Source organism: Oxyura jamaicensis, chromosome 1, assembly GCF_011077185.1.
Source record: "Oxyura jamaicensis isolate SHBP4307 breed ruddy duck chromosome 1, BPBGC_Ojam_1.0, whole genome shotgun sequence".
NCBI lineage: Eukaryota > Metazoa > Chordata > Aves > Anseriformes > Anatidae > Oxyura > Oxyura jamaicensis.
In genome coordinates, this window is record NC_048893.1 from 19,218,398 (window position 1) to 19,270,854 (window position 52,457).

Here is a 52,457-nt window from a genome sequence, read left to right on the forward strand (position 1 = left end):
TATGCAAATTCATGGCAGAGGCACCAATCTTATTTTTGACTTCTCACTTTCCCAGTAAAATTTCCTGCTGATTCTTTCTTTACTCAGCTATGCAGATAGTGAGTATTGACATGTCCTTACCTTACTCCTTTAAACCTATGTGGTTTGGGCTTTAAGACTGCTCACTGAGAGTAGTGGCAGAAAACCTGCCGTGACATATTGTCCCCTGCATGTTTTGGTGGCTGTGTATCAGGGACTGGCAGTGTCCACTAAGGACACGCATTCCAAGCCAATTACTTTCCCTGGCATCACTTTCACATAATGCACAAACACATGCTTAAAATACCCACTGTGGGCCCCGTGGACACCCTTTTCCTTACTAAAAGTACCACTGGCTCATCAGGTCATTTTTAGCTTTTGGCTAGAAAACTGCTTGGATTTACCAAGAGAAGCTGGGAGTTTCCCTGGTATTTTCCGTTGGAAGAAATCTACATCCTGTTATTGGAATGCTTTTCCTCTTCCCTTCATGAAGTGAAAAATGTCCGGGAATATGATGTTATATTTACAAGCAGCAAGTGCCTAAATAAAAAGAGAAAAGCTATCTATCAAGTTGCTAATTTAAAATCCAACACAAAGTGAACAACACTACGAAATATGAACAAACATGTATGTACATCTAAAGGTATTAAATATGGTGGGTTTCGTCTTAAAAAGCCTGTCTTTCTGGCCTCAGTTGTTTACATTCATAACTGAAAATGTATTGTGTTTATATCCTAACCTCTTTCTGTACAATGTATATGAGTGTGTTTCCCTATCTGCTGATTTCACTGAGTTGCATAGAGATATGTGGACCTAACCTGGTCCTACTAAAATGTTGGTGGGGTTTCCATGATGTCAGATAGCCACTAGAGGGGACTGTGACTCTGTGCTGCAGAAGCCAGATTTTAGGGTCTTTTGAGCATGGACTTTCTGTTCCTAATACGTTTGTTTAATGCTTCGTTGCCAAGTCTGGCCCGTGTCTGTGATAAGTCTAACACAGCAGCAAGGCAGGTTGTTCCTGGAGCTTTCCCTTTCACCCAGTTGGAAGCTGTGGGAGGAGGGATAGTGTTGTTGGCAGCCTTGCTGTGTGTGAGAGGCTGGATGGAGGGAGGCTGCTACAGCCATACCAACATCTGACCAAGCTTTCAGGAGGGCAATGGTGGCCCCAAGACCCCTATTGACCCCTGTGGACATCTTATTCTATATATTTACATGTGCTCAAATGATATGTTTGGTATGAGTCTACTGGTTTCACAAGGAATCCTGGTAGGAATTCACATAAGAAAATGAAACCTGGTCAGGGAAAAAAAAAAATTTCTTCTTATCTCTGAGCCCCAATTCAATAACCAAGGTAGATGCGTATGCATGCTTGGCTGCACAAGAAGCCCATACAGTAATACTTCTATAGATCATAAAGATATTTAGGTTTTTAATGGAAAGCAGAAAGCTTAAAATATGTATGTAGTATCTATATATACATGATATTGGGGATATGGCAATCCTTCGTACAGTTATAAGTTACTTCTAATATTTATTCAGAAACAGTCAGATGATGAAGTATGCCTGGACAGTAGATGTCATGATAGAGTTGAGACATTTGATTCATGTCTACTGATGTTTCTACATCCCTTAAATTCATTACATAGATGTGATGGCTTCAAAGAAGAAACCCATGTTGAAGAAATAACTTTGTGTCCTTTGGGACAAAAAGAACACCACTGAGCTTAGTGATCCTGCAGTAAAGATACTAATACCTCCTCCATTTCTATCGAGCATAAATAATATCTTCCTTTCTTGCTTCATTCCTTGTCATGTCGGAGTGCTGTGCCAGATCTTGGGCATATGGCCCAAAAATTCCAGAAGCTTTCTCACCTTCCTGATTCCCTCCATCTTGCTTTACTGTTCTTTCATGGTATATTGTTCCCTTGAAGCTTCTCAAAGCTCTAAAATGCCTGGAAAACTTTTTGGGTAGTTCAATTTGTGCAGTCAGTGGAGCCATTTAGGAATGTTTTACTAACTTCAGTTAATTTGGGTAAAGCTTCTCTCCTGCTCTAAAAGGTGTGACATTCTTGTGTTCCTGAGCATTTCAAGGAAGGACAGATCAGATTCCTTCCTATTTGCAAAGAATAATAGATCTTTTTTTTTTTTTTATTATTATTATTATTTTTTTTTTATCTTATGCTTTTCAAGTACTGGTGAGATGGAGAAGTATGTTGATTAGCTTAGAATAAGCTTTCAGGTGTGTAAACTATCATATGTTGCCACTAGAGTGTCTTTAATTTATGTAACCTACTGAGCATGTGGCACTTGACTCTCAAAGTCTCAGCTAGCCAAGAGCTAGCTCCTAAAGCACCCTCTGTGCTCTCAGAGCATGCTGGAGTTTTGTTTACTTATAAAAATCAACCTCAAGTCTTCTTCATCTGAGCTTCTTCTGTGTTTGGTCCATGTGATGGACGAGGTGTCAGACCCTGAAGCTTTCAAAGCATCTGGTATAACCATGGGAGGACATGGTGTAATGCAGTGCCAAGTTAGAGATTGCCAGACTGGAGCTGGCCATGCCTGATGGCATGCAGAAGTCTCTTGGTGGGGGAAAGAAGCCCATCAGCAGTGGTACTCATTTTGGCTGATTTGTGCATTTCCATGGGACTCTGTACTCTGAGATACTCAGAAGAGCAAAGAAGAGAAATGAGAGAAATGATAAAGATTTAGTGGTTTCTCAGAAACCAGATGATATAAGAAAATGAGCTGGAAATCACTTCTCAAAAAAAAAAAAAAAAAAAAAAAAAAAAAAAAAAAAGCAAGTGCAGGTCAAAAGTATAGCATCATTACAGGCAGCAGCGCGTCCAGGAAGGGAAAATGAGGACAGCCTGGAAACAGCTCTTTTAAAAGCAATGGGAGAGGGAATCCCCTGAGTTCCAATTTATAAAGAAGTGTCAGGAGGGAGGAAGCAGGCGCTGTAGTTCAGCTGCAATGAGAAATAGGGCTTTTATGGCTTTCTGTGTTAACCGTGGGGTTCTGAGAGGTGACTTGACATCTTAAGCGCTGGTTGTGATTTAGGTCAATCACCCCAGGTAGGGAGAGAATGAAAACTCTACAATCATGTAGACCATGTCCAGGGCTCTTGAAGCCAGCTGGAAATGTGTTACTTATTTCAGAGAGTCACAGATATTGCCCTTTTCTCTTCTCCAACAGTGAAAGGCATCAGGTGTGGTGCTAACTTTAAAATTGTAACAACCTACACTACAAAAAGGCTTCTGAGTAACCAGGATATGTTAAAAAAGGTTTCAGCCACTGGTTTTGAACAGGTGATTAAGTGCTTTATAGCCTGTGGTGTACACACCAGACCCCATCTGACTCATATCAACACTAAGCAACATGTATTATTTCCCATTTTTCACTTATTTATCTTTGCAAGTTTTTATTGGTGTGTTTTCTCTGCTGCTTGGTTACAGATTTGTTCCGGACTGTGAATAATTGCTTTGAATGGTTTCTTGCTTGTTTGGCCTGACTGATCGCATTGATTTAAAATAAAAATAAAAAATAAATAAAAAAAATCCAAATGAATATAAGAAAGAGCCAAACTGACTGCAGAGCATGTTGTTTTTAATGTCCTCGTTTTCACTTACTGTTTGACTTCGGTCTGCCACAAAGGGCCAGCCATCATGTGTATCTGCACAGAGACACACATGCACACATAAACACACAATGGACTCTTTCACAGCCAGACTCCACCAGTAAATGGAGATTGATGTTGAATGCCTGCTGCTCTCCTGCTCATATGATTAGTTTGGATTTGATTGTGCTCGCTTTTGATTGCCGCCTGTAAGGTGCTTCATGACCTTGGATGTCACACAACATTTCTCTCCTGTCTGTCAGTCAAATACCAAGCTGCTAAAGCATGCCTGGTTGAAGTGGGTTTCAGACTTACTGGAAAGGACACTTTTTATTCAAACATTCTTCATAAGTATGCTTCAGTAAATGTGCCCTTTGGTTTAGACAAGGGTATGAAAAACTTCACTTAATGGTATTACTGAGGGCACAGAGTAGTAAAAATGTAGGAGCCCAAGATTTTCTTACAGCAGGGTTTTAGCAGATTGAAAATCAAAAATATATAAAAAATACAAATAAAAAATCAGTGTAAATTAATTCTTCTGTATAAGCATTTATAGTGCAATGGTTCAAGCAAGATCAAATTTAACACAAATTTTATTCTTTAGATATAAATGTCAATTTCTGAGAAATATTGCAATGTTGCAGCCAGACCATATCACTGTGGAGACAACGGATCACTTGGTTCCCATGTCCCTCCAAATGACCTCTGATGAGTTATGCAGACATTGATAATCAAAGCACAAATTAATAATTTTATAGGTGAATTTCAAAGCCCTATTACTCTAACTGGTAATTGTGAAGAGCTGGGCTGGGGGATGAAGAATGAACCAGATACAGATTTAGCTGAGAACATAAATGTCAGACAATATCATACTAGCAAAATGTGTGTATCGAATAGAGTGATTTGAATTTGCATATTTGGCACTGTTTAATTTTTAGTTCCCTAAAACATCGGGGATAGTTATATCAGCCAAAGCTGATAAAACTGGCATGCTGTAAAACATGTATTTTAAATCCTAGTAGCAGTCTCCCTTCTGGTCTGTAAGTACAATGCCAACTGCCACTGGTCAACCTGATCCTGCGCCTTTGTGGAGTGATCACCAAGTAGGAGGAAGGCCATAATGATGGAGAGCAGCTGGGATGATCTTGTGCCCAACCCAGAGCCCAGACAGCACTGCTGTCCATTTTTCAAAGCATAGTGGCTGATTTGAGGACTTGGTCATTCACCTCCTATTCTTGTTGAACGCACATATGGAGTGTGTGCCTGTGAATGTAATGTCTGTGATCTTGTACTCTGTCTGACCGTTTGGGAACAGAATATCGATAGTTAAAAATAGATATGCGTAATGAGTACAAATTGATAAGAAAGGTGGAGAAGACACATATTCATTATATGAATGAAAGTGGTAGGAATGAAGTTCATCTTATGGAAGTTGTTCAAAACTCTAGTTACTTAAACCGAAGAAGTCAAAGTTTAATTTTAATTCATTCTAGGTTAGAATCACATGCATCTGGTTTTTGCTACCTAAATGTAGATGTCTAAGTGTCATTTTATATGCTGTGGGACATCCCACCTGGTCTCTAACATCTGTTCCAAAAACATTTAAAGTCTTTTGCAAATTCATTGTTATATGCTAGCCCAGTGAGGAGGATACCTCAATGGCTTGGAGTACCTAGGTATCTAAAGTAGCACATGATACCTAGAAATATTTATTGAATACTTTAAATACTTTGACACCAAATCCTAGTTGTCTTAATCTGTTGCTAAATCCCACTTCTAAAACTCACTGATATCAGTTCCAACCAACAGACCTCAGAACGTCAGCTTTGCAAAAGTCCAGCAGTATGCTCACATTAGTAACTAGATGATCAGTATCACACAGATTTAGTAATGATGAAGGCTTTGGAGAGGATTAACAGACTTACACTAAGATGAGAGACAGTAGATCTATTATTCTTTGCAAATAGGAAAGAATCTGATCTGTCCTTCCTTGCATGGCTCAGGAACAAAAGAATGTCACAACTTTTCAAATTTGGAAAGTAAAAAATATTGCTTTATGAATAATGATGAACGGAACAACACTAAGTATTCTCACACATAATGAGCTGTCATCAGTTACTGGATCCAGTCTGGAGATAGAGATGTTACTGTGGTTCTTTTTGTTTTATTTATGTAATGCAACATTTCATCCATCTATGCTGCAAGGTCTCCTTGAGCCTCAAGTTTTTTCTGAAATATAGCAATTTGCAATTGTTAGTGAAATGAAGTCTGAGATTTCCCCCTGGGAATGAGACCATCTGCTGTTAAGATCTCATGGATAATGACCACACAAGAAGGAATAAAGCCTTTACTGTACAAGAAGTCATCTCCTACTGTGGTATGTCAGTAAAGCACTTTAGCATAGATGTGGCATATTCTGAAAATATAGTTTACTATTCCCTTAAATGACATAAAGTAATCTGATAAAAGCTCTCTTCTCTTGACATAGTTGCACTAATGGTAGGGATTTCACCAGAACTTCAAGGATATGAGAGTGGTATAGACTTTTTAATTTCAATAAGCTGAAACTACTGTGGAAATTTAGACTTTCTAGTATCTAGTGAAGTTAATGTAAATGGGAGTCCCTTTCTTTACTTCTTGTTTGTGGACATGGGGAAAAACATTTGACAAAAATAGTTTAAACCATACCTTTAAAAATCTGCTGAGTGCTCTCATCTGGTCTGCCATGATGGGAAGATATTAGTCAAGATATTAAACATGAAAATAACTAGCTGAATACCGGGAGACTGTATGGAAGAAAGAAATCACAAAATCACAGAATGGCTGAGATTGGAAGGGACCTAGAAGACTATCTGACCCAACCCCTCTGCTCAAAACAGAGTCCCCTAGAGAACAGTGCCCAGGATTGTGTCCAGATGGATATATTTTGAATACCTCCAAGGATGGAGATGACACAATCTCTATGGGAAACATGTTCCAGTGTTTGACCACCCTCACAGCAGTTTTTCCTTATATTCACATGGACTTTTCTGTATCCCAGTTTGTTTCTATTGACTCTTGCTTCATTGAGCATCACTCAGAAGCATCTGACTCCATCTTCTTTACTTCCCATTTAGTATTTCTACAGAGTGAGTCTTGTCTTCTCCAGTCTCAAAAATCCCAGCCCTCCCTGCCTCTTCTCGTGTGTCAGGATTGGTTCTAATCTCCTAATCATCTCAGTTGCTCTCTGCTACGCCTGCTCTAATATGTCCCTGTCTCTTCTAACAGGGAACTCAGAACTGGACACAGCACTCCTGATGTGTCTCACCAGTGCTGAGCAGAGAGGAAGGGTCATCTCCCTTCACCTGCTGGAAATGCTATACCTGTTACAGCCCAGGAGCCTGTTCCTTCCCCATCGGCACACTGCTGTCTCGTGTTCATTTTGGTGTCCATTAGGACACCCAGGTCCTTCTATGCAAAGCTGCTTTCCAACTGGTTGTCCCCCAGCAAGTACTGGTGCATGGGGTTTTTCCTTCCCAGGTGCAGGACCTTGCATTTCCCTTTGTTGTACTTCATGAGTTTCCTGTTCCTCACATTTACCCATTTATAATTAACCATTTATACAGCCTGCCAAGGCCTTTCTGAATGACAACACAAACTTCTGGTGTAACAGCCACTCCTTTCAGTTTTGTGTCACCTGTGAATTTGCAGTGCTGTACCCTGTCCCATCATCCAGTTCAAAATCCAACAACATGTTGTCATGGCTCAGGTAATTTTCCCTGATGCATTCTCTCACATACACACTTGCACACTTGCTTATCTGGATCACTGATGAAGATGCTAAATCCATACCAGGGGAAGATCCAGCATCTCCTACATCCCATAAATGACACTTAAGTGCTTTTTTTATTATTATTATTATTTTTTATATATTTTTTCTTTTTATCCTTTTCCCTTCTTTCTTTAACAATTTTTCAAACAAAGAATTCTTTCTCCAGAACCGTGGCAACCTGGTTTTAATAACCTTTAGTGTGGAAAAGCATTTAGTTAGTTTTTCTGCACTACTTTTTGTATTTCATGTTTTCTGCTTCTGACCTTAATCGAGACAGTGAGATTTTCATAGCAGACACTATTTTACAATTTTGTGTGAATGGCATGTAGCGCAGTCCGACACCCTGCAAGCAGCTCCAATATCTATATTCATCTTACTGTCAGATGATCATTTCCTACTGACACATTTTTAAATGATTTGCTGTAAAATGTAATATGTCACAGAACCACTCAGACACAGGGGTCTGGGGCAGGGACAAGGACTTGCTTCCCACCAAAAAAGTACAAAGGAGAAAAGCACCTAAGAAGGTTCTGTTCTCCAAACAGAAATACAGCTGTTGGAGTTCATTTTATTTCTTTGTGATGACTATAACAATTTTAAGCTTGAGCCAAATATGATCTAAGTAATTTAATTTGTTCATAAATGTTGTGATACTTCTCACCTCTGTATCACTATTGAATCTCATAGAGTCTGTTTTGGGCACTGTATGGCACTGTGCAAGGAATATGCTTCATGGTATTAGTGAAGCCATAACTAGCTTCTACAGCATCATTTGAACATTAATAACTCAAAGCATTTGACATGAGAAGAGTTTTCTGTCTTTATCACTCATATGTTCTGTTGTCTTGGGTTTCACCTGGATAGTGTCAGGTAACTGACTGCAGTCTGGGTACAGTGACTGGTTTCTGGAGATGACCCCTGTCTGTGTACACAAGCAGACACCCAACCTTAACAGAGTAGACCTGTCACCTGGGAGCAGCCACACTTTAACCAATTTGTTATCAGCTAATCCAACCAGATAAACTGCTGAAGGAGTATTTCACACCAGTTTTCACTTATTTGAGAACACTTCATAGCTTGATTTTACCATTTTAATTTAGTCTGTAGTAACTTACATAATTGGTTATATGGAATTAACCCCTTAACTTAGAGAATATGTTTCTCATGTGCAAAGTAGAAGTAGCTACGAAGGATAGAGTATGCATTTTTATTTTGCTTTGTGTGTTTTGTAGGAGGCAGTCTGTTTCTTCCTCTCAAATGTTGCTGATTTATTGTTGTCACTGATAAACTACACCTCTAATTTTGTAAAAGGAAAGGAAAAAATAAAACAAACAAACAAACCAAACCAAACCAAACCAAACCAAACCAAAACTTGTTCTTGAGCTTGACAGAAGTTAGGGGTGAATGGGATAACTTAGTGAAACTTCCTCAAAAATATTTCACCTTGGGACAGAAAGTAGAAAGGAAAAATCTAGCCTATTGGAAAATGCAGGGATTTTAACTCCTCTATAGCTTTATAAATATATAGATGTAGCAATCAGAAAGCAGCAGTTCCTAAAAAGCTCACAGGTGCATTATATGATTTCTAGAAATGCATTTAAGGTAGCTGCATGGCCCCGTTAACCACATCTGTGAGCTTCACAACATTTAATGTTTTCTCTCATAACATCCCTAATAAGGAGAAAATGCCTCTGTCCTCATTTTGCAGAGAGAAAACTTGGAGAGAGTTCAAAGCATTGCTTCATAAAGGCCACTGCACTGAACTTGACCATCTGAACTTGTTCCTGAATTTATTCCAGCACACAAGCTGTCGTGGTTCAGACCTATGTGCTGTGCTCCTCAGCCCTCCCTGCTGAGGGGACAGGAAATATCCAGTGACAATATATCTATGCAACTCCGTAAGCAGTCATACCAATATGTATAGCTATGTAGCTGTATCGCTCTGCTAATGTAGGTATCAGTCCTGGCTAATGAGGAGCAAGACCAGTTCGTCCATGCAAACTACATGGGGTGCAGAACCTGGGACGGGTTGGTCAGAGTATGCCTGAATGCCTCCAGGTGACACTGCTGTGCTTGGCACCACCACCCTCCTTGCACATGTAGAGGTGGCCAAGGCTCTGTGGCTTGTGCCTCAAGGCATTGGAGTCACAGGTAGTGGAGCTGTCTGGTCCACTGTCTGGATCTGTCTTAAACCTAGGTCAATGTGGGAGCAAATTACACCTGCCTAACACATATTGTGGGTATTGAGTTCACTGCAAAGCAAAGCAGTCATTGCCAGACCACAACTAATGAAGAAAGTGTTATGTACTGCACAACATTTTGTATCAAGATTAGAGATGTTAATAAAAAATAGGGAGATCTGGTCTAATATTCTGCTCATCCCAGGGAGATTCAGATTGTCTTTCCCAGGGACTGTGCTCTTTGGCAGTCTACAAACAAGTCTGTGGTGATGGCCATCTACTCCACAGGCAAAATGCAAAACTGATGGGAGCACAGCAAGCAAAAAAGAGTCTAATTCTGTGATCTACTATTTATAGGTAGATTCTTGGCAAAGAGAAAACCTTGATTTTGTTTCCTGCTTCCATGCCTGTTTGTGTATTTCATCCAATGACTTTTAATGAGCTAAATTCAGTACAACATGGTAAGGTTTTTATGCTGTATGATGTAGTCATGGCACAGTGTAGAATGGAGCATTTTAAATCAATAGTCACCATGACTCAGTGCTGGCGATTGCTGCTAAAATATTGCCAGTAGTCCCTTTTTACAGGGAACATGGCAGCAGGTGGAAGTTTAAAGTCTTATAAATGGGTTGAGGGTGATAAGTTAGCAAATTGCTTGGCATGAAAGCAGGTGCTGAGCATGCAGGCAGACAGACCTATTGCTGCCAGTGGTGATACAGGACTAATAAATAATGAAAGCCAGGAAGGAGCTCCGTCATGAAGGGTGTTTGCAGTGAGCTGTGCCAATGTGAGGAACTGCATAATGGGGAATTGGTGTCATTTTTCCTTGTTTGAGTGAGAAATGACAATAGCCATCTTTGCAGATTTCTGAACAGAAACATCTTTTTTTCTTTCGTTCAGAAACACTTTTGTGTTTGCCATTCTAAATGACCACTGCTTACTTCCTAGGATGGGACCTATAATGGTAGTACTGCTCTCATCCCCAAGTGTTAGGTCATGTGAAAAGGGAAGGATCTGGCCATCATGCTGCTACCCCAGTTCTGGAGTCTTCTTGGACCTCACCACCGAGGCTGGTGCCACAGCTTCTGCTTGGCTCTGAGACACCTTGCCCGGCACAGCCATTTTGATTTCCAGAGTATGAGAGAAGCTTCATTCTGGTAGCAGGGACTTGCAGGACCTTTACCCGTGGGGTGAGTGGATGGGTGAGCACAACCTGAGTGATTTTCAGCAAGTAAAGCTTGATGCTCTGTAGAGCTGCATGAACTCGAAGACCTTTTCACTTTCAGATAGGAGGAATTTCCTTGGACCTGTCTGCATCCTAGCCTATCTAAAACTTCTTTAAAATGGATGTTAATCCTCAACATATTTGAAGGTATTTCAGAAATTAAGACAGACTATTTAAATGAGTTGTTTTCATAAAAAATCAAACTCATGGTGCTAGCTGTCTTCTACTCCATGGTCTCTGTTAAGAAACCTGAGGGAATGCGTGATGCAGTATGAATTCATTGAGTGTCCTGTTCTTTCTACTTCAGGTTTGTTTTTCTTCTTCACTAGGACAGGAGAGGTATTCTAGAGCTTTTAAGTTAATTCTTATTTCTTTTAAGTCAGATTTGAAAACTACAGAAACCCAAGTCATTCTTTACAGCTCCAGGCTAGCAGAGAACAGGATGTTTGAGGCACAAAACAAAGCAAATCAGTCTATCAGTCAGTTAATCAAATAGGTAGGATCCTTCTCTAGTAGAAAAATAATACATAAAATATCTTGCCAAATATTTTAAATAAGTGTTGTCCCCTTACATCAGGGAATAGTGCAGGGTGAGCTGGTGTTTCTCTTTATACAGGATAATATTGTTTGCGAGAACAGGAGACTTCAATGAAGAATTTTGGCAGTGCCTTGAGTTACAATCAACTATCATGTATTATCTATGATCACAGTGGCAAGAAACACTGTTCTTAACATTCTAGTCACTTTCAGAGGAAAGATATTACAAAGACATTTAAGTTCGGTGAGAGGTATTTTTTTACAAACTACAATTGTGTTGTACAAATGTGTGCAAATGAGGGCAGAATTTTGAAATCTGGGGATTAAGGGAAGGGATGTGTATGATAACTAGAAGGTTTCTATCTCCAAACTACCACTGACTGAGTAAATAAACTTTAAACCATTTTATTCCTGGCTGGTGGTCACCAAAGTCTTTCTTTTGGTGGTCACCAAAGCCTGATCCAGCAATATGATAACGGGTCATTCTGCCAAGTGTTCTAAACTCTACTAAATAAAAAACTTGAAGCTGAAATGTTACGAAACATTGAGACTTGTCATTGGCCAACATTTACATAAAGAGTAAAGGGGGTCATTTTTTTTTAAGAAGGTTATATAAACAAGACTTTCTCTTACCATCACATTTGATACTAGTTGCTATACCTCTGTAAAAATGTTGGATCAATCCTCCTGAACTGCTGGCTTTTAGAACAGACTTGATTTGTAGTCATTATATCAAGTAGCATCCAATGACCGTTTCTTTGTACATTGTTTCTTAAGTAGTCAATTATCAAAAATAATTACATTTCACAATTTGCCACTAGCTCAATGCAAAGAAACACTATATTTCCTTCTGGAATGTTACCTCAGTTTTCAAAGCTTACTACGATGTTGGATTTCAGTGTCTACATTTTTTCCTCTCTATAAAAATGTGTCTAAGTGCAGAAAAAATACCGCTGAACTAAAAAAAAATACGGTGGTACTAAAGCAAGTAGTCGTACAGTATATCTGGTGGTGAAGAGTGAGTAGATGAAGGAGTAAGTTAAACATAACAGTGTTTTAGCCCGGCACCACTGAGGCAAGGCTGTATTTTGCAATGGTGCATGCTCAAGAGAGCCCTAAGCTGGCTCTGAGTGAAAGATGTGTCTACAAAGGGTAATGCAACACTAGACACAAATGATGTCTCGGTCATAGGAACAGTATATTGTTGTGAGCATTGCTCTGATCCCAAACTAATTCTGCTTCTAGTTTAGGCCCAGAGATGCTCAACCATCACTACACTACTTGGGCTCTCCTAGCCACTAGGGTCAGCTCTGCACTGAGTGCCCTGATAAACTACTGATGTGTCCTGGGGGCTCTGCTAGACTCAGGTCTTGCTGCTTCAGGCCTGCACAGCTCTACTTACTTCTTGGTTATGTACTGAAGAATGGAAAAGAAGGAGAGATTTGCTGGGGTTTGTTTTGTTGCTGATGTTTTTTGAAGGCAATTCAGTCTCAGTTTGTAGTGAACAGTGGTGAAGGACATCTTTGTGTCTCACTGGATGTGTGTCAGTAACGGACATTCCTTTACAATTACGCAGTGGTCACTCATTAGCACGCTAGTAGTTTTCCCTGTCTTTACAACTTGACTAGTCAGATATTTTTAAAAATAGATCATCTTCATAACCACAGTGCACCAGAGACTAACTGCCTTCCTTCTTTCAACTTTGAATGAATCATGGAGATAATCACGGATACTTAAAAAGCTGTATTCCCAAATACCAGGCAGCTATTTAAAACCTGTGATCAGCTGTCATTGTGTCCTGATGGAGGTTGGATGGCTTTGAAATGTTGACAAATGCACTATTTGAAAATAAAAGCAAGTTATAACACACCAGACTGCAAGCATCTGTACTGTGAAGGCTGGATGCAAAGCTCAGAAAAGAATGTGGAGTGGGATTGCACGCTGACAGTTCTCAGGCGTTTTTATTCAAAAGTTTCATTTAGGTTGATTTAAAGCCTTTATGAGCAATGCCAATAAAATAAATAAATAAATAAATGCAGAGAGGCTACGAGCATGCATTTATCATGGAAGAATGACAAACAAATGCCCATATAGCATGATGTCCTGGGGTCCCAGCTTGTTGCTGCCTTGATGCAACAGGGTCTGTAGGTTTCTGAAGTGGTATCACAGTCACACACTGGCTCCTGATGGTGCATAAATTTGACATCCCTAAACATGTGTATACCAGGTATATACTTGTGGGCACACATGCAGACGAGCACATTCCCATGGATCTATGGTTCTGTTCATGAGGACAACACATTATTAGGGCAATAAACAGCATAGGAGTACTGGGGATAAACACCTGGAGGGCTGGGGTGGCAGGGAAGGTTCAAGGCAGAAGATGTAGACATTGCATGATGCCTTCTTCTCAGTCTCCTGCCCCAGAAACACCTTTGGTCCAGCCTTCTGTGCCCAGTTACAGCATTTAAGAGAACTGTGGAGACCCTCATCTTTCCCCCCTTCACAGCATAGTTCAGATGCCTGAGTGATGCTTAACTGATGATCCAAAGATGTTACTAGTCCTCTTTGCCCTAAACTGTTGGAAGATCCCATGGACTATTCAGCTGATCTCCAGTTACACTAATTCTTCTGTAAAAGCACTTGAATATCTTGATCTCACTTCAACAGCATCCCTTCATCGCAGTATGGTGTAATAGAAAAACCTAAGGAAAGTACAGGAACAGGATAGTTACCCTGTGATAATATTCAGAATATTCAGAATATTGTGAGAATATTCAGAATATTCTCCCAGTAAGTCAGGGGCTTCTGTAGGTGGACATAGTGTCTTTGCCTTTAAAAATAAATCCTTTTATGTGTTGTTCCATAAATTTATCTAAATGATTTTTGATCCTATGACAACATTTAACATCCCTTGTAACTTGAGACAAAATGAACAAACAAACAAACAAAAAATCCACCAGAAAAGAACAAGAACAATGAAAAAGGTAGTTTAACTCTGCACTGTCTGGAGGCATAATTTCTTGTTTTTGTTTTAGACTGCTTTTGCTAATGCTGTGCTCTTCAGTCATGAATCTCCATCATGCAGCCTTTCTACCTGAGAGCATGACCAGCACTCTTTGTTGCTAGGGAAGTAGTTTTGTGTATGTCTCTGTTAATATATGTTTTGAAAGGCAATAGAGGAAAGCGTTATACAGCATCTCACAGAGGTATTATAGCAGATTTGAAGGATCCTAAGCCAAGACTGTGGCTACACTGTACTTGTATACAAATAAATACACAGACCTTTGGTACAGAGGGTGAGTCTTAGTTATAGGAAGGGTTCTTTTCAAGGCCAGGCAAAACCAGGATGTTCTAAAGCTAAGAGGGCTTTTTATTTCTGTATGGAAGTTTCCTAATATTTACATCTTATAGTATGACTGAAACCTTAGGAAAAGCAGATAAAAAAGTAGAAAAAAGTATTATTATCCATTTTTCTACAGGTGGAGAAACAAAGCACAAATACATGAATTTCCATGTTGCCCAGGAAAATTTTGTGCTTCTGTTGACCTATGTCTCTTGACTAGCTGAATGTTTATTAGAGCACTTTCAGCCTGGGCAGTTCCTGGAAAGGTGTCAGGATGTCAGAGAAGATGTGAGAGCAGGCATTCACCACAGAGAATGAGTACCCACTGCTCTTGCCTGGTCTAGAAGGGCTTATCTCTCAGGAGACATCACGAGGGGAGGGAGCTTACAAGTTTATGCAGAGCTAATGTCTGAAGCTTGACGGTGTGACAAAATCAAGGGAGAGTGGGCAGATGAGTACTTCAGTAGAAGGTACTTTAAGAGGCTCATGACACCTCCCCTTTCTTCTTTTTGCAGACCAATGACATTCCTTCTCCTCCCATTTTAAACCAAATTTCTGTTCCCATTACATTAAAGACTTACTAGATTTCATCAAGGTGGCTGCAGAAATTCAGCACTGGATAAACTGATTTCTTTGTCTCAATCTTTGACTTGTTTATTGTGTCGGAAGTACTGCAGAAATCATTAAAAAAGGGGAAAAAAAAAAGGTTAGAAAAAATCAGAGGTCTAACCCTGTGGCCAGATGGGTGAGACACTCATCTGTACAGGCAAGAAATTTCTTCTGGTCCTTCCTCTGAGGAGTTTGTAAATAAATTATACCACAGAAGCAATTAAGAGATGCCTGTGACTTTATGCTGAAGGAAAAATCTCCTGGATGATGGGGCTTTAAATACCAAGAACAGACTGGAACCTTCCATGTCCTATGGATGTCACTGTTGAGTATTGTCTTTTAGCTTAACCCATGATCATCTTTGTATTCATCTCTCTCTCTCTCTCCCCCTCTTTCCTTTTCCACCCATCTGAAAATAATAAGCAATTCAACAGAATCTGCAATAGCTCCTGTAATGTAGTACTAAAATCTACTGCCAGAGGATGCCATGTAGCACCAGTGTTAAGGGGATGAAAACAAGCAGATTGGCCATGTAAAGTCCTTTGGGCTTTGCATTTCTTTAACTTTCTTCCTTGCCATTATAATATCTATTTAACTGGTATTAATATACACAATAACACCTGAACCAAACTAAGCAGTCATCTTTTATACCACAAGCTCCTTCAGTGCCCAGCCCCTCTGAAATAAGTTATATGAAAACATGAAAATATGACCCTTACGTGGGTTTATTAACTCATCTGATACTACAGATGAGTTAAAAACTCCAACAACCTAGATTGTTGATTCTAATATTTGATTGACTGGTTGATTGATTTATTTTTGATGTTATAATAAAACCGAGATTGAAGTGTTTCTGTGACATATTCCTCTAGAATTTTAGCCTTTCTGCTTTGGCTTCTTATTGTGTGTTCCCACTGATCTAAAATCTAAAACCAGTCTGAAACTTGCTGGGAGAGGAAACACATTTTCCTTTTGGTACGTAGCATAGTGGTGTCTATGAGACAAACATTACAAAATATAATTGTAAAAATAGTTGATACCCCAGAAACTCAGCAGGAGTCAAACAGATTTATTTTCCAGACATTTTCCTCCTCTTCCCTTCCTTCCTGTTTTGGCCTTTTGAAGTGTTTGAGATAATCCCTGACATGATGCATAAATAATCTTCTCACTTGATAAGAAAAACAATTTATTGATTTGTAAGAAGGCTGTGCAGTAATTTCTAGGAAAAATTTTAGTAAAGATCTCACCATACTAGTTCTCTTTGGCATTGTGAACATAGAAGCTGTTTAATTTCTCTACAGTAATCAGGGTTACAAGACTGTAATCATTTAAGTCAATACAGCTATAAGAAAAAAAAAAAAAAAAAAAAAAAAAAAAGATAACATTTGTCATTCGCACTCCCAGTGTGAAAATAGAGAGGTTTTCAATCAACTTGTAAATTGATTTATATAAACTGGGACTCACTCCCATTTGTAAGAACTCATCAATCTGTCTCTGTGCCTAAAATTAATATACATCCAACCAAATACATTTATTTCTTAAAGAAGCATGTAGGGGTTACGTTGATTTTTAACTAAATCAGTTCAAAAAGTTTTAGTTAAATCGGTGTTATCTCTGCATATAGCTGGCCCTTGTGGCCCCCATCACAGAGCTAATCTAGACAACTTTTATAGGAACTTTTTTTCATCTTTTATCTTTCTGCTGTGGTTTTAACTTTTTAGTGGTTGCACTGTGAGATGACTCAATGAAAATAAAACAGCATTAATCAGTGGGACACATCTTCATTTGCATAAATGTAAACGAGTTTCCTGAAATAAAGCTAATATAACACAAAATTTCACTAGCCTGTTGCTCCCATATCAACAGGTCATGGCACCCAGGCTTCTCACAGAAGTGACAGTCTTCCTGGTGTCTTTTCATATATCCTCATCTCCTCATCTCAGCTTCCATCAAGAACATGCATAAGAAAGCAAAAAGAAGGTATTAGCCACAAGCAAACTGGCAAGTATCTGTGTCCCTGATTCATGCACAGTGAAATTATTGCTTTACCAGATGATAACTGCCTGTGTTAGTGTGCATGCTGCAGCAACATGGATGAGTTAACTACCTGGGGAACCTCGTGGCATTACACAAATGCTCTCTGGTGTGCTGGAGACTGGTGACAGCTCTCTGATCTCAGGATGCCCGATCCCAGTGTAAGTTACAGTGGGAGTTTTAATGGGCATTTGTTGAAGAAATGTTTCCATGTGAAATGGGAAAAAAACAGAGATCTACCATGACATGTTACTTCTGTTTTGACATATTTCAGATCCAAAATCCCCAAACATCCCCTGTCAAAGGCCAGGCAGCTGAAGGCAGGCAGGCAGTGAAGACAGGTCTAAAGCAGTTGTGGGAAGGTACGTGACAATGGAGTATTTTCCACTGCCAATCAGCAGCTTTTCATGACCACTTTCTTCTGAAGATCGCTTGCATGCCCTACCCTAAAGAGAGGTATGTATTTTAGGTGACAGAGACAATAGAAAGACCAAATGCTACTATTGGTAGATGTGCTTCTATCAACTTCAGGGGTGTTCCGTGAGAATGTGCTGAGCCCTGGGATAAAACGGTCGTCTATTTATTTTTTAGTTTGTATTTCATGTCACTATTGTGTACACAGGAAATGTAGAAAATAGTGAAAAATAGTAGAAAATATTGGCAATATAAGTAATTTCATAATTATTATCATACAGGGCCTTGGACACTGTTGAGACTTTGCTTTCCCCTGTTGTAAAGAGTATAATTGAGGAAGATTCAAAATATTTTGGTCTAAGTAATTCAGAAATGAGCTCAGGCTTGGATTTAGTTGCTGTGTTTGAAGGTGGTATTACATCCAGCCATGCATTCCTATCACCCTCCTTGTTTAAAGGTGGAGCAACAGGGTGCAGGCTGCAAAAATTTTCCTGTTGTCTGGCTACAAGAGCAGCAGCTTTTGGGAAAAAGAAGTAGTAGAAAACTCCATGTGACACACAGCTTAATCCAACTCAGAACACTTGAACTTTGCTTTCAGAGTCCTAAAATTATATATTTATGTTTTTAAGAAGATATGCGGGTAAAATGCAATGTGTGAGAATACAGATCTAGCCTTTTCTATGGAACCAAAGAAGTTATAAATCCTGTATATACAATAATCACCACTGTTATAATTTTGAGTGAATGGTTTAGATTTGTTCCACTCACTGCTTCTGATTCCCCAAAATGCATGTCTCTTTGGTAGAGAAGTGATGTAGTAGGGTTTGGATTGTGTGCAGCTGTAGAGTAGATCTTATGCTTATAAAGTACAGCTGGGATGCAGAATTTTCATATATTTCATAAATGAGTCAGCCAAGTAGAAATAAGGAATCAGACAAAATAAAATACTTTTTGTTGTTGTTGTTGTTGTTGTTGTTGTTGTTGTTGTTGCTGGCTTTTTTTTTTTTTTTTCCCAAGACTCTACTAGAGTTAACCTAAGTTTTTCTGAACACTGAAATCTCATGCATTTTTAAATTTAATTTGTAAAATATAATTTCTTAGAAATTAAAATTGCCAATAACCATAAATATATTTAAAAACTGATGAGAGATAAAGGGAGACAATCTTAAGCAAGAGGCTTACAGAAAGAGTTTGGGCTCAGAGAAGCCAAATACTTGCATGTGAGATCCCTGAGCTGCTTCTGCAAAGCCAAGAAACTGCCCAGAGGAGATGCCTTCGAAGAACTCCACCACTGGGGCTGTCTGCTGAAACCAATGCAAATTATGTCCAGCAGTTGCACTTTATCTGCACAGAGGTCTTCTTCTTGGGGCTTGTTCTCAATGGGGGAGGAGATGCATGTCTTGTGTGTTGTGTGGAGCAAACTAGTCTGGTGTGAATAGACACCATCCATAACCATGCAGAAGCAAGGCAATGAAATGCTAGCCTGCCTGGCAGGTTCTGCTGTCTTTCAGGAACCAGGCTAAACCTTGAAGGACCAGCCCTGGATCAGGACAGATAAACCCAGAGAGAACTGTATCAACTTTATATGTGTAACTGGAGCATCTCTGTAAAGTGCATGGCAACATGACTTAGAGGTGCTTGAGTAGATATCCTGTAGAGAAAACTGAAGTTCACTGTGGCTTCTTAGCTATCGTTCCTTGCCACCTAAAGCCAATTGTGGGCAGAGCTCCTCTTGTGTGCACAGAGCCAGACTAGTGCCATGCTATGATGGTGGGATTGGCATGGGTGGTTTTGCAAACCAAGGGGAAAAATTAATCTGCCATATTTTCTGATTAAAAATTGAAGAGACAAAACTGTCATATTGAGTTTAATTCCACAAAACCATTGATGAAATTCTCCACCAGACCTTCCTTGTGGATGACCTGCAATGGCATGTTGAGATTGATATTTAACTGAATGAGATTTAAAGACTACTTTAAAGGGATGTTTTCCTTATCTGCCCCTAATGTGGAAGCAGTAGTGTGGCTTCATACACATACGTTGAGAAGTGGTGAAGAGTGTCAATTAAATTACAGAAAAAAATAAAATAAATCCTTCCCATAATTAGAGACAGATTGCCAAATATTCCCTCACATGAATAAAACAGCTGCTAAATGAAACAGTATTGTCAGGTTTAACAATTTATTACCTATTATTTTATGTATATTCTGCAAAATCAAGACTACTGCACATATTTAAAAATGACAGAAGAAGCTACTTAAAAAAAATATTGGTGATTAAATGTCATAGATGCAGTGCTTCTTTGTTGACAAATCATGTGGATTCCTTTTTGATAGTTTGTCTGTCTGGATTTCATCCTTATTTGTTTTTGTTTTTATAGATATCTTTGTATTTCAGCTGGCAAAAATGCAGACCTCAGTGTAAGTGCAGACACAGAAGAGTGCTTTAGAAAGGTTTTGTTTAACAAGATTTATGTAATATATTTTAGGCCATTTTAATCTTTTGAATCTTCTGCTCAACTTAGTATTTTTCATTATTTTCAATATTTAAATAATCCTTCATTTATTTATCCCTATTACCCAAACATTCACCTGATGAAAACAATTTTTTTTTTTTTTTTTCTTTCTGTGTGCAAGCTGCTAGGTGCAAAATAATAGCTCTTCTAAAATTAGTGTTTATCCAAAATTTAAATGAAAATTGTTATTTCTGAAACTCTTGGGAAACAATCTTGTCTTGCAAAGAACTGACATAATTTAACTTCTGATAGTGAATGTCAGTGTCCATGTTGCCTGAGAAGCAGTGTAATACTCTTTTGATATTGCTATTTACTATTAAAAATATAAAGTCTATCATGTCTTTCAGTGTGAAGCCACAATAAAGCAGGCCAGACTCATTTATCCTTTCTTACACTGCTGTTTTGAACTCTTGTCTTGCTGTGCTGAAGAAAAAGGGTACAGTTTTCTTTTAAACACAAAGCTTAATATGATCTTTGATCTTTACACTTCAAAAAGTTTTTGCCTGGAACAGGCTTCCAGAGATGGGTTATAAATCCCTGAAAACAGAAATTTATAATGGAAAAGCAGTCACTACATTAATTATGGTAGCATAAATGTGGTGCTGTTTCTATACTTAATCACTGCTTAAAAATAAAAACAAAAAGTCTATCTTGACAGTACTCAATATCACATGGTCAATATTCAGTCAACTGTCTCTTAAAAAAGGGATAACTTGTTCATTCTCTTGGATTTAGATCTTTCATTTGTTAGTATGAGAAAGATTATAGAGGGAAGATTACATGTCTAAAAAGCTTCATTGCATCCAATATCTTGAATGTTTGCTTAGAAAAGCTATTACTCAGTTTACATGTATTTATTTATTTATTTCCTGCCGTCTTTGTCAGCAGATTAGATTCAAAGACTCTAACTTTGAAATTTCCTGTTGATATCCTGTAGGTCTTGGTTTCCTTCTGGTTTCTTCTGGACTGATGCTGTCTTTTTAGGCTTCAAATGAATTTGGAGGAGAGGAGTCACTTAAACATAATGTAAATGATCTAATATGGTAAACTTTGTAGGCATTTAATAGATTATGTGTTTGTATTTGGTTTAAACACTATGCTGAGAGCATATGTTGTAGTATATTAGTATGTATCTATTTGGCAAAGGGAAAAAGCATAAATCATAAAACAGTACAGATTTCACAGTGACAGTCTTCCAAAGAATATCCAAAGAAAATTCTAAAGGAAAAATTGTCTGGAGATACAGCATGCTGTGCTGAAAGGTTTTCTGGACTTCAAAAGACATATAAAATGTATGACAAATAAAAATGCTTATGAAATGGAAATAGATACTTTTTGTGCTACAAAGTACTATCGCAAAGCTGACACTGCAATCCAAAGATTATGGCTTTGGTTGCAATATTTGTGATTCACTGAATTTTAACTGTTCACAGCATATATACTTAACCCTTTACATGAGTCAGAATGTGACAGAAGGATCTTTTAATATGGCTGAAGTTAAAGAGAAATAGAGTGGCTAAATATAGTCACTCCATTGAGAAATCTACTAAAACTCTGGATGCTGGACATAAAAACATTTTATTTTTTATTTTTTTTCCCCTTGTTTTGAGTTCTCCCAGACTCCTCTCTGTGAAGCTTTCTCTGCTGTTCCATAAACTGGAGTTCTTCTTCTGCATAATTGCATCATGATCATCTTCTCTATTTCCTACTCTGTTTTAAAACACATTTCTTCCTCAAAGACTACCAAATGTTAAACCTTGAGTGGAAGGACGTAATTGTAGGGATTGTTGGAGAGAGCAGTCCTCAGTTCTGGTCCTGGGCAGTGTTATGGGATCTGGCAGTATAGCAAAACATGTTCATCTTGTTCCAAGCATTTCTGGGCTCAGAAAAACTGTTAAGTACATGTTGAAATTAAAGTTTTTTCTTCATTATCATCTCATTTATGCTACATTTTGACTGGTCTTCATTTTCCCTTCTTTGTGTCATAATACACAGACCAGCCAAAAATAACAGTGTGAAAAAATGCTGTTACTACCGGCAAAAACAGAATAGGCAAAATGAGGTGCTCTCCCATCGTTGCATGCCAAAGAGTGAAATACCATCATCTTCTGCAGAAGCACTTTGTTCTCCACCAGGGTTCAGGAGGTCCAAGTGATATCTGTCATCCTGAGATCCTGCCTCTGACAGTGAGCAGTGTGCTGGCAGCTCAACTAAATGATAAGTGAATTGATATTCAGTACTTTAATACTAGTATTTGTTCTGGAGGGTAGACCTAGGCCTTGTTGGGTACTTGGGTATTTTCCTCACTAAAGAAAAAACCTGTCAATAGCTCAAAGCATAATAATATTCTATTGAAGACAAGTCTATTCTTAGGTTTCAGATAAGTTAAACACTGAGCTGAAGACCAAGGCAGAACCAAATGATAACTGTGATAACTGTGAGTTTTTTTTGCCTTTGTTAGGATTTTACCTTGTTAACTAATAATAAAAAGAACACTTTTTTTGCTTTCTTTCCTTTTTTTTTTTTTTTAATTTCTTTTTTTTTTTTCCTTGACTTAGTGAAGGCAAGACCTTGCATCTGACATACCAAAGCAAAAGAACATTTAATTCAGGATCCAGATTTTGCAGTTTGGGTCCATCTGTGATAAGAACAGAGTGTGAATTCATGGAAATGCTTCTGTGAATTTTTAATAAATTATCACTAGCCCATTATGATACAAGCTAGAAAACTACACATAAATGTAGCAAGGAAACACCGTACAGAAAAGAGGTGCTTCCCTCACACAGAGGGGTCCAGCCCCCTCCAGCAGGGTGCTGGGAGTGCTTTGTGCTCCTTGAAAACACCTCCCTGCAGCAGCATTTGACTCCATCTCCCAGAACTGTTGCAATATTAATAAGGCCATGGGCAGAAGCACTAACTTTCTTAAGGACAGGACACAGAATAACAAACAATAGACGAAGCTCTTCTTTTTAATCTGGTAACTTGATTAAAATTAGTTGTCTTATTTTAACAAAAAATATTTCCATGCTAACAAATGCAAACATTTGAAGTAGGTTAAATATGTTAAAAAAGCCATAAATTCTAGGGAAAGATATTTCATCACTTTTTGATCCTCAGATTTTTTACACTGATTTGTGTGTTTTTCCAAGGAAATGAGAAAAGTTCATTTTGGGTCAAAGGGTTTTATTTATTTATTTATTTTTTTGATCATTTTTTTAGTAACCAAACCATACGAACAGATCTTCACATAGCTCTAGTTTGTAGTTCTGGTGATGGCAGTTTTCCAAGAAATGTTTGGGAATCAGGCTCCCACAAGTCCACTTATTAGGAAGGGAAGTATATTTGCAATCTTGTAATTCTTTGTTACTTTACAATTGTATTCAGTTTTCAGGATTGCAAGCAAGAAAAAAAATGACTCTCTTTAAGGTGGAGCACATAAATTTGAACTTCATACACAATATGAGTAATGAAAATTTCTTTTTTGGGAAGAGCTTGAACACTCCTTGAGTAAATTCTGTGGATGTACGGTAATAATCTGAATTATGTTAAGATATGCAAATAGTTTTCTATGGAAACTAGAAAAAGCTGCAAACTTTCAATCCCAGATGGAGTTCTTATTAAGGAAACCTCGTACTTTTGAAAATCATATTTCTCCATCTGCTTGTAATATCTTTCAACTGCCTCTCTGTGTAATTGTAATGATGGCTTCTTCAAGTCATATGCATTGTTTATTACATAATTCCACTCCTTCCCCCAGAATGCAAATACCCACCTTGTCAGGCTGTAAGGACTAAATTCAATTTCTATGCTGATCCAGGCAGGGGAGAGCAGCATAGTTACGATGTCTTAGCAAAGGGAGTGTACAACATGTAACTCACTCTCCTCAAACCCTCCTCAGAGAGAAATTTCTTGCCCCTCTTCTGTCCTTGTGGTCTGACTCATTCTGACTCACTTTGGCTGAGAAAGCATTGAGCTTTACTCTTCTGGGAAAGTGCAAAAAGGAGCAATCTCACTCCAAATAAATGCAAATACTAAGTCATAAACATCTTGGAGAAAGCACTTACAGAAGTGAGAAATTTATTGTCATACAGCATTCAACTTCAGTGTAATGTTGGTTATCTTATTTTTATTCTGACTGAGGGAATGAAATTCTTAGGTTGTGAATCCAAGCTCAGTAAATGCTTCAGGTAAATAATAGAACGTATTTGGTTAAATTTCTATTTCAAACCGTTGTTCAGAGGTGCTTATCCAGTCACTTCAGTTTAAGAAAGCAAGCAATTTCATTGACTTCAGTACATTGTCCAAGTGCATTAGCTTAAGCCTTTATTGATTTACTTGAAGAAACGTTAGAGTTCCCTCAAAGAACATTCTTGCCACTACCCTTATCTGTTTGGACATTCCTGCAAAGATAACAGTAGCAGTTCACCATGTTAATATAAAAATCCAAGTTGGTATTTACTAGAAATGGCTTGTGACAATTTTTAGTTAGGAACGTCACAGTGCTGTTGTAATAAAATAATAGCACTTATCCTGAGGGCAGCGGTGTGAGGAGGGTGCAGGTGCCAAGGAGCTCTGTTCTGCAGCTGCTGCAGGGTGCACCCCAGAGGTGCCAGCTGCTCACTGAGGATCCCCCACCTGGAACCGGGGGCTGAAAAGCTCTACTTTTGCAGTGGTGGAAGCAGTATTTCACAGAAACCTGCAAACTCTGTAGTAGCCAGATGGTGTCAGTCTTGTATTGAAGCTTTATAATTATTCTTCCTGTGGTGCTCAATAGAATATAATAAATTCTGCTGCACACATATTTTTTTTCACCTGTACTTGCCTAACAAAACAAACAAACAAACAAACAAACAAACAAAAAACAGGAGTGACTTGCCAAAATCTGCTGTGAGCAGGTCATGCTGGCTGTCCTTGAATTGCAGTGCACTTTTGTAGACCAGTGTAAAATTTGCATTTCCTTAAATCTGAGATCCTCTCTGAAAAATTGCCTGAAACATCTTTCTTGATTTTATTGTCATGATGACTGACTCTTGCAGAAATTCTTGTTATCGAGACAGAAAATAAAAATAAAAATAATAAAAACAAACAAACAAACAAACAAACAAAAACAGTGTCTGCAAGAATTTAAATGTACTAAACCTGCACAGAACTGGGAAAATAAAACCAAAACCAACAGTAAATGACAGGCCGTTTGAAGACAGGCAACATTAACAATAAAAACTCTCTTAATATGCAATTACAAGAGACCCTTAAAAAGGTAATTATTATATAATCCATTAGTTAATGCAAACATTATGGGCTTTTGGATGAGCTGTAAAACTGAGTTCTTGGCCACTCTCAACCTTCAGAAGTACCTTGGCACTCTGACCAAAAGCTGGGGTGTTAACACAAGGGCTCCGTCCAAATTCCGTATGGGTAACAATATTTTGCCTAACTGACATTTGCATATAATTTAGTTAGATACATTATTATTCCCTGCTTGTCTCATACTATAGTACAAAGCTGCTGTATTAAGAGATGCTGCTCCTTTGCCAGAGGTTTTAATAATCCACCAAAGGGATTCTTGTCAGTACCAGAACAGTGTTTGTGGTCAGTGTTTTGGGAGTCTGGAATTAAAGTGCTCTATAAATAAATGTCCATAACCAAAGCTCTGTTTCAAATATCACAGATACTTTGGAAGCTATGGTATTTGCTAGTGATGCTGGACCCCTGAGACTGCTGGCAATGTTAAGGGAATTGGTTATCATCTCTGCCAGGCCCTGAATGAATAAAAAGGAAAACTGTTAAGAGGGCTCAAGAAATACATAGTGTGTCTTTTTGTGAACTGAATTTAAACTATTTATTAAAGAAAACAAAACAAAACAAAAACAAAAACAAAATACATCAATTTGGCAGTCTGTCCATAGTCTGTATACTGCTTCAAATCTGCACATCTTCTTTTCCCAGAAGCAGACTTGACAGGGTCACTTTGCCATTCTTTGGGACTGGGTAGGGTTTTGTGTTGTGACTACACTGTTATTTTTTAGACAGGGTATTTTGGAAGGTGTCTTTAGGGAAATTTCCCCATCTCCTCTGGAATTTTACTCCCTTAGCTGGATTCTCTGGAATAGGAGTGGTTTGTTTTCTATTTTTCATGTACATCATCACAAATATTGTGCCTGGCACTGCTTCAGGGAAAGGCCAGGATGTCTGTTGTGGCTGGTCCACAAAGCACCGCTAGGGTAAAGAATGAGAATTGGAGATGAAGCTAGGCTGTGAATACCAAACTGTTGTGGTTGTATCCCATAGTTCAGGGTTGTTCTTAGTTCCACTTATGATACTACTTCAGATACTTCAGGCCTGGAAAACCAAGACAAGTTCTCCAGTTCTCCCTCTTGCATTCTGCTGCAGTGAAACACATTTCTCTCTTCCAGCAGCAGTGATTTCCATTCTCCTGTTTCCCTCCCATCCTTCCACCCTTACAATCATTATACCAGGCTTGGCATTCAGTTATTTAGTCTTCTGTCTCACTAAGCATATCATGAAAAACAAACAAACAAACAAAAACAAGTGGTGAAAACTGGTACTGTGTTATTTTTCTCCTCTGTATAAGGAGAAAAAGTGATACTTTGTGATTGTGATGATTCGTGTTCATTCGGTAGCTCTCAGTTCATCATGTGTGTTGCAATACAAAACCAGAGAAAACCCTGGCCCTCACACAAATGAGTTTATGATGTATTTGACATATTATAAACTCAAAAGCACAACTTGTTTCCAAGTGGAAATAAATACAAAGAAAATCTATTACGCAGAATGGTGACTAGATGATTCTGATTTTCCCTTTTGCTGTGTTGAAGCTTGATTTCTTCTCCCAAGAGTGCTACTCTCAGAGTTACAATCGTGTAGTACCCTCTTTGTGGTTTTGGTGGCTACATAGGAGCCTTAAGAAATCTTTGTCTTTCAGTGTTATTTTTCCATTGAGTTCATAAGTCTAAAAAAAGCCTCTTCCCAATTAATTTGCACTCCTGAAACTGTGAGGAATTTAAAAAAAGGGGTATATTCTTTTTCTGATTTACAGTGACACAATTCCACAATTAGTGCGTTCACTTCCATGTAATTTATCTGGATCTATATGAGCGTAAATTGGAGAAGAATTTGGCTGCTAAATATGCAGCTGATTTAGATGTTGACTTAACATGGTTGGCATTAACGATCTCACTGTATTTAGAAATACAGCCAGTTCTCTTCCAATTTAATTTCCTTTTATTTGGTTTTATATCCCCTGGTGGTAATATGGGTTGGGATGAGGGGTTACCTTAGCTAGCAATGCAGGATGTAGAATGACAGAAACCGTTGAAATAGTGGGGGAGTGTTGGCTAACATTGAGGGTAGCAGTGCCATCCACACCCTGTGAGCGCCTGAATCAATGAAGACATAAGACATTTTCCAAAAACAAAACACAAATTAGAAAAAAAAGGCCTTTTATGCCCTTGTTATTGCCAGTGCTGTAGAGAAAGGAAATTAACAAATTGAAACCAAGGGCCTTTCCCAGATCAAGCTTTTCCTTATCACAGGACATGCCACACTTAGCCCTTGTTACATCTCAATTCACTTTTAGCTTTCATTAATCAGAATTAACTTATCTGTGATACATTCATGTTTACTCAAGCTTTCAGCCTGTAGTGATGCACAACTAGCACTTGGGTTGTGTCATGTTCTAGGAGATCTGTAAAGTAAATGAGAAAGAGAGAGAGAGAAATTTTAATTATATAAAGTTAGTTTTGGAACTTCATTTTCCACAGCCATTTCTATAAAATCTGCAGGCAGCAACACCAGCCCCACTCAGAGCCCTTGGTGCTCGCTCTACTGGTAGCACAGAGGTTGCCAGAAGCTGCCATAAGTAGCTATGCGGGGATTTATTTTTTATTATTTATTTATTTATTTATTTATTTTTCTGGCTGCAGATTGCTGTCTGGCTTGATCCTTTGGTGGAGAGAGAAATGAGACAGCAGATTTGCCTGTGTGTCCCAGGATGGTTTTTATGGGGAGCACAGTGGGGAACACTGGCCAGTCAGCATGGGTTGGGCAGCCCTGAGACTCATCCAGATTACAGCTGGGGATGGGGTCAATATTGAACAACCTCTTGAACAAGAAATTCACAAAATTTTCCCCTCCTTTGCTATCACGTGGCTCCATTAAGTGCTTGTTGGAAACAGTCAAGGAAGGAGCCTCATATCTTCTATTAGCAGTTTTTGAAGTACTTCCAAGAAAATGTAATATGATTTTCCTACCTAATAACCTTAAATGACCATATGTTTTAGTTTATTTGTTAGGTTTTAAAGTAAGACATCTGACTGGAATTAATTGCTTCTTTAGAAACATGGATCCCTGATGTCTTTTGCTTTTATAAAAAATCCTTTTGTTACAGTGTAATTCTGAGAGACTTGGAATTTCCAGGTGAACCTTGGGTTCCAGTTTGGCTGGACATTTATGGAGCCTGATTTACTCTGAAACAATTGAGACATTTTTATTTAGTTACTTATTTATTTTAATTACCTTTTAAAAGGTAATGAACATGAATTTTGTTCGGTACTTACACAAAGAGTGGAAAATAAGAGTATCCTTGCTTTTATTAAGTATTTCTTTGTGGCAATGGTGAAAACTCTTTTAAAGTTATTTTTAGTTGTTTCTTCATATCTCCCCTAATGGGTGTGTTTTCCCACCTTCTAGGCATGGTTGAGCAATGACAACACAAACCAACAGGGCCATTATTTTATTTTTCATGAGATCTGAAAAGGACAGAATAAATCAGATTAAAACAAAGAGGCCTCCTTTCCCATTCACAAGATGGGGCAGTTGTGCAAAGTGATTCTCTTCACATGGTAATCTTGGGGCTGTTTGCATGTTGACTAAGAAATCTTCCTTTGGCTTGTCCTACCACAATGTTTCCAGTGGCATATTAGGCACAAATTCTTTAATACAGAGTTTTTACAGAGGGTAACCTCTCGAGTTCCATCTGGTTGCCTTTAGGTGGTGTATCAAATGATCCATTCTCCATGAATCTCCACCTGACAGCACCGTATAGGGTTTCTCACAGGCAGAGTGGATTACCAAATTTTTAGCATAGTCTCTGTGGTGCTTCTATTAACAATCATTGGATCATTAAAATTTTCCTGAGAAATTCTTTACTCGGAGGGTGTTGAGGCACTGGAACAGGTTGCCAAGAGAAGCTGTGGATGTTCCATCCGTGGAAGTGTTCAAGGCCAGGTTGGATGTGGCTTTGAACAACCTGGTCTGGTGGGAGGTGTCCTAGACCATGGCAGGGGGCTTGGAATTAGATGTTCCTTAAGGTCCCTTCCTATCCAAGCCATTCTAAGGTTCTAAGATTCTATGAAAATTAAAATGGTGAAAGAAATCAATGTGCTACTCTTCACCTTGACCATGGAGCTGCTGCCTTCAAACTAAAGAGTTTGTCCTAACAGACCATTTGATATATGTAGAAAGCAGACATAGAAACATTTACAGAACTCTTAATGTATCTGTGAACAGTGGCAGGAAGCCTGATTATGAGTAAGAGCATAGAGGTTAATAAGGGAGAAAAAAAAGAGAAGGGAACAATGCAGAAATAAGAATGTAGAAAGAGTATTTGGTACAACTGTAATGTTTCAGTACAAATACTGGGACTATAATGAAAGCTGTCAAACCTTCTCAATTATGAACCAGAGTATTTAAGGTAAGTTTTCTAATTATTTCCACCAGTGCCAAAGAAATACTGAAGTGATTTTGTGCTGAAATGGAAGGTGGATAGACTGATAAATTTTGATACTTTTTAAACAAAAGTAGTTTATTTGAAATTTGTTATGGTATTTCTGATTTCTACTTGTGTGTTGTTAACCACAACTAAAAAATCTTCTATTTTAAAAATGTATTAACCCAAACTGATTTAAAATTATGCAAACACTAATTTTGTCATCTGAGTTAATGTAACAAAGCTGATTTTTAATTTTTGGTGGAACCCCAGAAAGAATTAGTTGAAATTTAAATACAAACTTTTCTTATCTGTCTTATCTGATGTTCACAAATACCAGTGGAAATTTAATACTTTTCTAAGAAATAGTGTTATAGAATATTCTACAACATTACAAAAGCTGTTGGAGTTGATTTCATTTTTTTTTAAATTAAAATTAAATTAAATTAAATTAAATTAAAATAAAGGAGGTTCTAAAGACCATATTTGAGACTGTCTTCAATAAAAAATAATTTTTAAAAAAGTTGCCAGCTTGGTTCAGAAGAGCTGTCAAAAAGTATGAGCAACACTTTTTAAGTGGTTACTGAGTCTGCAATTTCAGTAGCTATTGAGGGTTCTGATTAAGATCCAAACTTGACGGTGCAAAATCAACTTTGTTATAAATTCAATACATCAGGGTCCAAGAAGGTTGTGGTGCTAAATCAGAATGAAGACTCATCTTTAAGTCTGAATAAAGCTTCTAAGGTCTGGTTTACATCTCACAGTACTGTCAATAGGGAGTGACATCATAAAATGCACTAATATAAAAGGTAGACTGAATGTGATAGTGTAAAATCAGTGTAATGTCAAGAGAATTGGGTGGTTTTCTACATGAAGTTTAAAATAATTTATTTTCTTTTTCCATTTTTGACACCTCAGTCCAACTCAGGCAAAAATGTAGGCTGAGAAGACAGCTACACTAGGTAGGAAGCCAATTAAAACAAACTTTCATAAAAGAGCAGGATGATTTTTCAGGACAGGCAATGTTATCTTGTGAACACCAATATAACTTCCTAAATGTCTCACAGATGCAGTCTGAAAGAAACTGCATCCCCCTCCTAGTAAAAATATCTTAGCCACCTCAAAGAAGAGACCATCTGGAGGCTTACTCACTTTGGGAGATGCTGAGTTAATTGAGTGGAAGTCCAAATAACTCTTCAGGAAAGACATACTGAAGACTAGCACTAGACTCTAAAGTGATTTCAAGTAATGTATCTCCAAGTGAATTTGTTTCAGTATTGTTATTACTTAATTACCATATTTTCACCATACTGGGAATCCTACCATATATCAGAGCTCATTTTGGAAGGAATTTCCTAAGTATTGTTATTTGGATAAAAGTCAGTCAAATACAGTAATATTTCAATAATAAAATCGCTACCATTAGGTAAAATTATTTTCTAGTAGATGGATTTCCCCTAACAACTCTGTTTTCAGACTTGAGCAGGTAAGGTAGTTTAAGAAAATAATATTCATAAAGTCTCTGAAATTATGTCTGAATGAAGACATATTAAAATCAACGAAAAGTTTCCAGCCCAGTGTCTACATGCTGCTTTGAAAATTAAAGAGCAGTGGCTGAAGCATCAGAGTATTAGAGAGTTTAATCTACGCGCTTTTCATTAGATTTGATATAAGTCATATAGATCAACAAAATATTCCTAAGAAGGGCCAGGAGATGAAATGTATGTCAGGTCAACTATTGGACAATCATAGAATCATGGAATGGCTTGGGTTGGAAGAGACCTTAAAGATCATCTAGTTTCAACCCCCCTGCCATCAGCAGGGATACCACCCACTACATCAGCTTGCTCAGGGCTAACCTGAGTCTTGAGTCTAACCTGGTCTTGAACACCTCCAGGGATGGGACATCCACAACCTCTCTGGGCAACCTGTTCCAGTGCCTCACCACCCTCTGAGTAAAGAATTTCCTCCTAACCTCTAGTCTAAATCTCCCTTCTTTTAGTTTAAAGCCATTCCCCCTTGTTCTGTTATTATCTGATTGAGCAAAGAGTAGCTCTCCATCTTTTTTGTAGGTCCCCGTTAAGTACTGAAAGTCTGCAATGAGGTCACTCTGCAGCTGTTTCTTCTTTATGCTGAACAACCCCAGCTCTCTCAGCCTTTCTTTGTAGGAGAGGTGCTACAACACAATGGACAATACTCTTTAGTCTCTTCCCTAAATATCAGGATGATGGGGCAAACTGCAACCTCAATAAATTTGCAGATGATACAAAAATGGGAGGAGAGATTGATGGACTAAGTATGTGTTCTGCCATCCAGAGAAACCTCATCAGGCTGAACAAATAGGCCAAGAGGATCATAATGAAGTTCAAGAAAAGGAAGATGTCAACTCCTGCACCTGGGAGGGAATAATCCCATATACTAATACAGTCTGGGGATTGACTAACTTGAAAGCAGCTTGGCAGAGAAAGACTTGGTAGTCTTCTTGAACACCAAGTTGATCATGACCCATCAATGTGTCCTTGAGGTAAAGCAGGCCACAGTACTCCTGGGCTGCATTAGGCAAGGCTGAGGAATAAACATGATTTTCAAGTGGAGAGGTAGTGGCAAAAGGAATGTTCTCCCACTCTTCTCCAAAGAGGTGACTCCATCTGCCTGAAAAAGAGGCCAGACTGTGACTGAACTGTGCAGCATGTGCATCCAGCAAAGATACTTGGGAATAATACAGTAGTAGCAGCTGCCTGGTTCTCACCTCTACTGTCTGCTTTCCTTTGGGTTTGCTAATTGTGTTTGGGAACTGTTTTTTGTTTCCAGACCTGTCTGCATATTCACAACTACCATTTGTCTGAAATGCTTGGAGAGCTTTTGGACATCAAAGTGGTGATATGGTGTTGAGGGGATGTTGAGATCTTTCAATTGAGACTTCTCTAGTGTCATTTAGGCAATAAGCATGTAGTCTGGATATTGTCCTATCTGTTTTACAAATCACTCCTCAGGCTGCTGTAATCTCTGACCTGGAACCTCATCAGCCCTGAGCATTGTACATCCCTTGTGTCTGCAATCTCTACCATAGGACTTAGAAAACAATCTTCAGATTAACTGCTAGTGCAGAATCCATATCTTCAACAATTCTTTCTGCTTGGCTCCTTATTTTACCACCTTGGCTTGTTATGGGGTATGGAACAAGTAAGTTCTGCCATGCCACTTATATATTACTCTTTTCTAATCTGAGATCCCTCTTTGCTCTTTTTTCTTTTCTTAACATAGCAATTCCTCTTTCATTGCTTTTACCTTGAGTAAGTTGAATTGATCTTGTCCTAGTGACTGAAGATTTTTACATCTCAAACCTTAGCCTTATCTCTTGAGCATGCCCTGCCTTCCCCAGTGCTGTAGTGGAATTACTTGTCTACATTCATTTACTCTTTGAGTGGAGCTGGGATTTTTAAGAATTGGGTAGATTATGCCCTTTCCAATTTATGTGAAGTTCATATTAAAACAAATAGGAGTTAGGAACGTAAGTATATTTAAGAATATATGTCTTACTGCTTCTGGGTGATATCTAGAAACTGGTTTAGGAAAAGAGTTTCAGAATTATATTCTGTTTCCAAACTATAATTCAGAAAATTCAGTTCCATCCTGTATATTTTAATAGCCTAACTGTTAGCATAAGAATAGAAATTAAGAGAACAAAGTACAGTTGTCTTTGCTGCCTGGAAATGTTGAAACCAATGACAGCTATTAGCTCTAAAAGGCTACTGTGCATGCTTTGCTGTTCTTTCTCACATTAAGGATGGCTGTTCCATAGAAAATCAAGAATATTTTCTCCAGTGAGTGAAGACTGACTATAAAATGGATAGAGCAGTTAGAGCTTTCAGTTGGAGGAGGAGAGTGGCCCTACTTGCTGAAAACCCTCTGTTACTTCATTGTTTTCTACAGCAGTCTTACAGCAGTCTGAATGTGAAGCAAATTGTTCTTTTTTTTTTTTTTTTTTTTTTTTTTCAGTTTTAGCAATCTTTCAGGCTTTCTAGAATTGAAAGTGTTGCTTCTTAACTCATTTGGCTCATTCAAAAGGGGAAAATGTGTAATTGGTACACGTATGGCACCTTTATCTTGTCCCTTTCCCATTCTTCAGATAACCTATTTGCTTTTTTTTTACCACTTGAATATTTTCAGGCAAGAACTCTGATGTCCTCTGTGTCCTGTTCACTGTGTAGTACATATTTAGTACAGTGAGAAACAAGCAGAATTAACACAATTCATTCAAAGGAAATCAAGACACAACCTACCTGGAGTCCACAAGTGCAACCTCCTTTCCCCCAGCTCAGCTGTCTTCACAAGCTGCAAAGTACTTCTGTGTTCATGTGTTCTGCTGAATGGCTGCAGTCCTAGTCTGTTGGCAAGACAAAAAAAAGACCATTTGGAATGCAATAAATTTTGGTTCTAAAGAAAACTTGGACAAAAAAGTAGAAGAATAAATAGATAGGTCGTATATTGACTTGAGACCAGAAGAAAGGAAGTTTCTCTCAACCACTTAAACTCTGAATTTTATTTGAGTGATAACCCAGTGAAGCCAGTGAAGAGCTGTGACACCTATCAAGATAAACATTCATAAAGTTCAAGGACTTTAAAAGGTTTCATGTTAAAGGACTTGTATTTTTCTTCTTCGGACTCACACAGACTGTGTAAATACAATAAAAGTGGCCAATAATATATAGAAAGGTGAAATGAAAGGAAATGAAAAGAAGCTATTACAAAAACCCAACCCAACCTAAACCAAAACAAACATGAATAAACAAAACAAACAAACAAAAACAAACAAGCAAAGGCAAGAGGAAGAGAAAGAAGACTTAGAAACGGTAAAAGACTTGGTGACTTAGAAGGGGTAGGCTGGAAGAATGAGAGTTGTGAAGGTGAAAAGACATCAGAGAGGAAAAATAATATATAGTAGAACAGGCAGGGGTGTAGGAAAGAGGAAAAAAAGGACAGTTTTTTTTTTTTTTTTTTTTTCAGGGAACAAGAAGGTAAAGGCCAGAAAAAGTAGGAAATGGAAAAGAACAGAGAGGGATAGTAGAGGGACAAGGAGGAGTAGAGGAGGGAGAAAGTAGAGGAGGAAAGTGACCAAAAGGAAAGAAAGAAGAATTGTGTGTTGTAACAAGAACAAGGGACTGAGAGATCTTGAAACAACAGAACAAATGGGGAAAAAAAAAAAAAAAAGAAAAAAGAATGAATTATAGGAAAAATAGGAATACAAAATGAGAAAATAATCAATAGAAAAATGAAGAAGGAAAGAATACTATACAAGAACTTTTTTTTTTTTTTTTTTTGGGGGGGGGGGAGGGGAGTTTGGGGGTTATAGAAGAAATACAAGTATTTGTAGGAAATATAAAATATCATGACTTTCACAAGCGTTGAGCCATGCTACATATTGCTTTATAAAAATGCTAAAGTGGAAGAAATTACATTGAGCTATTGTGTAGAAGTTAGAAAAAGAAAACACAAAACTGGTATTTTATGACACAGACAGGAAAGAATATTTTATGTATGCTATGACTCCCATATCTGTGAAAGCTATTGTGACTGGTGTCCAGCCCTCACTTTATACATTACTCACTGTAAAGGATGATGTCACAGAAGGATTAGTTCTAATCCTGGATGAGAAAGCCTGGTGATGACTCAACAAGGAGTAGAAAAGAAGGAGCTAAATCAGCTTAAAGTCAGGCTTTATATGTTTGGATGGAATCAGCATTTTATTTATGTACTGATTCTCTTCACAGAACAACTCACACATCTGATGAATCTCAGGCTATGACTTTCCTATTCCTGACTCATGTTTTATCACGCTACTGGCCCAGATGTTGGCTGCCGCTAACAGAAAATAGGAGACCATGCTCCATGATCAGTACAAGGAAAAAATCAATTAACAACAGAGCTCTCATAGTGGACTGATCAGTGCAAAGAACTAATCTATATACCTAGGGCAGGCCTTCAGTTGTCATGTAGTAAGAAATGTAGTTGCTAGATAAAACAGCTTGAATTCCTAAATTCCTTTGGTAGCCTTTAAATCTTCCATCTAGCAGAGACACATGCATAGTATTAAGTCACCAAATTTGCTCACCTGCTGAATAATTGGCATGGATTCCCTGCTGGTTCAGCCTGGTTGTTTCAGCCTCAGTGCTTGGCTCAGCTGAGCTGAATTACAGCAAGAGAATAAGTCTTGCTGGAAAGGATAGGTTTGCTATTTGTGTAGAAGCTATCTATGAGCCATGGAGCATCTTTGCAGTAAGTCTTTTAGCCAGGCCTCACTTACATGGGAACAAGATGGGAAATAAGGTGCTCAGGGCACCATTGGGTCAGCTGTATCTGAATCAGAATCAAAAGGTGAGTGATTTGAGTGTTAAGTGGTCAATTCAAAGCACGTCTATCTATAATGACTAGTCTAGTACCGAAAAAATCTTTCTTGTACTGAAATGAAAGCAAACCATTTGCAGAGATTTATAGACCATTTGATTTAAAATTTATTGGAAAAGCACCAGAATCCTGCCTGGGGAGGAAACAAATGGAAAAATTACTTTGCTGCTCATCATGGCTCTGGCAGATATTTCCATATTTATTTATTTTGAACAGTATTACAGAAATGAGTGATAATTATTGTAGAAATTAGTTTCTGTTTCAGGGAGGTACCGTCTAAAATCATTCTTTAGATCTCAAAACAGATTAAGAAACTGGGACTGATATATCTCAGTGAAGAGTTTCTTTCTTCACACTGTTGTTTTTAGTCTCAGAAACAATTGCCACTTGCAAGGTGTTGTTTAGGAAAAATTGATTTTTAAAAGACTTGCAGGTTTATTTCCAAAAGTTGTTAAATAGTGGGGGCTGCTATTAAACCTCTGTTTTGAAACTCCCAATTTAAAACTTTAAAAAGGAAGGCCAAATCTGCCTCAGATGTAAGTCCCCTAACATGGATGTAACAGTTGGAATTAATTTTGTCCATAATTTTTAGTGCTAGTTACTCAACTTTTAAATTACTATTGCAAAGCTTGAAGGTGTAAGAAAAGAGTAAAGAAAGGATACTCTGGAAAAAAAATGTGAATGAGAAAAATAACATTTTTCCCACTTATGAAGTGCACATATATAATATTTCACATTTAAATATTGTATAAATTAGAAAAAAAGATATATACATAAATCAATGACAGTGGTTATATGACAGTTCTTAGTCACCCTTTATATAACAGCTTTGACATCTCAGTCACTTCCCAGCAGACTGCTGTCAATCCAACTGGGAAAACCAATTCCCAACTAGAACAGTTTTGCATAGAGCAGCTACAAGTCAGCCTGAGAACAATAGGGAATGCCAGAACCCTAGCTAGGCACATGGAGAGGAAGTCAAGCTCTCCTCACATGCCCCCTTGACAGAAGATAACAGGCAAAGTCAGTCTAGTGACTGGTGATCCTTTTTTCATTACAAAAAATTGTTCTGGCAAGGGACTTCTCTCCCCTCTCTCTCTTCCCTCTTCCCTCCTCTCTATTCAGTTGTAAAGTTTTTTTCTTTTCTCATCATGAGTTTCTGGCTTTTGGGAGGAGATATCATGAATATTCATAAGGAACTTGCAAATTTCTGTGACAGCATCTCATAATCCTTCCTATAAATCTTTCTTAGATTATTGAACCACTGTCACTTATCAAAGTGTGGAGGACAAAAGAAAAAAAAAACACTTCAAAATAATAGGTTTCTATTAATGGTCTGAAAGTTACTTTGGAGCACTGACACTGAAAAAAAAATCAAAACAAGAGCAGATCCAATAAATAAATAAATAAATTGCAGTTGATCTAATACAGACCTGAGGAAGTTCTGGAAAAATTTAGGTGTATTTAAGTGATGATTCCCAAACCAACTACTCAGCTGTAATTAAGACAATATAATTACCTAAGTTCACCAGGGGCCTTTTTCTTTGATGTTAAACATTACTATTATGAGAATCCGTTCTATGAAGCCCATCTCAAGCCCTAGTATGAGAAGCCCTAGTATGAGAAGCTCAGCAGCTGGTTCAACACCTGATGAAGTTTCAGAAATAGGATTTTTTCCTTTAACTCTCTCTTTAACTTGTAAAACATCCTCAGAGTATACCTAACAAACACTGAGAACAATGCACTGCTTGCAAAATGCAGTTAGGCATATTTTTTAAAGGAACCAGAAGGGAACCTGTGCATCTCTTCATAATATAGTAAGTGTAGCATTTCTAATACAAAAACTGAAATTCGGTCACTAGACCTTCCTCAGGTACAAGTCACATCTTTCACCTTTCATTCAAGCATTTTAACTACTCGGATTTAGTTTTTTTTTTTGTTGTTGTTTGTTTCTTTTTTTTTTTTTTTTTTTTTAATCTTATTCCATTGAAACTGGACTATGTTACAAAAAAAAAAAAAAGAAAGAAAAGAGAGTAATGAAATCAAAAAGAGGGAACAATAGTAAGTTCAATTCTGAAACTTAGGGTTTATAAAATAAACATCACAAGGAGAGAAAAAGAGTTCTTGGTTCTGTTTGCCAGTTCCAAGAATGTTTGTTCACCTTATCCATGACTAAGTATCAAAACAGGAAGAGAAATGGATTTGAAATGCCATTAGCTGAAGAGGAAAGTGAAGCTGTATCTCATACTTTGAAAATTTTTCTTTCTTTGATTAACAGAATTTTCATAGAATCATAGAATGGTTTGGATTGAAAGGAACCTTAAAGATCATCTAGTTCCAGCCCTCGTTGCATGGAAAGGGACACTTCCCTCTAGGTCATATTGCCCAAAGCCCCATCCAACTTGCCTGTGAACACTTCCAGGGAATGAGACATCCACAGTTTCTTTGGGCAACCTGTTCCAGTGCCTCACCACCCTTAGAGTAAAGATTTTTTTCTGAATATCTAATCTATATCTACCTTTTTTTTAGTTTAAAACCATTCCTCCTTGTCTTATCACTACAATCCCTGATAAAGTGTCCCTACCTAGCTTTCCTGTAGGTCTTCTTTAAGTACTGGAAGGACATTATAAGGTTTTCCTGGAACCTTATCTTGTCCAGGCTGAACAACCCTAACTCCCTCAGCCTGTCTTCATGAGAGGTTCCCCAGCCCTCTGATCATCTTTGTGACCCTCCTCTGGACTCATTCTAATATATCCATGTCTTTCTTGTGCTGGGACCCCCAGATCTGAACAAAGTACTAAAGGTGGGGTCTCATAAGAGCAGAGTAAAAGGGGAGAATCACCTCCCTTTTTTTTTATATGCAGCCCAGGATATGGTTGGCTTTCTGGGCTGAAAATGCACATTGCCAGTTCACATTAAGTTTTTCATCCACCAGCACCCCCGGGTCCTTCTCATCCGGGCTGTTCTCAATCCATTCATCTCCTCACCTGTACTCATACTTGGGATTGCCCTGATCCAGGTGCAGGACCTGGCACCTATTCCTGTTAAACCTCATGAGGTTCACATAGGCCTACCTCTCAAGCCTGTCCTCTTTGGATGGCATCCCTTCCCCCCAGCATGTCAACTGTACCACACAGCTTGGTGTCATCAGCAAACTTGCTGAGGGTGCACTTGATCCCACTGTCCGTATCACTGACAAAGATATCAAACAGCACCAGGCCCAATACCGAACCCTGAGGAACACCATTTGTTTTTGATCTCTACCTGGACACTGAGCCATTGACAATCTTTGAGTGTGACCAACCAGCCAATTCCTTACCCACTGAGTTGTCCACCCATCAGATCCATGTCTCTCCAATTTAGAGACAAGTATGTTATGCAGGAAATGAAAAATGTAAGTAAAAGTGGAATTTTAACTGTCCTGTAATTATTCTGACAATAGTGCAATAGTAAGAAACTAATTACAATATAATTACTCTTATGTAAACTAGAAATAAGTATATTGTAAGGTTTTGTTTTGTTTGAGATTAAAATGAATCTGTTGGTCATGAGTGAGATATATTTCAGAAATCAGGAATTAATATATAATTAAATAGTATGTTGGAAAAATGTATTTTTATTATTATTATTATTATTATTTTTTTTAGGCTTATTTCAGAGTCCCATCTGGACTGACATGTGATAAATTGAATTTCTCTCAGGAAGGTAAGGGTTACCAATCCCTGCTAAATATTTTTATATGTGCCTTGATATTACAACAGAGACACATATGCATAATTATCTCCCTGTCCCCCTGCAAAGAACACCCCTTCCCTTATCCTCTGTTTGTAGAAATTACAATAGCCTTTTTTGGACTAAATAACATAGAGAATAACCCTAGAGTCATAAGTAACATGAATTCAGAGTGATTCTGGGGAATTATTGTACCAAAAGAACATTTTCTACATGACTATTGATTTGAGAGACTGAAACGTAATGTTTCTCACCTTGTTTCTCACAGCAAATGTGCCTAATAAATCCAAGTTTAAAACCAGACACTCTTCCACACAATGACATGCATCGCTTTCATCTTAGCTGTTTCTTAAATATCTCTGCTCTGTAGGAAATTGGTCCTAAATCCTTGTGTCAGATCCCACATCCTTCAATAGATGTCCAGATAATCCTACTCTCCATATGCTATGAGCACTGAATTTGGGTAAGTTTCTGCCAGCACACATAAGTGCTCTACTTTAGCTTTAGTCTGCTTTTCTTTTGGATTGAACTCACTTGAAATCCAGTCCATAATGCATGGGTATTTACAAACCACTTTAAACAGAAGTCACAACACATATTTGTGTTGGCTGATAATCCTTGTCAATGATGGATGAAGATCAGGTGCCATTTCTGATTCTTTTAAACATGTCAACTGCCTCCAGTACCATTGACCATGAACTGACCTGCACTCTGGAAGCAAAGACAAATGGGATGAATTGTGGGGCTCAGAGTTATGTGCAGCTTTGAACCCTGAAGCAGTGGGCTGAACCCTGAAGCAGTGGGCTGAGGCAGGGTTCTCTTCCATGAAAATAATAATATATATATTAAAACAACAACAACAACAACAAAAAACCAGCTGATCCTTCACTTCCCAGAATTTTTGTTAATATGTTTACCTATTAATATTTTGATAATGTAGCTTTAGCACTTATTGAGGCCTCTGCTTGTTTGTCTCATGAAATAAAGAAAAGTTGTAAGCTTAGATAAAATGTGTTTTACAAATATTATATCCCAAAGTCTTTTGCTTTTAATTCATCCTTGGTCCAACTATCTTAAAAAATAGATGAAAAAAACAAACAAAACCAAAAATACAACACGCACAAACAAAAACAGGAGAGCCGAATAATCTAGTTTCTGTTGGACCTGGGGATATGGGACAGGTTTCATAACCAAAGGTTGGGGTAATTCTGCTTGATAGTTCCTCTTGTTGATGTTGATTTCCTCACAAGCATCTCTTCTGTTCTCAGCTCTGAGATGTTGCAGCATACTGGTGCTCTCCATTCAGTCAGAATTTAGGTTGTACACCACTCCAGATTTCATACTATAACTGTTTCATAACTGTTTCATACTATATATTTCATAACTATACTTTCATAATATACTATTTCATAACTGTTTCATACTATATATTCCTATTGAAAGGATGGGGGAGGAAAGAAGGGAAGACCTATACTTCTCTGCCCCCATTTCTCTCTGTGTTGGGCAGCTGAGACATTATCACATATTGCCCATATGCTGCAGAACCAAAACAGTTTGAAGTCCACCTGGAAATATTCACCAGACACTCAGATGCGGATCTGTGTGTACAGCTCTTCTCAGTAAGTCTACTTGAACCATCAGACTGGGCCACTAGATGATCCCAGGGTCTAGGGACAGGCAGAGAACTTATAATCCCAAGGTGAAAAAGACATGGCTGGCAACGATGGCATAGTCTGAAAGGAAATAACTGCTTGATGCAGTTCCTATGGCAAAGCATGTTAGCAAACCATGTCAGCTCAATCATGGGAGGAGTTCATGTTTACACTACTAGCCAGGTGCAAGTATGAGATAAATAGATATAAACTTTTCTACCTTTTATTTGCTGGCCTCCCAGATACAATTAGTCAGAGAGGTAGGTAATTAGGTGGAGAGATAATTTAATGATTAATAGCAAATACTGATCTGTGCAATACAGGAATCTTAGGTAAACACTATGAGGACAGAAATTTTTGCCCTTTACAACAGGATACAGTAGAGGAATTTTCTTTTTCTTTTACAGATTAGTTACATGTCAGCAAAAGAGAAAAGCCTTTATTACATAGGTCTATGGTTACACCTGGCATATGAAAACCTACACTAGTAAGACAAAGTTAAATCTGTGTCTTATACAAAGAGAAATAAGCCATTCCCTCCTGACTTGCATACATCATATTAATATATCTTGTCCTCTGCTGGAGAGGAAAAAAAGAACAAATAATAAGGTGGTCGATTACACAATCCTGACATTTGTCCACTTGCTTTTGCTTTTTTTGGATCCTCTTCAGCCAAAGAAAGACATGAGTGTCAGGAAGCAGACGAATTTCCCCGAGGGACCTGAACTACTGCCGTGCCACAGCCAACAGCTTCAGCCACTTGGACAAAGCTCTGTGTTGTGTCTTCCAGAAATTGTTCCCAGGGCTTCATAATATTTGATGATTAGACCAGGGTTGTTTACTGTAGGGTGGCAGCTACACTCAGTACAAATTTCTTGCTTTATTATGCACCAGCTTGAATCTGTTTGTGCAACACTTTACATATAGTGATAAAGTCAGTAAAACATTGGTGATGGTGTAGTGCTATTTACTAAACTATAACTGTCTCTGCTTTGAAATTTCTAGTGTACTGAGGATAGATGGATTTCAACTGCCTTGCATTTTTAAAAGAAAGAAAATTACTGTGTGCAATCAATTACAGTGAGAGTGGACTATTATCTGGTCTCAAATCCATCCTGTAATCTCACAGTACTCCACCCCAGCCTTTGTTCACCGCCATCCCCAAACTTCTCTATCAGCTGTTAGTCAGCACCTCTATGTTTTTCCTCTAAGACATCTACTCAAGGCACCAGAGGCAGGTGCAAGAGACAGATGCAGCTGCTCATGATTGTTTTAACATCATTGCCATGTTTCCCATTTGTAAAGTATTTCCAAAATTTGTTTTCCTTAGCAAAATGAAAACAACAAAAAGAGCAAATGTGTTTGTGTTCTCATAAAATAGTACCTAACTACTATTAGTCCTAAGGTTTTCTTACATTTTTCATCATAAGGCTGGGTTCCTTTGGTTCAGTTTGTTTTCCATTGTTCTATCCTCTGTGGCTGGAGACAGCAGGGATTGAGTTTCATTTATGTAGACAAGTCATACAAGGATCATTACCACAGCAACTAAAATACTAATTTATAAGAAAAAACATAGCTCCCCCCTCTATTCAGACAATATTTACAGGTATTTTGCTAGTCATACATACTTATCCCTTTGATTTCCAAATGAGGTACTGTCTATATTATTAATAGTGCTGTCACCTTGACTGGTGCAAATTCAGCCAACTGTTTTATGTCATTTGAAGGGTTGGCTTTTCAATTTCAGAGCTTCCTGTTCTCATCTTCCATTGCCCTGAGCCAAAGAACTGCCCTAGAATTAAATGCATTAAATTTAATATTTGCTTAAAACCCCTTAATATGACAGGATCAGTGTCGCTGTCATTTTGATTTGATAGGTAATAATCAGGTAGTACTATTTCCCTGAGAAAGGATTTTTCCAACAAGGGTATAAGGATGTCCTGGGAAGAGCTTTTGTCATCACTGTCATTTTTTCATATCTGCTCTATGGTATTCCCTGTTACTACACAGCCAGGAAAGAAGAAATCCCCTCCAAAACAAGCACAGACCTAGGAAAACATATTGAATCCCTGCTCAGGTTGAGTTTTCTGTCAAGTGGTTCAGTCCACACAGTCTGTATTTTAGCTCCTGAACTACAAAAGAGTGTTAATACTCCCCTCCTTTGTAGCCCATTTTCAGGCTCTGCAATGTTCAAATACCCTTCCCTAGTGTAATTGTGACAAGGGTAAGTGTGACACCTGTACTCATGCTGGGAGCTTGTGTGGATATATCCCTATCATAGCAGGAAAACTAGTCCACACTGTGTCTTGATTAAGCTGTGCACAAATGCAGAAGGTCTTGGATTGTGTGGGTGGTGTTTCTTGTCTAAGCAGTTGTTTCCGTATCCTCCAGGGAATAGGTAGTGAGCAGACTGGTGTAGCATTAACAGTAATATGTCCTGAAGCTTGTACATCCCTGAGGAACTTAAAAAAATGAATAAATGCCAAACAAGGTCTCAAATAAAGATTACATTCTGACCTCACTTATATGCAGAAATATTTTTTCTAGCACTTATATACAAAGTTTCAAAGACCCTGCATTAAAAATTAGAAATTAGAAAAAAAGAGCTCACCAGAACTAACTTCCCAACTCCAAAACTTTCTTCTGGGTTGACACACTTCCCATTAAAATAGTAGGAAGAAAAATTATGAAAACAAACTCTCAATAAAGGTTGGAAAAAAAAAAATGTCTCAGCTGCAAACGAGTTACACATACGGCATTTACAATATAAGCAGGACTAAGCTCATAGCAAAAACATGATATAAGCCCAAATTGTTTGTGAGACTGCACCAGCTGAAAGCATGCAGGGTTACTAGAAACAGGCTAGAGGGGCTTGGGGGTCAAGAGTCCCTACCCATGAACTCACAGTGAATTGTATTTTCTACATCTATGGGAAAAAGAGATTGTGCCACCCACTACCTTCCTTTACTGGCATAAGAACCCCTGGTCCAGCCTGAGTAATGAAAGGCTCTACTGTATATGTATCCCATGTGAGTATAACCCTGAGCTTCGCCAAGGCCAGACTGACCTCGTGCAGGATGGTGACCATAGGCTTACAAATGTGAAGTGAGAGCAAAGTACCTACAAACCTCCAGTGCACATGGGTCTGGGTGCTGTGTCAGCCTGGCTTCAGTCACACTGCCCACCTGCCTTTGTGCTGATGCCATGTAATGATGGAGAGCTGATTCCTGGAACAAGAGCTCTGGGTCTCCTATCATTTGGACAATGAACTTTACTGATCCTTGTGTAACACAGCCTATCTATAATTTGAGCCATTGGTATTTCACAGACATGCAAACTGGAGAGTGCACTGACTAGATGATGACCAGGGTACTCAAAGTGAATTTCTGATGTGAGAATTGTAACACGGATTGATAAAACATGGGTGAACATTTTCTATGGACCAAGTACATAACCTTCAAAAACAGAGGCTAGTTCTGTCTTCAGAACACATGAACATAGAGAACTTCTTTTTTGAAAGTAAAACTATTTAAAAGAGGCTAAGAGAGATTTTTTCACTTTGTAGCTCTTTGAACATTTAAAATCCCTTCTGGGGCTTCCCATGCAACAGAAATATTATAGCTGAAACTAGCAACTAACAACAGCTATACAGTACCTAATAAATTCAGTCAAAGATATGTTTTGGTTTCATTAGTACAGACAATAACTGTAGGAAGAAAAGAGTTTATTGTCAAGGCTAACAGTATAATTATATACTACAAAAAGTGATTGTTTGTTTATTAGTTGTTAACTAGCACATCTCTGATCCTCTTCTTGCTGATAAATTAGACCATGGTCATGTGAATTCACTTTAAAAACATTGCACATTAGTTAAAGTACCTCCTAATGACCAGCAACATGAGATTTCCAAGAACAGATCAGATGAATGTCTATGTTAATTTACTATCCTTAGTCCACCTGGAATAGGCCAGTAGCTGATTAAACACACACCGAGGACTAATCAATAAAGAGCCATAACTTTGATCTAGTTGGTGCTGTTTCTGATTATATAAAGTAATGCTCATAATGAAACATGGTTTGCCTGCCTTTCAGTGTAAAATCTTGTGTTTCAAATGATGCTTATTAAAAGCATTATGAAATAGCAACAAGAAATTGCTCTTGTTTACTTGTTTCAAACACTGCAATAGTAGCTTGCTCATGCTCTTCTTAACTGGTTTAAGCTTTTGTTTAGAAATTTTTACACGTGACCCTGAAGTCATACTTTGATCTTTCTGTCAATAACAAATGGCACAATTTCGTAAAGATACAGTTAACTTCTATTTTGTAATGTCAGATATGGCAAATTTGTGTCCCAGTGTCACAAGATATGATTGCTGAATACTCTAGGGACTGAGTCCTGGCTTCAGCTGACATAAGAGGGAGCAAAGCAAGACCAACACAAGGCATCTGTGTGCTATTAGACTGCATTGACCATACCTCATGTATGTGTACTTTACTTTCTTGCAGTACAATCAATCACACCTGATCACTAGCTCTGAACACCCTCTGATTTCAGCTGTCTAAGCTTATTTTAAAATTGCAACTGACCACCCCCATATTGCAATGTAACTGTAAGTACTTCCTCACTGACAAGCATTTCAGCTACCTTCATAGTTTTTTTATAAATACAGGTTGAAACAAATTAATCCTTTACTGGCTTTACATTATCTTCTGTAACGGATGCCAAGGTTTTTCTTAGTCTCTTGGACTATGTCTTCTGTAAGGAGTTGAAATATCACTGAATTTGAGGATGGAAGTAGAAATTCACCCTTCCTTACCAGGATTAAGTTTACTTTGTGTTGTCAGATTTATACCCTTGATAATCCTTTCCTTCTGGTGTTTCTGCAGTTTGTGGTGGACCAAACTGTTCTCTAGTGAGAATAAAAATGATAAAGCCACTTTTTATGCTTTTCCATACTTTATGTCTCATCGCTCTCCTCTCTAAACATGCTCTGTACTTTAGCTATATGAGATGTGCCTTTACAAAGCTTTCTTGCACCCTCCAGAACTATTGTTTGGCTTACCTAAGTCAGAGTCCTGTCTGGAGCATATCATAACTCCTTGTTTGCCTATTTGGAATCTATAGGAACTGGAGGGAGAAGGGGGTGGTGGTGTTGACTCTGGTTCCTGCTTTAACTACTAACAATATATATTTATATTTCCCAGTGACTCTCACTTGTAAAGTGGTGCAAAAGGAATTCTTGTGAAACTTGAGTAAAAGTGTTTTCCCCTCCAGTCTCTCTCAGCTGGTATGTAACCTAGCTGTAGTAAGAAGGATATGCAACAGTTTAGCAAAGAGAGCTAAATTGTGCTTACTCTTACTACAGGCATACCCTGCTCTCTGTGCTCCTGTAAGGTGTAATGGTTAGCAAGCCACAAAATATACACAAGGTAAAAACACGGTCAGGGTATGCTATGGGGAGAGTAGAGAAGCAGAAGTAAGATCTTTAGGATCATCACTCAGCTGGAAGAGAAGCTGGCTTCTCATCAGCTGAGTTTCTGGCAGCTGAGAATGCTGATTAAAATGCTAACTTGCATTTTAAAACACAGTTCAAGATATGATGTAGATAGTGGCCTGAGATTTTGAATGGTACCTCACTTTACAAGGTGAGACTGAATCTTGCAGTGGCCTGGTGACTCTTTCAGTCCTTGGAGCAGGCCACCATTCTGGGAATGTTCATCAGTTCATAAAAGATTGAATGTTTGACACAAATCTTTTAGTGCATGATTTCTTGACTTCTCTATCTGATTTGTAATATTTTCATCCTAGTCATTATCATCATCAGTTATCTTCTAATCCAGGCCAATTAAATTAATCAAGGGTGAAGGACAGAGAAGTGGGATAATGACAACTGTTAGCATGCTTTATGACAAAACTCCCCAATGACAGGTAGGGTAGCAACAGAATTTTAGTACACAAAAACAGAGTAACTGTGTTTTACACTATAAAAACAGGGTGTTACTGTGTTATATCAGAACTTGGGCAACTGTTTGTCCCCAGACCAAAACACTTCTGGGCATCCACAGGAATAACTTCTGGGCATAGGTCCATGGGAACTTTGTGTTTCGATTTGAATGTCATAATTGATTTTTTATTTTTTTTCCCCTGGGGTTGTCTGGTACTTATGAATAAGACTTACAAAAATTAATCATCATCCATCAGTCAAAATGGAGTTAGGATCTCAGGCGTTCCTAGGCAGGAGGGAACATTACACCTACCTCTTAACTAATTAGTAAATTAACATTCTTCCTGGGTACCCCTTCAGTTTTCCTCCTAACATATACATTGACAGGATACAGTTCCTTTCATTGCAGCCGTGGTCAACAAAGAAAGATAAAAATGACATGCATATTTGTATAGAACTGGTCATATTAAATCAAAATGCTTTACAAAGGTAGATATAATAACAACAGCCCAGGTTGTCATGGATTTATATTGAAAAATAGTTAAACACTGAAATCAGACAAAAAATCTCCAAGTCACTGAATGAGTCCAGTGATGTAAAAAGTGCATTCTTCAGTTAGAGCTTTTGGAAAGAATGACAGTCAATACATTGGGCCATAGGTATTTGCAGTACTCAAATGATCAAAATAAACAGCACATTGATAACAGCAAATTTTCTAAGTGTTGTATAACACATTACTTACTTTTTCAAGAAAATCTTTAGCATTTTTACAATGACAAAAAATTTTCTTTACATTCTTATTTTCTGTAGTCTTTTTCATAAAATTTACATACTTTTTAATTTGCCTGTCACTCACTCTTTCTGTTACTGACACTTGTGTTTATCCCCAAATTAACCCAACAGGTGCTACATATGAAGATGGGGCACATTTTTGTTATCATTAAATCATGTCTTTCTTTTAAATTCTTTCTTAACAGAAATATGTGGGGAAAAAAACCTCCATCAAATAAAGGAAAGTAATCTGGATTCCCTTTCTTTGTAATGATAATTGACACCACAATTAGCTCCTTGTATCTGAAAATATTCTCCATGATGAACAATGATATACTTGTTTATAAGTCACAGCTTGAAGTGATTATATTATTGAATTTGGAAGCAAAAAGGAAGATAATGCAAGGGAAGGTGTTAATGGCTTTTATTGACTGTTTCAAACAGTTTAACCATCTTAACTACTTTGATGTTTTATTTATTTATCTATTTATTTATTTATATTCACTCCCGTGGGGCATTTTGGTTATATTATTCTGTCCAGTCACATGCTCTTATAGCGTAGCACTTCAGATATGATAAAAAATCTGAGCCCTTTTACATTTTTTAAAATACATGTTGACACATGTTGATCAACATGTATTCATCAACACGTGTCAACATGTTTAAATACATGTTGATTTCACAGGTACATTCACAGGTACCTTCAATTATAAAAGGAAAGAGTTTAAAAGTAATCTAAAAATTATCATCATTTATTGCTTGAGTAGTATGGGAATCAGACTACAAGTGTACTCTCCTGTATGAGTTGTTTCCTGGGTACCCATTATTTTTGGTGATTACAAAACGAACCTTTCAAAGAATGATTTTGAAGGCATCTATTCCTGTTAGGATTTGTAGCAAAGTCAATGCACTCTCAATTAAAGATATATCAAATTTGCCAACAGGTTTAAGGGATCAGTATTGAATTCTACATGAAGTTCTAGTTCTGCTAAATCAACAGAAAAATCCCACTGATCTCAACGAGGCCATAACTGATTTTATCACTTATCTCTAATCATTATTAACAATAGTAAATTTCAGACAGTCTCACTAAAATAACCTGATGTTATATTACATGGAAGGTTTCTCTTAGCACACATAATAAATACAGGGAGTAGAAAGGCAAAAGAAAAAGTAGAAGAAAGGTAGAAATAATATGAAAGTGAAATGGAAGAGGAGCTGAGATTGCAAACTTTAGGAAGATTCAATTTAAAAAAAAAAAAAAAAAAAAAAAAAAGATTTAACAGTGGCCCTTTTATTACTCCTTCCACCAATAGAGATATTAATGATCTCCAGTGACAAAACTCAAAGAACCCATTTTCTATCCTTATATTCTTTTCCACAATAAAGTTTAATTTTCCAAGGGAAATATAAAAGGAATTAAAATTTATCTATATAACAAGTTATAAGACCTTCATTCACCAGCAGCAATTTTTTATTTTGTTCTTAGGTACTTATACAACATCTGAATGCCTTGTAAATGTTAATTAATTTATGCTATAAACTCCTGGATAATTACAGAAAAATTATCTCTGTGTTACATCTGGAAAATGGAGACTGAAAGACTTTGTAATATGTGTGAGGTCTCTCACTAGATTTTTCAAAGTCTGTGTTTAACCTCAAGGCTTTCTCAGCCTGTGATGATATTTGCTTTGGGGATCTTAGCTTATTTAAATTCTGTACTCTTGAACACTTTTCTGTAGGCCGGATTCATGTAAAAATGTTTCTTAATCTCAACAAATACCTGGAAAACCACTTCTCCAGGGAAAGCTTGAGTTTTTTATTGCATGTTCATTGGCTGCTCTATCTCACAAGACAACAAAAAGAGTGTAGATCCTGAAAGATTTTAAACCTCCTTTGAAAATATAATGAACGCATAGAGATTCAGATCGAATAGATTTCCTCAAACTAATTTTACTAAGAATAGATGTTCTAGAAGCTCTTCCAACAAATTGCTCCATTATTTGTACTACTAAAGTTTTTAGCGTTTTTTTTTTTTTCCTGAAACTCTCTTGCAGAATTAATTACTTTCATTTTGTAGAGCATTTAAGAGGGCTTGATTGCATTCTTATGATGCCTTTTCCTCTGCATTGAATCTACACACCTCATATATACACCTTCAAACACTTATGAAGAAAGAAGCTGGCTATTTATTCTATAGACTATTTTGTAAGAAGGATCAGAATGGTCAGATTTGTTGTGTCACTGGAAGGAGTTAATCTCTAGTAGACTACATTGTGCTCCTTGCTGCTGTCATAAGATTGCTTCCAGCTCCCAGCTGTCTTGCTACGGATTAGCCATGTGTACTATACTTACACATAGCTACCATTTAGTAATTGTTTTATTTATTGTGCAATGATTTATATCAAGTTAGCTTAAAAACCAACCAACAAACAAACAACAACAACAACAACAAAAAGGGTTTAATTATTCTCTAATATTTGCCTTGCATAAACTTAACACAATACAGTTATACTAATTTATAGGTGCTTGTACAAAGATAGTTATTCCAGATAGAACACACTTATGAATAATTTGATTTATTAATGTAGATGCCAAAATAGCAAAATATTTGGGACAATTATACTGGGAAATTGACATCATCTATTTTATTTTTTATTTTTTTTTTTTATTGTAGCATTGTTTGAATACTGTATTTTCCACTATTGAGAAAGTTGATAAACAGAATAACTGAGCTGAAGCTAAATCATCCATAAATCCATCTTTCAGCATGGTGATTTGCCATTACCCTAAAAGAGATGAAGTATGGATAGAACAGGCTGAGGCATGGAGAGGTAAGCCAAGGGACGCAGACTCAGACATCCCCCAAAGATCTGGACTGGGTACAACCAATTCTTGAGTTTCCCATTAGGCAGAGAGGTTCCACGTCACCACAGCCATGGCTTGGGAATTGGCAGCTATCTGAAGTGATTTTGATCTGATGCTGATGTAGATGTTGTAGTGGTTTGATACCAATGAGAAGCTAAGCACCACCATGCTTCTCTCACTGACCCTCATCAAAAGGATGAGTGAGAAAATACCATGAAAAAAAATATTAAAAAAAATAAATTAAAAAAATGGTGTTGAGATCAGGACAGGGAGATTGTTCACCAGTTATTGTCACAGGCAAAACAGGCTCAGCATAAGGGAGATTAATATAATGTATTGCCTATTGATAACAGACAAGAGCAGTAAGAATTAAAAGCAAAGTAAAAACACTTTCCACCCATCCACTCACTTCTACATGCTCCCCCCAAGCAGCACAGCGGAACAGGGAATGGGGGCCATGGTCAGTCCCTGACACTTCATCTCCACTGCTCCTTCACAGTCACCCTCTGCCCCTGCTCCACATGGGGTCCCTCCCACAGGATGGCATCCTTCCCAAACTGAGCCTGTGGGGGCTGCCCACAGGCAGCAGCTCTTCAAGAACTGCTCCAACATGGGTCTGTATCACGGGGTCCATCTGTCAGGAGCAAACTGCTCCAGCACAGGTCCCCCACAGGCGGCAGCTCCCCCCAGACCCCCTGATCCTGTGTGGGCTCCTCTCCACGGGCTGCAGCTCTGGCCCGGGTCCTGCTTCTGCAGGGGCTCTCCATTGGCCGCAGCCTCCTCCAGGCCACATCCACCTGCTCCACTGGGGGCTCTGCCACGGGCTGCAGCATGGAGATCTGCTCCATGTAGGACCCATGGGCTGCAGGGGGACAACCTGCTCCACCAGGGGCCTCTCCACAGGCCGCAGGGAAACTTCTACTCCTTGCCTGGAGCACCTCCTGCCCAAAGCCCTACTTTGGGGTCTGCAGGGCTGGTTCTCATTCCTCATTGTCCCAGCTGCTGTTTCACAGCAGTTTTTTTTTTTTTTTTTTTTTTTTTTTTTTTTTTTTTTT

At 38.0% G+C, this 52,457-nt stretch overlaps 1 long non-coding RNA gene across 1 annotated transcript; it reads right to left on the reverse strand.

Moving 5' to 3' along the window:
• Positions 1–34,171: 34,171 nt before the first annotated feature.
• On the reverse strand, positions 34,172–45,070 carry LOC118160235. The gene is made up of 2 exons (XR_004747372.1): positions 44,939–45,070; positions 34,172–34,416 (listed from the first exon to the last, which is right to left on the reverse strand). It is a non-coding gene; the product is annotated as an uncharacterized LOC118160235 (long non-coding RNA).
• Between the last annotated feature and the right edge of the window lie 7,387 nt (positions 45,071–52,457).